The 72,089-nt window shown below is 45.7% G+C and overlaps 1 protein-coding gene and 1 gene segment (V, D, J or C); both read left to right on the top strand.

The window, feature by feature from the left end:
- The window catches only part of LOC132210047 (Ig heavy chain V-III region W3082-like), a 15,646-nt gene extending 12,594 nt beyond the window's left edge, over nucleotides 1–3,052 (top strand). The window contains 3 exon segments of the V gene segment in view: nucleotides 706–1,047; nucleotides 2,845–2,940; nucleotides 3,036–3,052. Of these exon segments, the coding sequence occupies nucleotides 706–1,047; nucleotides 2,845–2,940; nucleotides 3,036–3,052 (455 nt within the window).
- A 22,619-nt stretch (nucleotides 3,053–25,671) lies between these two features.
- LOC125454654 (uncharacterized) lies at nucleotides 25,672–53,058 on the top strand. Its single transcript, XM_048535649.2, has 8 exons — nucleotides 25,672–25,779; nucleotides 32,093–32,428; nucleotides 39,381–39,515; nucleotides 40,656–40,729; nucleotides 44,924–45,307; nucleotides 50,174–50,557; nucleotides 51,693–51,734; nucleotides 51,895–53,058. The coding sequence occupies exons 1-8, from the start codon at nucleotides 25,728–25,730 to the stop codon at nucleotides 51,913–51,915; spliced, it is 1,428 nt and encodes a 475-aa protein (XP_048391606.1). The 5' UTR covers nucleotides 25,672–25,727; the 3' UTR covers nucleotides 51,916–53,058.
- The last annotated feature ends 19,031 nt before the right edge of the window (nucleotides 53,059–72,089 follow it).

Raw genomic sequence — 72,089 nt, forward strand, 5'->3', positions numbered from 1 at the left:
TGAGACTGAATTCTCAGAACCTCACATGTTCTGAATTGACTAAAACTATTTTTTCACTGATTGTCCAGCCCTTTACTTCTACAAATTGGCTCAAAGGCTGGAAGTGCTGGTGTTGTGGTGGGGGTCGGGGGTTCAAAGTAGGTTAACATTAAGGATCCCGGGGATGAAGGGCTGTCACTTGAGGAGCAGTTGATGCCTCTGGCTCTGTACTTGATGGAGTTTAGAAGGATGACGGGGAATCTGATTGAAACAGACTGAGTACTGAGTGGCCTTGATTGAGTGGTCATGGAGAGGATGTTTCCACTAATAGGAGAGACTAGGACCTGAGGGCACAGCCTTGGAGTGAAGGCATGACCATTTAGAACTGAGATGAGGAGGAATTTGATCAGTTTCAGGGAGGTGAATCTGTGGAAGACGTTGTGCAGAGACCTGCAGAGTCCAATTCAGTGAGTGTATTTGAAAGTGATGGTTGCGCTCGATGGGTAAGGATTTCAGGCAAAAAGCAGGAGAATGGGATTGAGAAACTGGTGTAAATTTATTCATCAAGTCCAAAAGGACTGCGGATGCTGGGTATCAGAAACAAAAACAGAAATTGCTGGAAAAACTCAGCAGATCTGGCAGTATCTGTGGAGAGAAATTAGAGTTAATGTTTCAGGCCCAGTCACCTTCCTCAGAATTGATTCATTCAACATCTTTCTCTTAAAGGTGTAAATGCCCCAGTCCTTCTCCAGTCACCAAGCCTGGAACGTGTCACCGAGGGTCACACTGCCCGGTTACAGTGTACCATGAGGAACGCCGCAGTGACACATACTGATGTTCACTGGCACCGGGACCAACCAAGGAAAAGCACGGAGTGGATTTTAACACATGACGTGAGGAACATCACACGGAGCCCACAATTTATGGAGCGATTCCAGTCTTCCAGAGTCTCCAACAATAACAGCTTCATTCTGACCATCAGAAACGTGCTGCCCATTGACAGTGGGGTCTATTACTGTAAAGTGTGGGGAGATATCAGTGGGAATGGAACCCAACTGACTGTAATGGGTAAGACATGTTTATCTTTAATAATCCGACAAAACAACCCCTTCTACATGGATTTATTGGACAGGAGAATGCGTTAAATTTCTTGGTTAAAGAGAAAGCCGAGAGCTTAATGTAAACATAAAATAGCTTCCTTCTCTTGTTTTACTCACAGGTAGAATAAACGGTTTCTCCTCTTGGATAGTTCCTCAATCTCAATTTTTTTCTCTTCTCTCAGTCTCTTTACTTCTCCATCTCGTTTGTTCTCAGTGTTGTATTTAACATTCTCCAGTCTCTGTCTGGTTTGGTTCTACTCACTCTTGGGATGTGGCAACCCCTGGCCGGGCTCGCAATTGTTGTTCATCTCAAATGGCCCTTGAAAGGAAATGTCTTCACCCAGAGAGTGGGGAGTTTGTGGAATGCTGTGCCACAAGAATCAGATGAGGCTAAAACATTATATGTTTTCAAGAAAGAGTTAGATTTAGTTCTGAGGGTGAAAAGGGGTGAAAGGGTTTGGTGAGAAATGGGGAACTGGAGACAGAGTTGGATGGTCAGTGGCACTGTGACTCAATGTTTAGAATGGCTACCTCCTCGTACCAGAGACCTGGGTTCAAATCCACCCTTGGGTGACTGTCTGTGTGGAGTTTGCACATTCTCCTTGTATCTCCATGGATTTCCTTCCACAGCCCACAGATGTGCATGTAAGTTGGATTGGCCATGCTAAATTGTACATAGTTTCCATGGATGTGTAGGCTTGGCAGATTAGCCATGGGAATTGCAGGGAGAGGGTAGTATGAGTCTTGGTGGGGTGCTCTTCAGAGAGCCAGCATAGACTTATTGGGTTGAATGACCTGTTTGCAGTGTAGGGATTCTATGAGTATGTTGAGTGATGATGCAGGCTGCATGGCCTGCTCCTGGTGCTACTTTCTATGTTTTGAGAAGGCGGTGGTGATGTGCCTTCATGAGTAGCTATGGTCCCCTTGGCGTTGGGACATTTGATCCAGTAACAGTGAAGGAACAATGCTGATATATTCCCATGTTCGGATGGTGAGTGCCTTTTAGGGGAACCTGAAGGAGGTGTTGCCACATGTACCTACTCTCATTGTCCTTTCAGAGATGAGAGTCTGTGGGTTCAGAAGATACTTTTGGAGGAGCCTTGATGAGTTACTGAAGGGCATCTTGTCGATGGTACACATTGTGTTCCGGTTTTGAATGTTGAATGCGTTAGGTATGGTACCAGCCAAGTGGGATGCTTAGTCCTGGATGATGTGGTACTTTTTGAATGCTGTTGGAGCTGTGCCCATCCAGGCACGTGTAGAAGGAGGCAGTTCAACCCATCTTGTCTGCACTGACTCTTCACATGATCATCATTCCCAACTGCCAATGTCCTGCTTTCTCCCCACAGCCTTGCACTTGTGAGAATACAGAATAAGATGTAGCAAAATCGAATCAGAGAGGACGTAGTCAGGGGGCATCAAAAGCTGTTTGAAACTTTCAACCTTTTCCTTCTGGTTTTCGATGAGAATGAAACTTTTCAGATGGCTGCTCAATCTCTTCCAATTACTCAGTTGTGAACATTGTGAAATTACCTTCTCAATAGTTTATTCTGTGACAGGATCCTGCACAGAATGAATCAAAGCAGCAAATTGGAAAGCATTCAGCTGGTGGATATTTTTCAAATCATTTCCTCTCAAATCACAAACATCAATAACCACACAGGACGCTTCATTTGATCTTCTACAAATCATCAGCTAACCTGAAGGAGATTTTATAAAATGCTACAATTCAAGTTAACCTATTTTTCCTCTTTGAAATGAACAGATCCATTGGCTGATCCAGTCCTCATTCAGTATCCAGTGGCCAGCAAGGTACCAGAGGGTGAAACTGTCGAGTTCCAGTGTGTCATGTACCATGCCAGTGTGAATGACACTGATGTCCACTGGCACTACAAGCGACCTGGCAGCAACAGGGAGTGGGTGATAAGCCAGTTTGTGAATGGCACCTTCACCAAGGCCCAGGGTTTCCATGATCATGTTCATGTTTCCAGGAATGTCAGCAGGAACAGTTACATTCTGCGCCTTGTGAATGTGACTCTCAATGATAGTGCTGTGTACCGCTGCAGTGTGTGGAGCTACATCGATGGAGCAGGGAGCCAGCTCAATGTAACTGGTAAGACAATGGGAGGGAACGCTGGTGTGAACAGGGAAGGGAGCACACAGCTGCTGTGCTTCATCAGTGGAGGGGCAGAATGGTCATCGAGGCCAGGTATTCCCAAGGCAGGATGGGGAGAGGCGTGGAGGGGAGGTTGTAGCCAGTGGGGTCCCTTGTAGCTGCAGCACTTGTCCTTCAGAATGGAGGAGAATGAGGGTTTGTGAGGTGCTATCTGAGGAACTTTGCTGAATTTCAGCAGCGTATCTTGTAGTTAATACAAAGTAGAGTGTCAGTGGTGGAGTGATTGGATGCTTGTGGCCACGGTGCCAGTCACCTGCGCTACATTTTCCTGGATTGTATCAATCTTCTTAAGGGTTGCTGGAGCAGCACTAACCAGGCAAGTGGGGAATATTACATCCCACTCCTGACTTGTACCTTCTGAACAGTCAATAGGCTTTGGGGAGTGTGGAGGGTATTTTTGTCCCTGAGGATCTCAAAAATAATATCAACATTAGTGATTGACGTGACTGAGTGTGTAACAATCTGATATTTTACAGAAAAATCTTCCCATGGCGTTCCCTGGATTTCAGACCCCAGTTTAATCATTGGCACCATTCTGAGCTTCATTGTCTTGATCTGCATTGTCCTGCTCACAGTCTTCCTTCATAAACAAAAGCTGTGTTTATCAGTAAAGGACTCCACTCAATGGTAAATCTCAGTTCATCTTGGGTTTGATTCTGTCACTGCACAGTTATTGTTTTCAGTAAGTGCTGATATTCCCACTGCAGCTTACAGAACCATTGAGATTGGGGGATCAGTGACTGTTGAGACCATCCCACACGTCCAGATGCCCAATCACTTCCAATTTGCTCCATTTCTGGTAACACACACCCTCCAGCGCCAGGCCACAGGCACCTGCTGGAAACAGTAAGAAATCTTTGAATGGACCAAGCATTAGACATCACCAGCAGGGATCCCCTGTACCTATTGGATTATTACCCACCAAGCCCAGTTTCAGGGTCCGCCTTTGTGCTGGTCGCTCACTGGCAGTGCAGCACCTCCTGATGGGAATACCATGCGAATACCAGACCACTCGGCCCAGAATGCTGTGATGGCCTTTTACTTCCACATCAGCCGAAAATGCAAATCACATTTCCCTGATAATAAGAACTGCCGACGGTCCATTTCTGAAGAAGGGTCCTGACCGGAAACGACAGCTTTCCTGCTCCTCTGATGCTGCTTGGACTGCTGTGTTCATCCAGCTCTACACCTTGTTATCTCACATTTCCCTGCCCTGTTTCCTGACTCTTCACAATCCTCTCCAATGGAATCCTGAATGTTGACATTGATTCTCCACCTGCCATTAATCTGTCATGGCTCACAGAGCCTCCCCATCCTCTGGGTGAAGTGGTTTCTGGAACTTATGGACTTGATCTTTTTTGCTGTGTTTTGTATCCATGATCCCTCATTCTTCACCACCTCAATAGCCTGTTTCATCTTGTTCATTGGCCCTTGAAAGGGTTTTGAATCCATTGATCATCGTCCTGCAAACTGGCTACTTACAAAGACACAAAGACAGTCTGAAGTTTTTCCTTGTTTCTGTGTTTGCTTCTCCCAGGAAGCATCCCACTGAGCTGGTGACTATGACACAGGAGAAACAGTGACAGGAGTTGGCCATTCGGCCCCTCAAGTCTTCTTTGCAATTCAATATGCTCATGACTGATTCAACATTCCTCACGTCCACTTTCCTGCCTTCCTCTGTAGCCCTCGATTTCCCAATTGACCAAGAACCTGTTGACATTTGCCTTTCAATCTGAAGGGCTCTGTCCCATAGCTCTCTGTGGCAAGGAGTTCCAACAGCTCACATTCCCTTGAGAGAAGAAATTCCTCCTCATTTCAGACTTAAATCACATTCCTTTTTTCCTGTGACGATGGCCTCTAACCCCAGACTCTCCCATGATCCTCTCCCAGTTTGCCCTGTCAAAGCCCCTTAAGAATCCTGTTTGTTGCAATGAGATCACAACTCATTCTTCTAAACTCCTGGGAGTAGAGTCCCAACTTGTTTAGCCTTTGCTCAAAAGACAATCGCTCTGCACCAGAGACCACCCCAGTGAGCCTTCTTTGAACTGTCTCTGTTAAATCATAGCTTTTAATAAGCAGGAACAAAAACAGCTGTCCGCACTGCACATGTGCAGTTGCCTCCTTCAGTCTTCACAGCGACGTAACCTTGAAGAGGAGAGCCCTCTCAGTGTCTGGAGAGATGATGGAATGTTCATTCTGAGCAAAGGACTCATAGGCCCAGAATATCTTAACTAACATTCAAAAGATAAAGACTATTGCTTCCTCCTGATGCTGTAATTGTTACCTTTGACTTTGTGAAGATTGTTTGAATCTAGCAGTGAGTGTAAATCCAACGAGAAGTTGAAGCATTGTCTGAGCATAGGGAGCCCACCGGAACCCCGTATCCAGCTGAGTCTAGCTACTATTCTCCATGACCCTCCAGCACAGGATGCAGTACCGTTTTACTAGAGAGACACTCAAACAGAATTGAAATGTTTCTGATTCACCATGAGCTCTGTGTTCTTGTGACACCCATATCAATCTGTCTTCTGTCTCCAAACGTGAGTTAGTTTCATGTTGTGTGTGGGATATGGGCATCAGTGGCTGGGCCCAGCAATTATTATCTATCCCTAGTTGCCCTGGAGATGCTGCCGGTGAGCTACCTTCTTGAACCTCTGCAGTCCAGTGCACATGCTGTGTTTATTGAGTTGGGATGGAAAGAGTGAATTTCTCAAATCATCAGCTCCTAATATGAGCTGCAGAACGGGGTCTCGATTGGGAACCAGAGACTCGTGATTTCTCCTTGTCCCAAAAACAAACCACTTTCTCCCAGTGCTCCCGGCTGGGACATCCTTTCTGAATCTGTGGGATAAGACAGATAAAACTGATTCAACCTGTAAATACTTTTCTAAATAATTGGTTTATTGATGTTAAAACATGTGACATTTACAGATTAGTACAGTTTGAAACTTATGTAAATCAGAAGCTGAAGTCAGCTCTCTTTCTGAAAGACAGAGGGTTAATCCTTCATTACTCTTAAACAAGGCACAGTGGCTCAGTGGTTCGCACTGCTGGTTCACAGTGCCAGAGACCTGGATTTGATTCCATCCTTTGGCAACTGTCTGTGTGGAACTTGCATGTTCTCCCCGTGTCTGCATAGGCTTCCTCCCACAGTCCAAAGGTGTGCAGGCTAGGTGGCTTGCCTGTAGTGTCTGGGGGTGGGATACTCTGAGGGTCGGTGTGGACATGTTGGGACAAAGGGCCTCTTTCTATTCTGTCAGGATTCTATGACACTCTCTGTTGTGGTCAAGTTGCTGGGAAATGTTTGGATTCATTGTTATTTTTAAATCGACTTGTTCTGATGCACCCTTTGCGGCAGCTGGGATTTGAATCCAGACAATCATTCTTTTCATCTTTAAGCATGGTTGAAAAGATCGTAGTGAATGTTGTAAAACCCATGAGCACTGAGAGTGTGAAAAACTCAGTCTTATTGTTGTGTGGTAAATGTGTAAAATGTCTAATGTGTGGCATTTATTTAGGAGCCCTGTTGAAGATCAGGATGCTGTGTATGCAACAGTAAATGGTAAGCAAGTTAGCTTATGTTTAGAGCATGTCATTTTCTGGTTAACGCAATTTATATTCGCACATATTCACTGGAGATATATTCTTTAACAATGGAACTTGCGTATACAACACAACAATCAGAAAGCAAACCAAAACATGCTACGTCTCCATATTTATTACAGTGAGAAGAACCTTAACACACTCATTAATACAATGTTTTATCCACATTCCCATCACTCTCCATCACAGAGACAAAAGTCTACAGAAATTACACTCCACTCTAAATCTTTCATTCTTCCAATGAACTGACACCTGCTCATTTCTTTGTTTGAACAATCAAAACCATTCCACGACTTTTCTCTGAATCCAGTTGCATGGATCTATCACTATTCCAATGGCAGGTGTTTCTGGAATAAATAGGGAGAGAGGAGGAGGCGGACTGAAGATGGAGAGAAAAGAAGATAGGTGGAGAGGAGAGTATAGGTGGGGAGGTAGGGAGGGGATAGGTCAGTCCAGGGAAGACAGACAGGTCAAGGATGTGGGATGAGGTTAGTAGGTAGGAAATGGAGGTGCGGCTTGGGGTGGGAGGAAGGGATGGGTGAGAGGAAGAACAGGTTAGGGAGGCAGAGACAGGCTGGGCTGGTTTTGGGATACAGTGGGTGGAGGGGAAGAGCTGGGCTAGTTGTGTGATGCAGTGGGGGGAGGGGATGAAATGGGCTGGTTTTGGGATGTGGTGGGGGCTGTTCCAATGGCTTAGCTTTTTCTCAATTTGAACAACCTGAAGATTCCTGTCTCAAATTTACCCTGCTCGGAAAACTTCGCAAACATTGCTGTTGTGGAGGTTGGATTCCGCTCCACTGAAAATTCCAGATGGCAAAGAAGTTCAAACTTCATCCTGAATTCAACTCTTAATTATTTTCAACTTAACCATATTAGATCTTTGAAATTGCGGTGCTCTCCATGTGATAAGTTTGTCTGATTGATGTGATAGACGTTATAATAGAGGAGTACCCAGAATTCACATTCCGCTAGACCAGACCAAAGTGATTCTGGCATTTTGACCTCACTACCCTTCCCAGTTCAAAGATCTCACTTGTGACTTGGCTCCATTCTGAAGAGGTGTCATTGCATTTTCTTGCAGATCGAACACACAGCAGTGACCAAGCAGCTGTTCCTCCTGTTGTGGTAAGGAAATGGGACATCACTGTGGGTTTTTGCTGCATTTTTAACACCAGGGCTTTGAGAAACATGAGCCACATCTGGGATGAACTTCAGAATCACCAGAATAATTACAAAGCATAAATCATAACAAACAGAAATTCTCTGTTCCACAACAGGCTCTGAATGAAAATAATCAAAGAGAGATCGATCGCTTGCTTCTTTTGAAACTTGCAACAAGTTGCAAGGACAGAAATGTCCCCAAACTTCTAGTGCCTGGGAAATGCTCCTACACTTTGTGGGATTGTGATCACAGACAGTATGCCCGAGGGATGGGCGTTCCTCCTAATGGTTTGTTCAATTTCAGGGGATCCTCCGAGGTCTGAGATTAAGAAGGGAAAATGAACCACAGCCTGCTCCTGACTCAGGCAATATGGCTGCAGTTTAATCTCAGCCCCTTCCTTCACTATCCCCAATGTTCTTCATTCCCTCAGTATCCAAGCAATTCCTTTTTGGAGTCTTTGAGGAGCTGAAACCCTCAACATGCCCTGGGTCAGGAAGATTCAATCTTTGCTTTGCTCCAAATGAGCTGTCTGCAGCTGGGGGAGAGAGGAGCTTGGCTTCATCGACCTTAACACCCAAGATGATGAAGGGAGAATGAGCCAGAATTGCAGCTTTTCCCTAGTGGATCATGATCCAGGCATCCTTTGATACCAGGCAGGAGTCAGTAACGACCCTCTTGCTGCTCAATCGGATGAGTGGTAATTCTAGCCTCACTGCATAGATTTGAGCACAGATTTTAGGCTGAATATCCAGTGCAGTACTGAGTGTGTGCTGCAGTGTAAAAGCTGCCACTCTTTTGGATGAAGAATGAAATCCTGATCCTCTCTGCTGCCTTGGATGGATGTAGCACATCCCAGGGCATTGCTTTGGCAGAGAGCCGAGAGATTCTACTGAACTCTCTGAGTGATGTGTGTCTCTTCCCCAACAATCATCAGAATGGAGCATCTGCTCAGTGCTGCTGCTGGGATCTTGCTGTGTATAAATGAACAACTCCTGGTATTTCTGAGAAAAATAATGAGTGATGTTTCTGTTTGATTCCAGCTGGCTGAAGGGGAATGTCATTATGCTGAGGTTCACTTTCACCCACAAGGAGCCAACCGGCCGACAGTGACAGCTGCTGAAAGTAACTCGGAGTACGCAGTTGTAAAACGGGCAAGAAACTGAAGTTCGACAAGACCCTTTCAGTCTGCAGCAAAGAGCAGTCAACAGCAACTCACTTGAACAGAACCATCTCGGCTTCTTCGCATTCACCCAGATTCAGGCTTCCTCACCAACAACTGTCCCATGTCCATATATTCCCAGACCCTGAGATTACTGAGTACTCAGGCCCTCCCAGACCCTGAGATTACTGGGCACTCAGACCCTCCCAGGCCCTGAGATTACTGGGCACTCAGACCCTCCCAGACCCTGAGATTATTGGGCACTCAGGCTCTCCCAGACCCTGAGATTACTGGGCACTCAGACCCTCCCAGACCCTGAGATTACTGGGCACTCAGACCCACTCAGACAGTGTGCAGCTCAGCATGGGAGTGGAAGGTGCAGACTCTGACTGAGATTATTTGGATCACACTGACCTCTGCTGCTACCTCTAGCATTGTGCAGATCAACAACAGGGTCATTGTGGGAACTGCTTGAATTCCGAGTTTCCTCCAGGCCAGCCCATCCTGATTCGGAATTTCAGCCTTTCCTTCGTAAGCACTGGGTCTGGATTTAGGAATTCCTCAGTAAAAAGCCAGCTCTGGGCCAATGGACAAAGCTGACCTTGATTGGGATGAAGGGAATGGGGGTAGTTTACTGATTTGGACAGAGAACATCTGAACAGACAGGAAACGAAGTGTAGAAATGAATGAGGTCTTTTTCTGAAAGGCAGCCAGTGACTAGTCAGAAACTGTAGGGATCAGTGCTAGGACCCGAGCTATTTACAATATCAACTAATGATTTAGGTGATGGAACTGAATGTAATATTCTGAGTTTGCAGATGACTCAAAGCTGGATGGGAAGGTGAGCTGTGAGGAGGATGCAGAGATGCTTCAATATGAACTGGACAGGTTGATTGAGTGGGGAAATGCATGGCAAATGCAGGATAATGTGGATAAATGTGAGGTTATCCGCTTTGCTACAAAAACAGGAAGGCAGATTATAATCTGAAGAGTGATAGATTGGAGATGCAATGCGACCTGGGGAGTTCTTGCAAACCAGTCACTAAAGGAGAAGAGAGGGCAGTGGATGTTATCTATATGGACTTTGGTAAGGCCTTTGACAAGGTCACACATGGCAGGCTGGTCATGAAAGTTAGGTTAAAATGGGATCCAGGGAGAGCTAGCAAACTGGATTCAAAATTGGGTCTATTGTAGGAAGCAGAGGTTGATGGTTGAAGGTTGTCTCTTGAATTGGAGGCCTGTGACTAGTGGTGTGCTACAGGGGTCGGTGCTTGGACCTTTGTTATTTGTTATTTAGAGAAATGATCTGGATGTGAATGCACAAGGCATGGTTAGTAAGTTTGCAGATGATACAAAATTAGGAGGTATAGTTGATAGCAAAGAAGGTTATTAAACATTACAGAGAGGCCTTGGTCAGTTAGAGAAGGGGCCTGAGGATTGGCAAATACAATTCAATACAGCTAAGTGTGAGGCAGTGCATTTAGGAAAGCCAAACCAAGGTAGGACTTCTACAGTAAGTGGTCAGTTCCTGAGGAGTGCTGTGGAACAGAGGGACCGAGGAGTACAAGTACATAGTTCATAGAAAATGGCATCACAAGTAGACAGGGTGGTGAAGAATGCATTTAGCATGCTGCCTTCATCCATCGAGGAACTGAGTATAGGAGTTGGGACATTATGTTACAGTTGTATTCGTGAGGCCACACTTTGGAGAATTCTATGCAGTTTTGGTCCCCTGGTTACAGGAAACACACAGTTAAACTGGAAAGTGTGCAAATAAGATTTATGAGTAAGTTGCCAGGACGAGTAGTCCTGAGTAATCGGCAGAGGTTGGCCAGGTTAGAACTTTATTCCTTGGAATGTAGGAAAACAATGAGTGACCTTAGTGAGGTAAATAAAATCATGAGGGGCGTCGATAAGTTGAACGCATACAGTCTTTTTCCCACGGATGGGGAATTGAAAACTAGAGGGCATAGGTTTAAGGTGCGAGAGGGTAGATTAAGAAGCACCTGAGGGGCAGCTTCTTCATTAGAGACTGATGTGTATATGGAAAGGGCTGCCGGATAACGTGAGACAGGTACAACAGCAACATTTAAAACACATTTGGATAGATACATGGATGAAACGTGTTTGGAGGGATATGGACCAAATGCGGGCAATTGAAAGTAGCTGAGGGGGCACCATGGTCAGCATGGACCAGTTTGGGCTGAAGGGCCTGTTTCTGTGCTGTATTACTCTGTGAATCAATGACTGTATGGCTCCTCTGTTCTGAGGAAGGATATTACTGGCTGGATATTCCGAATGAGGCTTGGTGAGACTCATTTCAGGAGAGACATTAATTATTTATTTGGGGCAAGTTCCTCACAATCAGTGACTTAAACATCAAGAACTCACATGTTTGCTCCAACTCAGTAAATGTTCAAATATTTATTTAAAAATCGCTGGGCCAAAACCCCTCCTCTTTCTAACAACAACTGGAAATTTGAGATTAGTGTATATTCAGTAAAGTGACAGCAAAATTTTTCTCAAGTGAGGAAATGAACAAATTTTATCACCAAATGAGGAATGCAACATCAAAATAAAAATTCCAAAAATCTGATCAAAAAACAGAAATTGCTGGAGAAACTAAGCAGGTCTGGCAGCATTTGCAGAGAGAAACAGAGTTAATGTTTCCGAGACCAGTGTGACTCTGTTTCAGAAATTAAATGATTAGGTCTGAAGCAGAGACTGAAAGGGTAGGTGACGATGGAGAAATGGGATGGGTTGGGGGGCAGTGGGCAGTGAGACCGCAGCAGGCGAGGGGGCAGTGGGTGATGAGAGCAGAAATGATGACAGGGCAGTGGGTGGTGAGAATGTGGCCAGTGAGAGGGCAGTGGGCAGTTAGAGTGGGGTCGGTGAGGTGGCAGTAGGTGGTGAGAACAGGTCTGGTGAGGGGCCAGTGGTTGATAAGAGTGGGGATGGTGAGTGGGCAGTGGACAGTGAAAGCAGGGCTGGTGAGGGGGCTGTAGGTGATGAGAGCGGGGCAGGTGAGGCAGCAGCAGTGGGCAGTGAAAGCAGGGTTGGTGAGGGGGCTGTAGGTGATGAGAGCGGGGCAGGTGAGGCAGCAGCAGTGGGCAGTGAAAGCAGGGTTGGTGAGGGGACAGTGGGTGGTGACAGTGGGGCTGGTCAGGGGGGCAGCTGTTGGCAGTGAGTGCCGGTTGGTGAGGTGGTGAAGGCGGTGAGAATGGGACCAGTGAGACAGTGCGGCGGTGAGTGTGGGGTTGGTGAGGCGGTGACGGTGGTGAGAGTGGGGCCGGTGAGGCGGTGATGGCGGTGAGTGCGGGGCCGGTGAGGCGGTGACGGCGGTGAGTGTGGGGCCGGTGAGGTGGTGACGGCGGTGAGTGCGGGGCCGGTGAGGCGGTGACGGCAGTGAGTGCAGGGCCGGTGAGGCGGTGACAGCGGTGAGCGTGGGACCGGTGAGGTGGTGACGGCGGTGAGTGCAGGGCTGGTGAGGCGGTGACGGTGGTGAGAGCGGGGCCGGTGAGGCAGTGACGGCGGTGAGACTGGGACTAGTGAGGCAGTGACGACGGTGAGTGCCAGATGATGAGGCGGTGACGGCAGGGCTGATGAGGCAGTGACGGTGGTGAGAGCAGGGCCGGTGAGGCAGTGACGGTGGTGAGAGCGGGGCCGGTGAGGCAGTGACGACGGTGAGACTGGGACTAGTGAGGCAGTGACGACGGTGAGTGCCAGATGATGAGGCGGTGACGGCAGGGCTGATGAGGCAGTGACGGCAGTGAGTGCGGGGCCGGTGAGGCGATGACGGTGGTGACAGCGGGGCCGTTGAAGTGGTGAGAGTGGGCCTTTCACATGGTGGCGGTGATGGCCTCCTGTGTGTCCGAGAGATTGTGGCAGCCCCTGTACCGTGGTGGAGATGTGACTCTGAGAATCTGAGATCTGGACTTTTCTTTTTTTTCTTGCTTACCTTTTGGCTCTATTAAAACATTTAATTGTTGTTTTTGTAACCATGTGGGTGCCAGTCATTGGCAACTTTGTGCACTTTTCACTGTACTTATGTATTCCTATACTTAGTACATGTGACAATTAGATCAATCTAAATCTTAATGAAATTTTAATAGCAACCTGTGGGTGTGTGTTGTACCAGAGGCTGGGCCTTGATCCTGGACCTTGTGGTCTACAGTTAGGGACACTGCCAGTGAGTCACAGCACCTCATCCTGACATTGTTTATATGTCTCACGGGCAGCAGCTTCTCTAAAACAAGTGGCTCGAACCATTGTTCATTTCAGTTGCTGTTTGTTACAATAACACATGAACACACAGTGAGCTACGGTGATGTTGTAGGTGAAAATTTTGTCACTTCAAATATGCACAAGCTGGCAGAAGCTCCTGGCAATAGTTTTAAATTAATTAGCTCAATAACAGAGACACACAGTTTATTGGTCAGATAAATAGATTTTTATTCAGCAAATTGTTATGTCAGTGAAATCAAGCATAGATTAAAATACCCAGATTAAAAATACCACAGATTAAAATACACAGAATAAAATTTGGGGCAGCACGGTAGCTCGGTGGTTAGCAGGGCTGCCTCACTGCACCAGGGATCCGGGTCCGATTCCAGCTTCAGGTGACTGTCTGTGTGGAGTTTGCACATTCTCCGCGTGTCTGCGTGGGTTTCCTCTGGGTGCTCTGGTTTCCTCCACAATCCAAAGATGTGCAGGCTAGGTGGATTGGCCATGCTAAATTGCCCGTAGTGTCCAGGGATGTGTAGATTAGATGGGTTATGAGGGGATGGGTCTGGGTGGGATGCTCCGAGGTTTGGTGTGGACTTGTTGGGATGAATGGCCTGTTTCCACACTGTAGGGATTCTATGATCTGTGAGAAAACCAGTAGAACCAACTCTTAAAAATAATTGACAAAGAAAAAAAAATTGATAAACAAGAAGAAAACAGGCCCAAACCACAGGCAGCAACTGTTGTTCTCTGTTGTCGATGGCGTCATTTGCCAGTCTCTATCTGTAACATTATGCTGATATGTGGGAGAGATTGTTGTCTTCACAGCACGCTACCAAACCCCCTGTCTCTTTCCTATACTCTGTCTCGTTGTTGTTTAAGATCCAAACATCCATGGTGGTGCCAACAGCAAACTTGTAAATGGAGTTGGAGCAGAAATTGGGCACATAGTAATAATTGTATAAGGATTACAGTAAGGGTCTGAGTACACAGCCTTGTGGGCTATCAGTGTTGAGGATTATTGTGGAGAAGGTGTTGTTGCTTATCCTTGCTGATTGCAATGCCTGGGTCAGGAAGTCAAGGATCCAGTTACAGAGGTGGGGATCAGAGTCCTGGGTCTCAGGGTTTGTAGATGAATTTGGTTGGAATTATGATGTTGAAGGCAGGGCTAAAGTCAATAAAGAGAAGGTTTTGTTGTTCACCTATTCCAGGGATAATTGTAGGGCCAGGGAGATGGGTCTGCTGTGGCTGTTTTGTGACAGTAGCTGAATTGTAGTGGACCAAAGCAGTCTGAGAGGCGGGAGCTGATGTGTGCTATTACTGACTTCTCAAAGCAATTTATACCGATGGATGTCAGATCCACTAGGGGGGCAGACAACATCAGGCACACTGTATGATAAGTTTCCTTGGCACTGGGATGAAAGTGGTCTTCTTGGAGCAGTTAGGAACCACACAAAGAGTAAGGAGAAGTTAAAGATGTTAGCGAACAGTCCTGCCAGCTGGTCCATGCAGGATCTGAGTGCACGACCTGGGGTTCCATCTGGGCTAGTCACTACCCGTGGATTTACCCTCAGGAAGACCAAACTGACATCTGTGGCTATAGGTGTACTCGAGGCTCTCGGGGCACATGACATCATTTTGCTGACCTTCTGTTCAAAATCAGCATAGAATGCATTGAGCTGACTGGGAAGGAATGCATAATGTTTCATAGAATCCCTACAGTGTGGAAACAGGCCCTTTGGCCCAACAAGTCCACAGTGAACCTCAGACCATCCCACCCAGACCCATCCCCCTGTAACCCACCTAGTCTACACATCCCTGAACACCACAGGCAATTCACCGAAACAGCACATCTTTGGACTGTGGGAGGAAACCGGAGCACCCAGAGGAAACCCACCCAGGCAAAGGGGCAATGTGTAAACTCCATACAGACAGTTGCCGGAGGGTGGAATTGAACTTGGGTCCCTGGCACTGTGAGGCGGCAGGGCTAATCACTGATTCTACTCAACTTTGCTTTGTAGCCCGTTATAACATGTAAGCCTTACCACAATCAATGTATGTTTCTATGGCTAGTTTGTGACTGTAGCTGGTCCTGTCTCTTGGCATCCTGATGACTTCACGAAGGTCAGATCTAGATTTTCTGCAATGTTCAGGGTAACCCAACTTGAATTGCTCAGTTCTGGACTCTTGGAGGGAGTGGATCTCTCGTTTCATCCATGGTTTCCGGTTAAGAAACACTTGCATTAAACCCTTTGTCACACAGTCCTCTGCACACTTACTGATGATAACTTTGATGTGGTGGCAGACTTATTTAGGTTAGCTGCTGATTTTTGAAAATGGACCAGTCCAGTGACTCCAAGCAATCACATAGGAGCTCGTCTGTTCTCTCAGACTGGCTCTGTCTGGCTTTCTATACTGGATCCTCACATTTAAGTTTCTGCTAAAGCAGCGCAGCAGTATCGTCAGATTTTCCCAAATGTGGTAAATGGTAGAGGTGCTGATGAGGTAATTTGCATCAGTTTTCACGGTGGAAGACACCAGCAGCAGTTCACAACTTCAAGAGAGTCAAGAGGGCAAAGAAAGAAGACTCAGAGATAGCAAGAATTGCAGATGCTGGAGTCAGTGATAACAGTGTGGAAGTGGAAGATCACAGCAGGCCAGGCAGCATCAGAGGAGCAGGAAAATTGATGTTTCATGTCAGGACCCTTTTTCAAAAATAATTTCTGAAGAAATTTCTCGACATTCTGCACCAATGTACAACCTCCAACGCCTTGGGTTGTCTTAAAATTTTGTGAGCTCCCTTTTTGAACACCATGTGGAAGCCCAAAAACATCACATTGCCAGGTTCCTCTCTATCCACTCTGGTCAACAGTCCTTCACAAAACTCCCATAAATTAGTCAGACAGGATTTCGCTGTCATGAAGCCACACTGGCTGTGTTTGATTAGATTATGATTTTCTAAATGCATGCTTTTCTAACAATAGATGTAAGACAAATTAACCTTTGGTAACCCACCTTTTATTCGAGACTCATAGGAACAGTTCAGTTTAGGATACCTGGTCAGCATAGATGAATTGGACTGAAGGGTCTGTTTCTGTGCTGTATGACTCTATGAATCTGTTTGCCTGTGTTTGGCCCATATCATTTTGAGCCTTTCCCATTCATGGGAACATCTAAATGTCTTTTAAGAGACATAAGTATACCGGCCTCTAGAATTTCTTCTGGCAGTTTGTTCCACACAGGTAGTTCTGTTTTTTATTTCCCTTTATTCATTCACAGGATGAGGGTATTGCTTTTTGCAGCATTCATTGTCTATCCTAGTTGCCCAGAGGGCAGTGAAGAGTCAACCACATTGATGTGGGTTTGGAGTCACATACAGGCAAGACCAGGTAAGGATGGCAGTTTCCTTTCATGAAGGACATTTGTGAACCAGATGGATTTTTCCCAACAATTGGCAAGGAATTCAATGTTATTACTAGAATTCCTAATTCCAGGTTTTTATAAAATGATTTTAAATTCCATCATCTGTCATGGCAGGATTGGAAACCCAGAATAGAACATATAGCACATAATAATACAGCACAGAATAGGCCCTTCGGCCCTCGGTGTTGCGCCGACCTGTGAACTAATGTTATGGCCTCTGAATTCACAGTCCAGTGATAACACCACAAGGCCGTTGCCTCAACCCTGGTATAAGTGTGACAGTTGTGTTCCTGTGTGACTGTGCACGATAGACAATAGAAAATCGTGCTATAGAAGATTGCTATAGAAAACCGCTATAGTTGTTGGGCAGAAAGCTCACTTTTTCCCAACAGCATTCACTAATCTGAGAATTGCATTAGAACCGATTCATGTTGAAAAGACACATGCAGTAACAGTACTACATGTACACACAACATCCTCTGTGTAAAGAAATTGCCCTCAGGTCCCCTTTCATTTTTTTCCCATCTCAGTTCAAACTACAGCCTCAACTTTTGGATTCTCCTACCCTGGGGAGAAGACCTTGGCCATTCACCTTACGTGTGCCCATCATGATTTCATACCGCCCTGCAAAATCATGCCTCAGCCTCTTACATCCCAGGGAAAAACTCCCAGACCTATCCAGCTTCCCCTATTACCTCAAATCCTGTAGTCCCGCCAAATCCTGGTAAATATTTTCTGTGCTCTTTCCTGTTTAACAAAATCTTTCCAATGGCACAGTGATCCGGATTGTATGCAGTATTTGTAAAGGAAGGAAAGGGACTTGTCCTGATTGGAGTTTCAGATGAAAAGAAAATTTGAAACATCTCAATTTCTTTGGGCTTTGGCAGGGTGAATACAGAGAAGAAGTGGTTTCCCCTTGAGGAAGAGTCTGAGACGAGAGGCTAAAATCTCAGAGGAATAGGTCATTTTCTTTAATTCAGTTGTGGGACTTGGACATCGCTGGTTGGCCAGGATTTATTGCCTGTCCTGAACTGCCCTTGAACTGAGTGGCTTGCTGGGCCATTTCAGAAGGCAGGTGGGAGTCAACCCTATTTCTGTGAATATGTAATCACATGTAGGCCAGACCAGGTGAGGATGGCAGATTTCTTTCCCTGAAAAGCATCAGTTAGCCAGGTGATTTTTTTTCCCAACAATCAACAATGTTTTCATAATTATCATTAGATTCTGGATTTGAGATTGTTTTTTCTCTAAATTGTGTTCAAATTCCACCATCTGCCCTGGCAGGATTCGTACCAGGACCTCGGAGTATTAGCTGAGTTTCTGGATTGATAGTCTCACGATTGTATCAATAGGCCAGTACCTCTCTGATTTAAAATGAGGATAAGGAGATATTTCTTCTCTCAGAGGAAGTGAATCTGTGGAATTCTTTACTGTCAAGGACTGTCATGGCCTACTTATGAAGTAGAAACACAGGAACATAGAAGACAGGAGGAAGAAGAGGCCATTCGACCTTTGAGCCTTCTCCATCATTCTTCATGATCATGGCTGATCATCCAACTCGATAGTCTAATCCCACTTTCTCCCCTTAACCTTTGATCCCATTTGCCCTAAGTGCTATACCTTATCGTCTTTTGAATACATTCAATGTTTTGGCATCATCTATCTCAGGTGGTGGTGAATTCCACAGATCACCACTCCTTGGGCGAAGAAATGCCTCCTCATCTCCGCTCCTAAATCGTCCACTCCAAATCCGCACACCATTACCTCTGGTTCTGGACATGCCCACCATCAGGACTATCCTCTCTGCATCTACCTTGTCTAGCCCTGTTAGAATTTTATAAGTGCCTATGATATCCCTCCTTGTTTATCTGAACTCCAGCAAAATCAATCCCAACCTAGTCATTCTCTCTTCATATGCCAGACATGTTAACTTCACTGCACTCTGTTGAGATCTCCTCTGAAAAGGATACCAAAAGTGCGTACAATATTCTAGGTGTGGCCTCACCAAGGCCCTGTGTAACTGCAAAAATACATCCCTGTTCTTGTACTTGAAACCTCTCGCAATGAAGTTCAACAACATACAATTTACCATCTTCACCGCCTACCGCACCTGCATACTCACCTTCAGTGATTCATACATAAGGATGCCCAGGTCCTACTGTACATACCCTTCTCCCAATTTACAGCCATTCAGATAGTAACCTGCCTTCTTGTTTTCGCTTCCAAAGTGAATAACCTCACATTTATCCAAATTATACTGCATCTGTCATTGATTTGCCTAGTCAGCCAACCTGTTGAGATCATGCTGAAGGATCTCTGCATCGTCATCACAGTTCACCCTGTCACCCAGCTTGATATCATCTGAAAACTTGGAGATGTTATATTTTGTTCCCTCATCCAAATCATGAATATATATTGTGAATAGTCAGGGTCCCAGCACCAATGCCTGTGCCACCCCACCAGTTAATGTCTGCCAATTTGAGAAGGACCCACTAATTCCTACAGTGTGAAGCTGGAGGAGCACAGCTGGTCAGGCAGCATAAGAGGAGCAGGAAAGCTGGCGTTTCAGTTTGGGACCCTTCTTCACAAAATGAAGAAGGATCCCGACCCGAAATGTCAGCTTTCCTGCTCCCCTGATGCTGCCTGACCAGCTGTGCTCCTGCAGCTTCACACTGTGTTATCTCAGACTCCAGCGTCGGTAGTTCTTACTGTCTCATTAATTCCTCCTCTTTGTTTCCTCTCTGCCAGCCAGTTTCCTATCCATCTCAGTACACTTTCCACAGTCCCATGCACTTTAACCTTGCACATTACCCTCTTACATGGGACTTTGTCAAATGCTTTCTGAAAGTCCAAGACACGACATTGTTTGGATTCCCCCTTGTCAATTCTACCAGTTACACCTTCATAGAATTCCAACAGATTTGTCAGGCATGATTTCCCCTTCATAAATCCATGCTCTCTCTGTTTGATCCAGCCACTGCTTTTTAAATGCTCTGCTATAAAATCCTTGACAATGAATTTAAAAATTTTCCTCACTGCTGATGTTAGGCTGACCGATGTATAATTCCCTATTTTTCTCTACTTCCCATTTCGAGTATTGGAGAGACAGTACCTACCCTCCAATCTGCAGGGACTCTTCCAGAGTCGATAGAATCCAGGAATATGACCACCAATGCATCCACTATTTCTAGAGCTACTTCCTTAAATACTCTAGGATATAGATTATCAGACCTTGAAAATTTATTGACCTTCAATTCCAACAATTTCCCCAGCACCATTTCTCTACTAATATTGGTCACTCTCAGCTTTTCCCTCGCACTAAATTTTGCATCCTCAAACAATCTGGTATATGCTTTGTGATCTCTTTTGTGAAGACAGACCAAAGTATGTGTTCAGTTCCACAGCCATTTATTTGTTCCCTATTATATACTTCCTGATCTATCAAGGCCAACTCATATCTCATGTCCTTGCAGTTTCCCATATAAGGTTCAGCATCCTAGTCTCTGAATCAACAACCTCACTCTCCACCTCGATAAAAAATGTTATTGTGTTATAGTTGCTGTTCCCCAAGGGGTCATGCACAGCTGGATTGGCAATGATTCTCTTCTCATTACACAGTACGCGGTTTAAAATGACCTGCTCTGTTGTTGGTTTCTCCACATATTGGTCAAGAAATCCATCCTGCACACATTCCAGAAATTTCTCCTCGATGGCATTGTGGCTAATTTGAATGCTTATATTTCAGTTTGAACGAGAGTGATTTTAAATCACTACTTCACACTGTAGGAAATAATGGGTCTTTTTCAAATTGGCAGGCAGTAACTGGTGGGTTGCCACAAGGATTTATGCTGGGATCCTGACTATTCACAATATATATTCATGATTTTGATGAGGGAACAAAATGGCCATGGGGAAAAGGCAGTAAAGTGGAGCTGGGGATTATCAAAGCCGATTTGATACCATTGAATAGTGGACCAGGCACAATCGTCCAAATAACTGAATTCTCCTTCTATGTCTTTGGTCTTAAGGTCCAATTGAGACATTTAACACGGGGCTATTGGGTGGTTATTTAAACAGAGACAATACACAGAATGAAGGGGAAAAGGCAAACAATTGTACGAAGTAAAGTGCTCAGAGAGCCAGTGCAAACACAATGTACCCAATGGCTTCATTCTTTATCGGATCATTTCTGTGATTGTGGGAATGGTGAAATTCCACTTTGTGCCGCAAACAGTGCTTCCACTTTTATGTCTCCTGAGTTCAGTTTGCAGCTGTTGTTCAGAAAGGCAACCTCCATCTCAGTCTCAATGTCAAAATCACAATTCCCGCAGGCAGTCTGCCTCTTTGGTCTGTAGATGGTGAAATCCCCACAATATTCCCTGTCCATTGAACAGCTGGGAAATGGTGGAAGCGCAGTGGGACATGACTGTCTCAGTGAGTCTGAGGGGGCAGCTTGGCTCATTGGTCACTCTCCCGTGTGGAGGGCAGGAAGCTGCGTCTGTCAAAACTATTTCAGGAGCATGGTTCAAAGCTGAGGTTCTGGTGGACCAGGCAGATGTCACAGAGCGGTTTCAGACGAGCTACATTGTGCGTGTGAGGCTGGTACAAGACAGACGAGTCTGGCACCATGGCAACAGATCACCTGGCAGGAGTGGCTACAAGCAGTAGCAGCAGAGAGAAGATTGAACTTTGTCGATGATCCTGTCAGCTGTGGCGTGGACCGCTCAGTCGTCCAATTCAAAGATTTGTAGATCACAAAGCACGAAAAAGAATGAGAGATGTTCTCAGTCTCCTGGCTATCAACATCCCTCCTTCAATTAACACCATCACATAAAACATGAATTGTCATTCAGCACAGTGTTCTTTGGAAATGTTCCCAGTTTGGAATGGGCCCAGGGTTCGGAGCTGTCACAGATACAGAACTTCAAACTGACCTGTGAAATCCTGGAGATGTTTTAATGGAACAAATGAAATACTATTGATTGTAGAGAATTGATATGAATGCTAGCATGGCTCCAGTGGTGAAACTCATTCTGAATCACAAAGCTGTAAATTCACCAAGTTTGTAAAAGCAGGTGGTTGTATTTTACAGAGACAATGGGAACTGCAGATGCTGGAGAATTCCAAGATAATAAAATGTGAGGCTGGATGAACACAGCAGGCCAAGCAGCATCTCAGGAGCACAAAAGCTGACGTTTCGGGCCTAGAAGGGTCTAGGCCCGAAACGTCAGCCTTTGTGCTCCAGGTTGTATTTTACATCTACCCCAACGAGACCCAATGAGCACACAGGCTAATCCTATCCACCCCAAATGCACACCTTAATATGCAGCCAGTCCCTCAATCCCATTCTCCCATTCAATGAATGGCAGAATAGGATGGGAGGAACATTCTGTTTTCTGGTCTGTGTTCCCAGCTTTGTGTCAGCTGCACCAATCTGCAGACAGTAATACATTTTCCTTGTGACATTCTCCTCCAGTTCTGAATGTTCAAACATGTAGAATTCACACGAACTCCACAGCAGCACAGACCATGGAAAGGTCTTTGTAACAAGTTAAACTATCCAAAGCAAACACTTACCCAAAGCAACACAGAGGGTCAGGGTCACAGTGGTGTTCCACTGATCATCTCAACAGAGCGACAACACTGTTCATTAACACAGCTTGTTGTACATTCAGTTAAGAGATTGAAACATGAAGTATTGCAGCCAACTGCAGCTGCTTTAAAGTCTCATTTCTCAGGAGTGAAAGAAGTTACAGCGTCAATAAAGAGGAAGTTTAACACAGTTCTCTGGTTTCCGATTAGGGGTGCAGTTTGAACATGTTCCTTGTTCCAATGCTTGATTTTTAATGGTTCTCTCTAACCTCTTTTTAACCCTCTGGTGAACAAACATTATTGAGTGGGCTTTCCGTGAAATGAATCTGGTTCACCTGCACATCTGCCAATGTGGTATACTGCATCCAATATACCAGTTATGGCCTCCTCTACATCAGGGAAACCAAGTGGAGGCTTGGGGCCCGCTTTGCAGAACACTGACGCTCGGTTGGCAATAAACAGCTGCACCTCCCAATCGCGAACCACTTCAACTCCCCCTCCCATTCTTCAGACGACATGCCTATCCTGGGCCTCCTGCAGTGCCACAATGATGCCGCCCATAGGTTGCAGGAACAGCAACTCATATTCCGCTTGGGAACCCTGCAGCCCAATGGTATCAATGTGGATTTCACGAGCTTCAAAATCTCCCCTCCCCCCACTGCATCCCAAAACCAGCCCAACTCATCCCTGTCTCCCTAACCTCTCCTTGATTTCACCTATCCACTCCTCCCACCTCAAGCCGCACCCCCATTTCCTACCTCCTAACCTCATCCCGCCCCCTTGACCTGTCCATCCTCACTGGGCTGACCTATCTCGTCCCTACCTCCCCACCTACACTCACCTTTACTAGGTCCATCCCCGCCCCTTTAACTTGTCTGTCTCCACTCCACTTATCTTCTCCTCTACACATCTTTGATTACCCCCCCCTTCCCATTTATTTCAGAACCCTCTTCCCCCTCCCCTGTTTCTGATGAAGGGTCTAGGCCTGAAATATCTTTGGCCTGCTGTGTTCATCCATCTCCACACCTTGTTATCTCTGCTATCCCTGGTTTGTGTGTGTTCATGGGCTGATGTGCTGGTGTGGATTCCAGTCCAGCAAAGGTCACAGCTTGGGAATAGCAATTAGACACACCTCAGCAACAGGTAAGGAGAACACAGTAGTTCTTACACTCTGGGAGCCGGAAGCCCAGCAAACCAGGAGATCATCATTTATCTGATAGCTGAATAGGCAGAGAATGGAGGGTTACAAAGCATTAGAGGGGAAAGGTTTTTAATTTAGAAAAGCATCATTTGCCAATGCAGTCATGGTAGGCCTAAGGGCCTGTTCCTGTGCTGCACTGTTATTTGTTTTCTTGTTTAAACAGCCGCAATGTTTCACCATCGAATCTGCAAAAGTGGGATAGTGCAGGGGCTGGGGGCTGGTTCGCTTAGCTTTACGACATGCAGCAATATCAACAGTGCAGTTTCAATTCCCACACTGCCTGAGGTTACCAGGCAGCTCCAATCTCCTCAACCTCTACCTTCGCCTGAGGCATGGTGACGCACAGTTAAACCCCCACCAGCTATCTCTCTCTCTCTCTCTCTCTCTCTCTCTCTAAAGAGAGCAGCCCTCTGGAACTGTGGTCCTCTGAGAATCGGACAACTTTACATTGACCTTACTCTTCACAAACCCAAAGGCTGGTCCAGATATCTGCGACTAGTTTCACCATCTTTTCAAATGCTTAGTTGCTAATGAAGAAACCCAGATTAATTTGGGTTCTTTTCAAACAGAAATACATTTGGACTGAGAAAGGTCATCAATGAGGGAAGAGAGATAACAAAGTTTGGAGCTGGATAAACACAGCAGGCCAGGGGTCTAGGCCTGAAACGTCAGCTTTTGTGTTCCTAAGATGCTGCTTGGCCTGCTGTGTTCATCCAGCTCCACACTTTGTTATCAATGAGGGAAGGCATCCTTTTAAAGTTAATTTTGTTGTGACCAACCGAGAGAGGAATTGAATTTGGAAGAGGAATCAGTTCATCCTTTCTCACCTGGGACACAAACCGTTTGGGGCTATCACACCGAGAATTGAAACTAACTGGGGTCCGGTCTGAACACAATGTAAGCTGTGCAAACGGCATTGATGGATAAACAGGTGAACATGGGGCTGTAACCTCTGCAGGGGATTAAAACGTGGGAATGGAATGCAAGTTATGTGGGAAACTGCTGAAAATAATCATCACAGTAATTTGGAACAAAAGTGAACATTGCTGAAAAAGCATTAAATCCTCTGTTATTTCACTGTTGTGCAACTTTCTGACTGTGGTTCAGAGCTGTTTGTGCAGCCCAAGCAGTGTATCCAAAAATGCCAGTACTTAGTGAGGTGCTGGGGGAGGGCGTCACTGTCAGAGGGCTGCCTGTCGAAGGCAATGTTTCCCCAGGCCATGGCTGTCCTTTCAGGTGGGCAGAGTAGATTCCTAGTGGGCACTATTTTTGAAGAAAAGCAAGGGAGATCTCCCCAGTGCCTTGACTATTATTGATCCTCAATCAATAGATGATCTGGACATTGTGTCTTTGTTGTTGTGGAAGCTGACTATTTGTGAACTATCTGCATCATTCCTTGCATGGCCACAGTGACTGCACTTTTAAAGATATCCTTCATTGGTTATAAAGCGCCTTGACATTGCTGAGGATAGGAAGAGTGCAACTGAAGAAGAGTCTAGGCCCAAAAGATCAGTGTTCCTGCTCCTGCCTGGCCTGCTGAGTTCATCCAGCTCCACACCTTGTTATCTTAAGCTAAATAAAAGATCCTTTTTAGATCTTGTCTTGTTGAAGGGTGTGAGACTGGCGCATTGAACGTCTGCTCTCTCTATGGGTGAATGTTTCAGAATCTCCCAGCTCTGTAGTTTTCAGCAAGTTTCAAGACTCTTAAACTGTGTAATCCATCTCCTCTGGTTCTGGACAAAAGGTTGTGATTCAGTGAGCCACTGACTCATTGCAACAAACTGAGTTTCCAATGATTGAATTATATTTCACTTTGGCGAAAGGATAAGCAGCTTTGCTCTGCTACTTGCTGTGTTGGCTCCTGTGCAACAACTGCTCCAAATTTCACCCTGTGAAGATGAAATCTTTGTGGTTGATGTGTAAACCTCACTTTGCACTTAGGTTCTTGGTTAGGGCCCCGATTGGAGGGATTGTATTTCCTTTCCAGTTCAGAGTGACTGCCTGAATCAGAAAGAAACTCTGTCACTTCCTCTTTGACACATTGCACGCTGGACACATCACACAGTGTGGGAAAACTGCATTGTCATTTCATAGAATAGTCATCCAAGATGCTCCTTATTATTCTCCTTGTGACCACATTGACTCTCTCTGCTGATGCTGGTGAGTATGGGTTCTGTTTGATTTGACCTGACTGGAGGGCTGCTGTGGTTTGTGTTTCTGATAGTATCTTATTTGTGGGTATTTCTGTGCCTTGCAGGAGCTCAGGCTCATCGTTAAATTTTGAATAGTCCATTCCCTGTGATTTGTGTTTCAGCTTCTTGTACGTCCTCGTGTGTATTCCTCAGACAGATGAGACATTGTTCACTCAGATTTCAGGAATGGAATTGTTCTCTTTGGTGCTTTGTTGTGTTTAGATGGAACACATTCTGTGGTTGTCAGCTGGCACTGGGAATACTGGGATGAGGTTAATCAATAAAATGAGCTTGGAAGTGTGCAAATGAGGAAAGAAATCTCCAGGTGGAGAAAGAGAAGCTGTTTTCACTAGAAGTCAACCCAGAAAAACAAGAGGGACCATGAATACAAAGAAATCCAAAGAGATCAAATGAAGAACGTAGGAGGAATGTGTTTCTGTGGGAAGTGGTGAGAATGTCGAGCCCCATGTTAAAGCTGGTGGGGACTGCCCTGACCACCACATGTCATTGATCGCTCAATGAATATCTCTCATGTGGCCACCTTTGTAATTGATGAGGATTCAAGAACAAATTACTGAATCTGAGAAAAACTGCAGAAAGTTGCAACACAAAGAAAGGTCAGGGAACTTGTGCACGAACCACAGAAAACTAGTACACACGGACAGCAGGTAATCAGAAGGGCAAATGGAATGAGACAGCAAGAACCACAGATGCCGGAGTCAGAGACAGCGCAATGTGGAGCTGGAGGACCACAGCTGGCCAGGCAGCATCAGGCCAGTAAGAAAGTTCATGTGTCAGGTCTGGCCGCTTCTTCAGAAATGGGGGAGGGGGAAGGGGGCTCAGAAATAAGTAGAGAGAGGAGGGATGGGGCTGGGAAAAGGTAAGTGGGATAGTGATAGTTGAGTGCTGGCAGGGAGAGGTGGGGATTGGTCAGTGGGATGGGTGGGGTAGATAGTTGGGAGAGAAGATGGACAGGTTGTATCAGGTCATGGAGGCGGAGATGAGAGGAAGGGTTGGTTTTGGGATGAGACTAGGTGTCGTGAGATTTTAAAACTGGTGAATTCTATGTTTAAGCCATCAGGCTAAAGGCTCCCTGGGTGGAATATGAAGTGTTGCTCCTCCAGTTTGCGGGTGATGTCATTGTGACACTGGAGGAGACCCAGGATGGACATGTCACCCAGGGAGTGGGACGGGCAGTTAAAATGTTCGGCAATCAGAAGGTGTTGTCGTTTGTTGTGAACATAGTGCAGGTACTCTACGAAATGCTCTCTGACTCTACGCTTGTTCTCACCAATGTAGAGGAAGCCATATTGGGTGCAGCAGATACAGTGGACAGTGGCTCTTATTTTAAGTGGGGGACGGGAGAATAAGAGTTGGGAAGTTTTACTGCAACTATACGATGTGCCAAAACTGTCAGTAATTTTGGTTCCTTTATTTAAGAAAATATATCATTTCATTGGAACTAGTTCAAAGAAAGATCACCAGGATGATTCCTGGCATGGAGGAATTGGCATATGACCAAAAGCTAAACAAGTCGGGACTCTACTCACTGGAATTTAGAAGAATGGGAGATAATGGGCAGCACGGTGGCTCAGTGGTTAGCACTGCAGCCTCAGAGGGTCAGGGACCTGGGTTCGTTTCCAGCCTCGGGCGACTGTCTGTGTGGAGTTTGCACATTCTCCCCGTGTCTGTGTGGGTTTTCTCCGGGTGCTCCGGTTTCCTCCCACAGTCCAAAGATCTGCAGGTTAGGTGGATTGGCCATGCTAAATTGCCCGTAGTGTTCAGGGGTGTGTGGGTTATGGGGAGATGGGTCTGGGTGGGATGCTTCAAGGGACAGTGTGGACTTGTTGGGCTGAAGGGCCTGTTTCCACACTGTAGGGAATCTAATCTAATCTCATTGAAACAAGTAGAACTTTTAAGGACATAACAGGGTAAGTGCAGAGAGGATGTTTCTCCTCATGGGAGTGTATAAGACCAGAGGGCATTATCTCAGAATAAAGGAGAACCAATTTAAGACTGAAATGAAGAGGAGTTTCTTCTCTCAGAGAGTTATGAGTCTTTGGAACTCCTTGCCACAGAGAGCTATGGGGAAAAGTTCTTGTGTATATTTAAGGCAGCAATCAATATATTTTTGAGCGTTAAGTAAATCAAGGGTTATGGACAAAGGGCAGGGAAGTGAATGTGAGGAATATCAGATCAGCCATGATCCTATTGAATGGCAGTGTCTGGCTCGAGGGGCCGAATGGTCTACTCAACCTGTCCATCTTCACCCATCCCACTGACCAATCCCCACCACTCCCTACCGGCATTCACCTATCATCTTCCCACCTACCTTTTATCAGCCCCACCCCTCCTCCCACTTTTTATTTCCCAGATCCCTATCCCCTCCCCATTTCTGAAGAGGAGTCCCAACCCAAAACGTCAGCTTTCCTGCTCCTCTGATGCTGCCTGACCTGCTGTGTTCACCCAGCTCCACACTGTGTGGTCTACTCCTGTTCCTATTTCTTCTGGTGTTATGGTCTTAGGGCAGACTGACAGTCAGACATAAGATGTGAGGCTGGATGAACACAGCAGGCCAAGCAGCATCTCAGGAGCACAAAAGCTGACGTTTCGGGCCTAGACCCTTCATCAGAGAGGGGGATGGGGGGAGGGAACTGGAATAAATAGGGAGAGAGGGGGAGGCGGACCGAAGATGGAGAGTAAAGAAGATAGGTGGAGAGAGTGTAGGTGGGGAGGTAGGGAGGGGATAGGTCAGTCCAGGGAAGATGGACAGGTCAAGGAGGCCACCCGAAGGTTGCAGGAACAGCAACTCATATTCCGCCTGGGAACCCTGCAGCCATATGGTATCAATGTGGACTTCACCAGTTTCAAAATCTCCCCTTCCCCTACTGCATCCCTCAACCAGCCCAGTTCGTCCCCTCCCCCCACTGCACCACACAACCAGCCCAGCCCTTCCCCCTCACCCACTGCATCCCAAAACCAGTCCAACCTGTCTCTGCCTCCCTAACCGGTTCTTCCTCTCACCCATCCCTTCCTCCCACCCCAAGCCGCACCCCCCGCTACCTACTAACCTCACCCCAACTCAGGCAAAAGCTAACTGTCATGTTCACAAGCTCAAAACATACCAGGGCAACAACTGAGTGTTTTAACAAATACACCACTGTTGTTCCAAACAGGGGAAAGACATAAATCAAGGAATTTCAAACTAATTGAGTGAATATCAAAATTGAGACTGAAGGAATGTGAATGAGGGAACATTATTGAAGTGATGTAGAAGCAAGATGAATAACAATGCAATTATTATCTTTGCAAACATGTTGGGAAAGACCAATATGGGCTGAAGAGTTCTGAAGGAAGGTCACTCGAGTTAAAATGTTAACTCTGATTTCTCTCCCCAGACACTGTCAGACCTGCTGACCTCTTCCAGCAATTTCTGATTTTGTAATCAACATAGACTGGTTGATTGTGAGGTAGATCGGTGGGATGAGTGAAGATGGACAGGTTGAGTAGGCCATTTAGGATCAGTAGGATCATGACCAGTCTGATATGCCTCACATTCACTTCAACCAGTTTATTTTGCAGAAGGTCTTTTTTTAATATTTATTATATTCCCTCCAGTGTAGAAACAGGCCCTTCGGCCCAACAAGTCCTCACCACCCCTTGAAGCATCCCACCCAGACTCATCCCCCTATAACCCACACACCCCTGAACACTACGGGCAATTTAGCATGAGCGATCCACCGAGCCTGCACATCTTTGGACTGTGGAAGGAAATCGGAGCACCCAGAGGAAACCCACGCAGACACGGGGAGAACATGCAAACTCCACAGAGTCACCCAAGGCTGGAATTGAACCTGGGTCCCTGACGCTGTGAGGCTGCAGTGCCAACCACTGAGCCACCACGTGGCCTGTTGTTTAGCTTCTGTGCATTTCTCCTTTGCCAGGACCTGAATGACTAATATACAGAAAGCTTCTAGTCACACGACAATTTATAACAAGGTAATTCGAGAAGGGACCTGGTGTGAAAGCAGAACTCTATGTATAGAGGTGGATTAAGATTCATTGCGCTCTTGAGAGTCAGTAACTCTGAAAAAAACCAAAAGTGTTTGAAATGAGACTGAGCTGAACTGTTTTTTTACAAAGCTGTATATATCTCTCTGGCAAAACCTGGCAATGTTTTCAAAGCTTAAACAGACCACAGTAGCCTTACAGTGCAGAAAGGGCAAGAGTTAGACGAAGAAGCATGTCATGACCATGTCATGGCAAAAACATAAACCAGAAAGTAAAAACAATTCCTTTACTTTACATTTTATAGTCACTAAGTCATAGCAAAAATTCTCTGGCCAAAATCACCAACTCAAAAAGCTAAAGTGCATGAAAACATAATGAGCAGTGATGATGAAAAGATAGCAAAAAGTACAAGGCATTAGTGAGATCGCATCTGGAGTAGTGTGTACAATTTCAGTCCCTTATTTGAGGAGGAATGTTGTTGATTTGGAGACAGGTCAGAGGAGGTTCACAAGACTGATTCCAAGGATGAAAAGATTGCCTTATGAAGAAAGGTTGAGCAGTTTAGGTTGGTACTCACTGGAGTTCAGAAGAATCAGAGAAGATCAAATGGAGTTGTATAAGATGCTGAAGGGATTGGCAAAGGAGATGCAAGGTAAATGGTTCCCCTTGTGGAGCAATCTAGTGCTAAAAGGCATCATTTTAGGACAAGGGGCAGAAAATTTAAAATGGAAATATGGAGAAATCACTTTTCTCAGAGGCTCATGAATCTGTGAGATCATTCCCCCAGAGTGCTTTGGACACTAGGACACAGAGGAAATTTAAGGAGAAAATAGATTTTTGATTACCAATTGGTTGAAGAGTTATGAAGAATGTCCAGGAAGGTGGCTGTGTGTCTGAGATGAGACCAGCCATGATCATATTAAATGGTGGAGCAGGCTTGAGGGGCTGAATGGCCTTCTCTTGCTTCTCGATCTTACATTGTTTCGGCTGTGATTCTGAGAGGGAATGTGTAAGTGCTAGAGATAAGAAACTTCATTTCTAAGGAATTCTTTCTTTACCAGAAAGTAAAACTTTAAAAAAAAATGTTAACATATATTTGTGAAACTTGCTGGAAGACTCTCCACTTGCCTGGATGAGTGCACCTTTCACAGCTCTCAAGAAGATTGAGAACATTTAAGAGTAAGCAGTCTACATGATTAGCTGAGATAACAAAGTGTAGAGCTGGATGAACACAGCAGGCCAAGCAGCATCTCAGGAGCACAAAAGCTGACGTTTCAGGCCTAGACATTTCTTTTGGTTGATTGTTTGATTGCTTGATTTATTGTCAATTGAACTGAAATACAGTGAAAAACCTTTGTTTACGAGCAGGAGAGGCAGATCATAGTAAACGAGGATGTACAGATCCAAAAGAATTAGAGAGAAGTATACAGGTTACTTGCACAGGGCATGTGCAAGGCGAGATCAATAACAGGATCAACATTATTTGAAACGAGAGAGTCTATTCATCATGGAGAAGGTGTAGTTTTGTAAATCTTTATGGATTACAGTCGACAGATCAGAAAGCTGAGGATTCAGTTGCAATGGGCATTGAAGAAGTATTTAGATGTACATTTGTGATGCCGAAGTGATGGGCCAACTACTAGAAAGTGGAATTATAATTGGTCGAAGAGAGCAGGAACTGCAGATGCTGGAGAATCTGAGATAACAAGGTGTAGAGCTGGATGGACACAGCAGGCCAAGCAGCATCAGAGGAGCAGGAAGGCTGATGTTTTGGGCCTAGACCCATCATAGAAGGTAGTTGTTGACTGGTACGGATTCAATGGGCAAAGCTCCTTTCTCTATCCATCTTTGTGACTCTTTGGTTCTAAGATATCCACTCATAATGAATTGTTAGAACATAGAACATAGAACAGTACAGAACAGAACAGGCCCTTCAGCCCACAATGTTGTGCCGACCATTGATCCTCAGGTATGCACCCTCAAATTTCTGTGACCATATGCATGTCCAGCAGTCTCTTAAATGACCCCAATGACCTTGCTTCCACAACTGCTGCTGGCAATGCATTCCATGCTCTCACAACTCTCTGTGTAAAGAACCCGCCTCTGACATCCCCTCTATACTTTCCTCCAACCAGCTTAAAACTATGACCCCTCGTGTTCTATTTTGAATTCTTGTTCTTCTGTATACAAGAAGTTTTATGAAATGTCGAGATTTCACTTTTTACGTTGCATTTGATAATTTATACGTGATGTTTCTTTGCCCCTGACAGCAGAGAGACCCATCCTGCTCCAGTCTCCAGAAGTGCACAGTGTGATGGAAGGCGACTCTGTCAGATTTCAGTGTAAACTGGAGAATGCTAATGTCAGCAAACTCATTGTTACTTGGTACAAGAATAGATCCAGCAAACAGGAGCTGATAACATACGATGCACAGGGCCATGTCTACCGTCACCCTGGAGTGACAGCACGTTTCCAACCTTCCAGGGATATCTCCAATAACAGCTACATCCTAACCATCACAAATGTGGAAGCTAGTGACAATGCTGTCTATGTCTGTAGTGTGCGGGGATCGAGCTACGGGGCAGGAACCCAGCTGAACATAACCGGTAAGTAAATATTAGCTCCCACTGACAGGCTCACAGGGACAACATCATCACCAGCCAGGTTAATGAACAGGGGAAGGGTGTAGTGTGGGTGAGTGGGGAGGTGGTGGTGAAACGGGGAGATGAGAAACCCTGGAAGGAACTGCTTCACGCTTTGGGGATTTGTCAGAAGAGCAGGAAATGAAACTGTTGTGCTAATGTTCAAGCTCTCTCCAACCTTGTTGGGTGGCAATACAGTTCGTAACTTGGCTGAAGACTGCTCTTCAACAGAGAAACGTGAGTCAGTGTGTGATCTGAAAATACATCACGGACTTCCACTTGTATATGGAAGCTGCTTGGAGGCACATCCACTGATTTGTGAGGGGCGGCTCATCTGTGAATGAGAAAAGGGATACTGGTCTCTGCGGAGTTAGTTCACAGGGAATGTGTGTATTCTTTTGTTCCAGTCTTTGTGATTTTGTATTGATGATTTAATGGAATGTTCAACAGAGAAAATGGGGAAGTTTGTTCAGGCTGTGTTTTCTTGATGGGTAGATGTTTAAGTCGTGGGGAATAGGGGCTGTCTCATTTTAACTGCATTTACTAACTTCTTTTCAGTAGATACACTCTTCCATTTCTTTCCAAGTGTATTACTTTACTTGTGTGCATATTTGATGTACGTTCTGATGATTTTCAGGGTAGTAGGTAATGAAATTCAATTTTCTTACAATCATGTAATAAAATTCAATTTTCTTTCAATCATCAAAGAAAACTTGTGAATAAATTCATACAGTGTGGGAAAAGGCTATTTGGCCCATCAAATCTGCACTGGCCTTCTGAAGAGCATTCCACCCAAACCCAGGCCCCATTTTTTTCCCCATAGATGTGACAGAGTGAGAAGGGAATTAAAAGAGAAGCATTGTTACGGAGGGGAAAATGCCGATCCCCTTAGATAATTGAACTAAAACACAAGCCCTAATCTGATATGAGATGTGAGTAAACCGGTTGATGTGGTGTACATGGATTTCAGCAAGGCATTCGATAAGGTTCCCCACAGTAGGCTATTGTACAAAAAGCGGAGGAATGGAATTGTGGGAGATACAGCAGTTTGGATCGGAAATTGGCTTGCTGAAAGAAGACAGAGGGTGGTAGTTGATGGGAATTGTTCATCTTGGAGACCAGTTACTAGTGGTGTACCGCAAGGGTCGGTGTTGGGTCCACTGCTGTTTGTCATTTTTATAAATGACCTGGATGAGGGCGTAGAAGGATGGGTTCATAAACTTGCAGATGACACTAAGGTCGGTGGAGTTGTGGAGAGTGACGAAGGATGCTGTAGGTTGCAGAGAGACATAGATAAGCTGCAGAGCTGGGCTGAGAGGTGGCAAATGGAGTTTAATGCAGACAAGTGTGAGGTGATGCACTTTGGTAGGAGTAACTGGAGGGAAAAGTACAGGGCTAATGATAAGACTCTTAGTAGTGTAGATGAGCAGAGAGATCTCGGTGTCCATGTACACAGATCCTTGAAAGTTGCCACCCAGGTTAACAGGGCTCTTAAGAAGACATATAGTGTTTTAGCTTTTATTAATAGTGGGATCGAGTTCCGGAACCAAAAGGTTATGGTGAAGCTGTGCAAAACTCTGGTGCGGCCGCACTTGGAGTATTGTGTACAGTTCTGGTCACCGCATTATAAGAAGGATGTGGAAGCTTTGGAAAGGGTGCAGAGGAGATTTACTAGGATGTTGCCTGGTAAGGAGGGAAGGTCTTACGAGGAAAGGCTGAGGGACTTGAGGCTGTTTTCATTAGAGAGAAGAAGGTTGAGAGGTGACTTAATTGAAACATATAAAATAATCAGAGGGTTAGATAAGGTGGATAGGGAGAGCCTTTTTCCTAGTATAGTAACGGCGAGCACGAGGGGGCATAGATTTAAACTGAGGGATGAAAGATATAGAACAGATGTCAGAGGTAGTTTCTTTACTCAGAAAGTAGTAAGGGAATGAAACGCTTTGCCTACAAACGGTGGTAGATTCGCCAACTTTCGATACATTTAAGTCGTCATTGGATAAGCATATGGACGTACATGGAATAGTGTAGGTTAGATGGGCTTGAGATCGGTATGACAGGTCGGCACAACATTGAGGGCCAAAGGGCCTGTACTGTGCTGTAATGTTCTATGTTCTATGACAGGAGTAGGTGTTCTCCTCTAACAATTACCCCCAAAATACTCAGAAAAATTCACCTTTCCTGTCCTAATCTATGAAAAGAAAACAAATCTCTGATACAAGATAATAAAATGTGAGGCTGGATGAACACAGCAGCCCCAGCAGCATCTCAGGAGCACAAAAGCTGACGTTTTGGGCCGAGACCCTTCATCAGAGAGGGGGATGGGGTGAGGGTTCTGGAATAAATAGGGACAGAAGGGGAGGCGGACCGAAAATGGAGAGAAAAGAAGATAGGTGGAGAGGAGAGTATAGGTGGGGAGGTAGGGAGGGGATAGGTCCGTCCAGCGCAGATGGACAGGTCAAGGAGGTGGGATGAGGTTAGTAGGTAGGAGATGGAGGTGCGGCTTGGTGTGGAAGGAAGGGATGGGTGAGGGGAAGAACAGATTAGGGAGGCAGAGACAGGTTGGACTGGTTTTGGGATGCAGTGGGTGGAGGGGAAGAGCTGGGCTGGTTGTGTGGTGCAGTGGGGGGAGGGGACGAACTGGGCTGGTTTTGGGGTGCGGTGGGGGAAGGGGAGATTTTGAAGCTGGTGAAGTCCACATTGATAACATTGGGCTGCAGGGTTCCCAAGCGGAATATGAGTTGCTGTTCCTGCAACCTTTGGGTGGCATCATTGTGGCACTGCAGGAGGCCCATGATGGACATGTCGTCTAAAGAATGGGAGGGGGACTGGAAATGGTTTGCGACTGGGAGGTGCAGTTCTTTATTGCGAACCGAGCGGAGGTGTTCTGCAAAGCGGTCCCCAAGCCTCCGCTTGGTTTCCCCAATGTAGATGAAGCCGCACCGGGTACAATGGATGCAGTATGCCACATTGGCAGATGTGCAGGTGAACCTCTGCTCAATATGGAGAGTCATCTTGGGGCCTGGGATAGGGGTGAGGGAGGAGGTGTGGGGGCAAGTGTAGCATTTCCTGCGGTTGTAGGGGAAGGTGCTGGGTGTGGTGGGGTTGGAGGGCAGTGTGGAGCAAACAAGGGAGTCACGGAGAGAGTGGTCTCTCCGGAAAGCAGACAGGGGTGGGGATGGAAAAATGTCTTGGGTGTTGGGGTCGGATTGTAGATGGCGGAAGTGTCGGAGGATGATGCGTTGTATCCGGAGGTTGGTGGGGTGGTGTGTGAGAACGAGGAGGATCCTCTTTGGGCGGTTGTGGTGAGGGTGGGGTGTGAGGGATGTGTTGCGGGAAATGCGGGAGACGCGGTCAAGGGCGTTCTCGACCACTGTGGGGGGAAAGTTGCGGTCCTTGAAGAACGTGGACATCTGGGATGTGCGGGAGTGGCATGCCTCATCATGGGAGCAGATGCGGCGGAGGCGGAGGAATTGGGAATAGGGGATGGAATTTTTGCAGGAGGGTGGGTGGGCGGAGGTGTATTCTAGGTAGCTGTGGGAGTCGGTGGGCTTGAAATGGACATCAGTTACAAGCCCTTTGGTCCTGGAACTCCCTACCTACGTCCGTGACACCACCCACACCCTGCACTTCCTCCAGGACTTCCAATTCCCTGGCCCCCAACACCTCATTTTCACCATGAACGTCCAGTCCCTATACACCTGTATTCCGCATGCAGATGGCCTCAAGGCCCTCCGCTTTTCCCTGTCCTGCAGGCCCAACCAGTCCCCCTCCACTGACACCCCCATCCGCAGAGCCGAACCCGTCCTCACCCTCAACAACTTCTCTTTCGATTCCTCCCACTTCCTACAGACAAAGGGGGTGACCATGGGCACCAGCATGGGCCCCAGCTATGCCTGCCTCTTTGTAGGTTACGTGGAACATTCCCTCTTCCGCACCTACACAGGCCCCAAACCCCACCTCTTCCTCCGTTACATTGATGAATGTATCGGCGCCGCCTCTTGCTCCCCAGAGGAGCTCGAACAGTTCATTCACTTCACCAACACCTTCCACCCCAACCTTCAGTTCACCTGGGCCATGTCCAGCACATCCCTCACCTTCCTGGACCTCTCAGTCACCATCTCAGGCAACCAGCTTGTAACTGATGTCCATTTCAAGCCCACCGACTCCCACAGCTCCCTAGGATACACCTCCTCCCACCCACCCTCCTGCAAAAATTCCATCCTCTATTCCTAATTCCTCCGCCTCCGCCGCATCTGCTCCCACAATGAGGCATTCCACTCCCGCACATTCCAGATGTCCACGTTCTTCAAGGACCGCAACTTTCCCCCCACAGTGGTCGAGAACACCCTTGACCGCGTCTCCCGCATTTCCCACAACACATCCCTCACACCCCGCCCCCACCACAACCGCACAAAGAGGATCCTCCTCGTTCTCACACACCACCCCACCAACCTCCGGATACAACGCATCATCCTCCGACACTTCTGCCATCTACAATCTGACCCCACCACCCAAGACATTTTTCCATCCACTCCCGTGTCTGCTTTCCAGAGAGACCACTCTCTCCGTGTTTCCCTTGTTTGCTCCACACTGCCCTCCAACCCCACCACACCCGACATCTTCCCCTGCAACCGCAGGAAATGCTACACTTGCCCCCACACCTCCTCCCTCACCCCTATCCCAGGCACCAAGATGACTTTCCATATTAAGCAGAGGTTCACCTGCACATCTGCCAATGTGGTGTACTGTATCCATTGTACCCGGTGTGGCTTCCACATTGGGGAAACCAAGCGGCAGCTTGGGGACCGCTTTGCAGAACACCTCCGCTCGGTTCGCAATAAACAACTGCACCTCCCAGTCGCAAACCATTTCCAGTCCCCCTCCCATTCTTTAGATGACATGTCCATCATGGGCCTCCTGCAGTGCCACAATGATGCCACCCAAAGGTTGCAGGAACAGCAACTCATATTCCACTTGGGAACCCTGCAGCCCAATGTTATCAATGTGGACTTCACCAGCTCCAAAATCTCCCCTTCCCCCACCGCACCCCAAAACCAGCCCAGTTCGTCCCCTCCCCCCACTGCACCACACAACCAGCCCAGCTCTTCCCCTCCACCCACTGCATCCCAAAACCAGTCCAACCTGTCTCTGCCTCCCTAATCTGTTCTTCCCCTCACCCATCCCTTCCTCCCACCCCAAGCCGCACCTCCATCTCCTACCTACTAACCTCATCCCACCTCCTTGACCTGTCCATCTGCGCTGGACGGACCTATCCCCTCCCTACCTCCCCACCTATATTCTCCTCTCCACCTATCTTCTTTTCTCTCCATCTTCGGTCCGCCTCCCCCTCTCTCCCTATTTATTCCAGAACCCTCACCCCATCCCCCTCTCTGATGAAGGGTCTAGGCCCGACACGTCAGCTTTTGTGCTTCTGAGATGCTGCTGGGGCTGCTGTGTTCATCCAGCCTCACATTTTATTATCTTGGATTCTCCAGCATCTGCAGTTCCCATTATCACTGATACAAATCTCTGATCCACCTTATAGATAACAAGAAGCAATTTATTTATTAAATCGTAACAATGAATAAATTATCAGAATTATTAACAAACAGGCATTTCCCCCTTAGATGAGTAACTACTTCCTAACTCGTCTGAATTCTACTGGAATAAAGTTCAAATAAACAGAAGTACCACCCCAGAAGTGCTCACGTACCACCCCACCAACCTCCGGATTCAGCGCATCATCCTCTGTCACTCCCACCACCTGCAATTCGACCCCACTATCAAGGACATTTTTCCCTCCCCACCCTTATCAGCCTTCCAGAGGGACCACTGTCTCCGAGGCTCCCTTGTCTTCTCCCACCTATCTGCTCCTTTATCCAGATGAAATAAACTTGCTATGAACAGATATCCCGCAACTTCATCCACAGTTGTCTGCTAAACAGATGACAACAGGTGGAAACAGTACACCCTAACACACTGGGCACACTTCCCTACCCTCAAGAACATATCAGAACTGACAACCAGACTCATAAGACGACTAGGAACCATAGCAGCACGCAAGCCAACAGCCACACTACGTCAAACACACACAAGGATTAAAGACCCCATTCCTACAACATGCAGAAATAACTCAGTTTACAGAATACCATGCAATGACTGCCACAAACATTACATCAGGCAGACATGAAGGAAACTCGCCATCAGAATACATGAACATCATCTAGCAGCAAAACAGCACAACAAATTCTCCTCAATATCGGTACATGCAGACAATGAAGGCTATCAGTTTAGCTGGGACAACATAATCGTAGAAGCCCAAGCCAAACATAGACACACATGGAAATTCCTAGAGGCATAGTTCTCAACCACACAGCAATCGATAAACATGTAGAATTGGACCCCATATACACAGCCATTTAGAACAAAACCTGAAATGACACTATTCACCATAACGGACCAGACGGTGGAAATTCCAAGTGGACTGGAACAATATCGCTTCATCGGAGGCCTCAATGATGATGTTTCCTCACAGGGTGATGAAATGGCTGAATGAAAATGAGCCAGATCAGCGAGAAAGTCAACAACCTCTGGAAGGGACCACAACAATCTTTTCCCCACAGTCAATTCTATCTCCCTGCATTCAATTCATGAATTCACTACACAACTTTGTAACAGACAACGATTGCCCAACCTCACCTCTAAGACCCAAAAGAAAGACGGTTGTACTTGTTGTAGGGCAGTCATCTCCACCCCAGGACATCTTTGCAGGAGTTCCGCAGGACAGTGTAGTTGGGCCAACCATCTTCACTGCTTCATCTTCCCTCCACCATAAGATCAGATGTCCCATCAGTGAGTGATCAGGGTTGGTTTAGATCTTTTTCCTGTGGTTGACCTGTTTCTGTGTTTCCAGTCCCTGCAGTGGGAATGAACAGAGAGCTGTGGATAGTCTGGATCAGCGTGGGAGCTGCCCTGGGAGCTACTCTCATCGCTGGAGCTGCTCTTCTCTTCTGTATCAGATGCACTCGGTCTGGAAAACAGTCATCTTGTAGGTGGAAATCAATCTTTCACTGAAACGGCCACATTAGGAAGAGTTTTCCTCATGATTGAAGGTTGGGGTGGGCAAAGAGAGGAATGTTCAAAATACTCAGAGCAGCCTTTGTGGAGAAAGAGAGTTCAAATCAGTTTTTCATCAAAAATGTGAGGCATTAGAGATGGAGAGTTTTTCACAGAAGTACATTACCCAGGGGAAAGACTGAAGCTGTCTTGTCTGCTCAATTTCCAGCTGCATTTTCTGATTTTGTTTCAGATTTCCCAAATCTACAGCATTTTAACATCCACTCTCTCAACCACTGATGCCCAAAACCAACAGTGTGTCCCTTCTATAAGACACACCACACAAATTCACCAAAGATCTTCACACAGCATCTTCTAAACACATGGCCACTTCCACCTGGAAGGACAAGAGCAGCAGATACATGGGAACACTACACCCTGCAATTCCCCTTCAAGCCAGTCACCATCCTGACTCAGAAATATTTCATTGTTCCTTCAGAGTCACTGGGTCAAAATCCTGGAATTCCCTCCCTAAGGGCATTGAGGATGAACCCACAGCACATGGGCTGCAGCAGTTCAAGAAGGCAGCTCATTACCACCTTCAAGGTGTAGCTAAGGACAGGCAACAAACGATGGCCTTGCCAGTAACAGCTACTTCCCATGAGTGAATGAAAAAAGTGTTAATTTTAATTATTTGGTGCCAATTGCCCTCAATAGACAAGGTCTCTTTTCCTAGGGAGTTGGATTTCAGGACTAGGGGGTATAACTGTCAGGTGAGAGAAGAAAGATTTTAAAAAGACACGGGGGCAATTTCTTTGGCACAGAGAATGGTTTGTGTGTGGAATGAACTCCCAGAGGAAGTGGCAGATGTGAATACAATTGCAACGTTTAAAAGACATCCAAAAAAGTACATGAATAAGAAGTGTCTGGAGGGATATGGGTCAGGTGCTGGCAGGTGGGACCGGTTTAGGTTGGAATTATATTTGGCAAGGACTGGTTGGACCAAAAGGGCTGTTTCCATGCTGTACGACTCGATGGCTAATTGAGTTTGACAGTCTTTCCAGAAGGTTGTTATTTCTGTCCTTCTGTGTAGCCTCAGTCTTGGTGACATTTGATCTTTTTTTACTTCCAGCTTCACCTGTCTGTCCTGCTGATAATTTGCCAGCCCCAGATAATGAACCCGTCTCTTTCTCTGGAGACACACAGGTTGGTTGAGTTGTTTTGTGCAAGGTGTTTCTCAGCTCATTTGGCTCAATGTTTCAGATGGGAAGAAGGACAATGCCAATGGTGTTCGTACTCGGTGGACCAGCTTTTGGCATTTTCCAGAGGCTATTCTTCCTGTCTTGCCCATGCTTGAAGAATGGTGTTCCTCACACTGTGTTGAACTGATTGCCTCCCTATAATGGAGGCAGACACAGTTATATGACTTTGAAAGAAGCAGGATTTGATCTGTGGGGAGACATTCACTCTCATGTTGCAATGTTGCGCTGAGCCACAAGGTCACACAGTCCAGGCCACTGGACAAATAGACAGCTTCAGCAAGTGCACCCAACAGAGTTGCAGCATTTTTCCAAAAGCAGAATGACTTCTGGCTGTGGGATGTCGGGTGACAGAACAGGAGTGTAATCAAACCAAGAAGTGCAGACGCTGTCAATCTGAAACAAAAACAGTAACTGTTGGAGAAACTCACAGGCCTGGCAGCAGCTGTGGAAAGAAGAACAGAGTTCTCTGATGACATGCTCTCAGAAGGGGTCACTGGACCCAAAATGTTAACACTGTTTTCACTCCAAAGATGCTGCCAGACCTGTGAGTTTCACCAACTCTCTGTTTTTGGTTGTTAAAGCAGATGTGTTGGGGAGTATTTCTAAATATTCAAACATCATGCAGCCTTTGTTTTCCAATTGTGGGAAGATAATGGCTACTGATAAACGAGGAGGCCGACTCAACGATACAGAGTTTCAGGCAGCATGTAGACTATTCTAATCATGTGATAATGTCAATGCTGCCCACAGCAATGCTGAAAAAACTGCAGATGCTGCAAATCAAGAAGTTTCTGGAAAAGCTCAGCATCTGTGAAGAAAAAAAGATCAGAGTTAGCATGTTGGGCCTGGTGACTGTTCCTCAGAACATGTTGCCCAATGTTGTAGTGAGGCAAGCAGGTCCCGGAGAGGCAATGTCTTTGGTCTGGTAATCCAGAGCTGCTGGTGACATCTAAATGTTATTCATAAAATCACAAAGAGAAAATTAGTCTCAGTGATGGTAATAATTGTTATCAAATTTTGTAAAAACCCATCTGTTTACTAATGCCCTTCAGGGAAGAAAATCTGCTGTCCTTACCCAGTCTGGCTCACATGTGACCCCAGGTCATATCGATGGGGTTAGCTTTTAATGGCCCTATGAAATGGCCAAGTGAGACTCTCAGTTCGAAGTTACTTTGAGAGTGGGAAACAAATGCTGGTCATTTCAGTGATTCCCTCATAACATGCAGGAAAATATTTTTTAAAAAGATCATCTGCGCATAGAATTTACGGCAAGACTTAAGCATCAAATGAGGCATTGAGATAACCAAGTTAAGGCAAATCTTTCTCCGGTTGCACCTCTCCATGAGTCACAGAATAAATGTTAGTGCTTTATCTGGTTTGTGATATTATGTTGGGTTTAAAACAGAAAGTTCCATCAATCAGGTTCTTTGATAAACAACAATGTTATTGAATAATTATGAAACATGATATATTTGGCAAAGATGAAATGATTTTCTCACACAGTTAAAAATATGAAAGTATAAACATTTACTTCTCTATATACACCAAAACACACAACCATTTTCAGGAAGAAAAGGGAGCAAAATTCACTTCTCTGTCTGAAGAGATTCATGTGAGCAAAAATAAACAAGCATTTCAGGCTGATATGGCTCATTGTTGAAGATATGTATATTTTTTAATTCATAAATGGGATGGGGGCGTTACTGACAGGTCCCAGTCAATACCCAAAGAACAACATCAGCTGTGGGTCTAGAGTCACATCAATACCAGACCAAGATTCCTTCTCTTAAGGAATTTAGTGAACCAGACAATTTTCTCCCACAAAAATCAATTCGTTTCTTAATTCCTGTTTTATTTTTCTTTATTCATTCAAGGGATGAGGGTGTTGCTCTCCAAGCAACATTTATTGCCCATCCCGAATTGCCCAGTTGGCAATTCAAAGTCAACCACATTGCTGTGGGTCTGGAATCACATGTCGGCCAGACCAGGTAAAGATGGCAGTTTCCTTCCCTAAAGGACATCAGTGAACCAGGTGGGTTTTTCTGACAATCGACAATGGATTCATTAGATTGTCAATTCCAGATATTTATTGAACTCAAATTCCACTATCTGCCGTTGTGAAATTCAAACTCGGGTCCCCAGAACATTATCTGGGTCTCTGGATTAACAGTCCAGCAATAATACTATGAGGACTTTGCCTTCCCCACGAAAGTGTCTGGCCTTCTGTCTTATGTAGACAGCTGTCCTCAAATAGAGGCAGTTGTCTGTGGGATTTTTGCAAAGCCCAGTTTGCTGAGGAAAGGCAGCATTGAGGATTCCTCCAGTCATTTTACAAGGGAGTAATGAAGATTCACAACAAGAAGGTCTACTAAAATCCAGTGAGCTGATCTGAGCTCTCCTTCCCTTCAGACAGCTGAGCAGTAGTTACTCTGGATGCAAACGTGACCCAGAAAGCAGGCCAAGGGGATAGTAGGGTCTTCCGTCAAGAAACAATGGGATTCACAGGATGCTTTGTTGAAAAGAATGTCACTGTTTTTTTCATTGACCCCTTTAAAACAAAACACTGCCCAATGGTGCCGCCTCAATTTCACAAGAACTATTATACAGGAAGCTCCCAGTGGGAAAAAGTCTTTGGTCTTGTGCACCATGAGTAAACGACTCAGCAGGTTCAGGGGAATTGAGTGGAGTTGAGCACATCAAAGACCAGCCCAAGCAAAGCTAGTTTCTCTGAGAGGGAATGCTACATTCCATCACTAAAAAGGACAAATTTGAAAACAAAACCTTCTTTCAATATGGAGTCAGCTGCTACAGGAATGTCTCTGCTTTCAACCCCAATTCCCTGAACTGAACACCGGGTACTCAGAGATACCCTGCTTTGAGAGACCTGCTGAACATAGAAACATCAAAAATAGGAGCAGGAGTAGGCCATTCAGCCCTTCGAGTCTGCTCTACCATTCAGTATAATCATGGCTGATCATCCAATCTAGTGCCCTGCTCCTTCATTCTCCTCATACACTTTGATCCCTTTAGTTCGAAGAACTATATCCAACTCTTTCTTGAAAACATACAATGCTTTAGCTTCAGTTACTTTCTGTGGCGAAGAATTCCACAGGCTTCCCAGTCTCTGGGTGAAGACATTTCTCCTCATCTCCATCCAAAACGGCAAACTGTTTAACCTTAAAATTTGACCTGCGGCCCCAGACTTTGTCATCAGGAACATCCTTCATGTATTTACCCGATCTATTCCTGTGGCTTTTATAGGCTTCTATGAGATCTCCCATCCTTCTTCTAAACTCCAGTGAATATAATCCCAACTGATGCAGCGCTTGCTGCACATCAGTTCTGCCACCCCAGGAATTAGTCCAGTAATCCTTTGCTGCTCTCCCTCATTACCAGAACATCCTTCCTCAGATAAAGAGATGAAAGCTATTCTCAATATTGCAGGTATGATCTTACTAAGGCCCTGTAAAGTTTCAGCAAGACATTCCTGCTCCTGCACTCAAACTCTCTCGCTATGGCGGCCAACATCCCATTTCCCTTCTTCACAGCCTGCTCCTCTGACGTGCTTCATTTCAGTGTCTGATGTACAAGGACCCCCCAGGACTTGTTGCACCTCCCCCTTTCCCAATCTATCGCCATTCACATCATAACATCTTCTTGTTTATGATTCCAAAATAACTTCACATTGATTCACGTGAAACTGTATCTGCTATGCATTTGCCCATTTTCTTAACTTGGCCAAATCACACTGAAGTCATTTGCCCACTTTATAGATCTTTCCCTATCTCTACACAAAATATTTGTGTCTTTCTCACTGCCTTTCCATCGCTTTTTTTCCGTTGTCTGCAAATTTGGCTGCAGTAGGTTCACCTCCTTCCTCTCAGCCATAGGTCCCCAACCTGAAAAAGAATCCCTTACTCCCTCTCGCTATTTTTGGTCCATTTGCCAGTTCTATATTCACACCAACACACTATCTCCAACATGGCGGGCTCTTATCTTATGACTTAACCTTTTACTGGGTACCTTGTTGATCATGCTCTGGAAGTCCAACACCTGATATTTGATTAGAGCGAGGTTAAAATATTGAGTATTACGCTCCTCAACATCACCTTGCTGATTTCTTCCCTTTTTTTCGAAGGTTCCCCAAAAGGCTAAGAAGTTGATAAAAACCCAACCAGACACCTGTAATTCACCAAATGATGGAAACATATTCATTTCAAGCCAAAACCCGACATACCACAGCATAGAGGCAAAGTCTTACAGCAACAGCCAAATGCAGGGGACTGAAACGGTTCCAGGAGAATGCAGGAATCACAGAGAACTGAAGAAACAGCAACGGAAATTTGCAAAACACAATCCCCAGGGTCAGTCGGCACCAAAGTCTCGCCGGAAATCGACACTGAGGCGGTTCTTGGCCTTTGAGAATCAAACACCAGGAATGAGCAACCAGATCACACTGACACCAACTGATGAAGGAATCTATGCAAATCGCAGTCAGATTAGCCACACTCTCCACAAAAAGGTGATGGTTTTGTGTTGATACAGCTTTCTCCATGGCACTGTATTGCCGCTTCGTATGGAATCATGTGATTGCACAATAGAATCGGGTGGAGTCAGCACAGCTTCATCAAGAGGAGATCATGCCTGAAAAATCTCACAGGAAGTAATGAGCAAGTTAGACTAAGGAGAACTAGTGGACGCAATATATTTGCATTTGCAGAAGGCCTTTGAAGAGGTGCCGCAAAAGAGGCTGCAAAATAAGATAAGAGACCATGGTGTTAGTGGCAAGGAACTGACATGGAGAAGGGATTGGCTGACTGGAAGAAGGCAGAGAGAGGTGACAAAAAGGTCTTTTCAGGTTGCCATCCAGACACTAGTGGAGTTCTGCAGGCGTCAATGTTGGAATCACAGCTATTCATGTTATACGTTAATAATCTGAACAATGGATCTGCGGACATTTTTGCTACGTTTGCCAATGACACAAAGCTAGCTGGGAGGAGAGGTAGTGTTGAGGAAGTGAGGAGATTGCAGAAGGACCTGGACAGCTTGGGGAGTAGGCAAAGACATGTAAGATGGGAAATAATGTGAGTGAGAGTGAAGTTGTGCACTTTGATAATAAGAATAAAGGAGTGAAATATTTTTTAAATAGGAAAGGTTTCAGAAATCTGAGGTACAAGGGGACATTGAGGGCTACATTAGGATTCCATGAAGGTTAACATAATTTTAGTTGGAGTTGAGGAAAAAAAATACACTGCGAGCTTCCATTTCAAGTGGGCTGGAATACAAGAGCCCAGATGTAATACTGAGGATATATAAAGCTCCTCATATGGAATGTTGTGAGAAGTTTTGGACCCTGTATTCAGGGAAGGATGCTTTAGCCTTGGAGGGAGTCCAGGGGGCATTTACAAAAATGATCTGGGAGATACAGAGCCTGTCATATGAGGAGCAGTTAAAGGCTTCAGGTCTCTAGTTGATGGAGTTTTGAAGGATGAGGGAGACTTGAGTAATACTTGCAGAAAACTGACAGGCCTGGATAGAGTGGATATGGGAAAGACGTTTCCGCTAGGAGGACAGAGTCGGAACTGAGGACACCGCCTCAGATTGAAGTGTCGAGCCTTGAGAACTGAGATGTGGAGGAACATCTTCAGCCACAGGGTGGTAAATCTATGGGATTTATTGTCACAAAGAGCTATGAAGGTAAAATCACTGAGTGCATTTAAGGGGGAGATAGATAAGTTATTGGATCAATGATTACAGGGAGAAGAATGGAGTTGAAAAATATTTCTGCCATGATTGAATGGTAGAATGGATTTGATGGGCCAAACGGCCCAATTCTGTTCTTATATCTTATGTTCCTCTTTCCTCACGATATTATTAATATCTTCATCCTCATTAAATGACAGTCATTATCAGCCCAGTCGTTTCGGGCTCCATTCATGCAGAGCAGGACTCTGCATCCTATCGGCGCCCATCATCTGGCTCCAACCATTTGTTTGTAAAATACAGGAATCCAGTGATCTAGAAGCAGACTCCAACTCCACATCTGTGGTAATTATTTCATTGATCATGGTATTTCAAACCAAATCACTGATTGGTATCAAGATATTAATTACACTCAATGTAATGACTAAAACCAAAACAATGCCTCATCAAACCTAATTACTCTATCAAAGTGGAATCTTAATCTATACATTGACCTTTTGTTTCAGAATTTTGAGCCATGATATTAAGTCAGTGAACAAAAGGTATGTTGCCACTAAACCCTACCTGCTAAGAGTTAGCCTTTATCCCTGAGTCATGGAGTTTAATGATCTGCAGCCAGCGCCCTGAGAAATTCACAGAATTTTTGTTTGCTTTATGTGAGGGAGAAGGTTTATGAAGATTACTTTGATGACAAAGCTCAGGAAGAGTTTTGAAAGGAGCTTCCGGACCAGCATGGACTGTTGGGGCTGAATTTCCTGTTTCGATGCTATATTTCCCCTCCAATATGCAATGTAACATCCCCACAGTGGGGACAAATAACTTTCTCATGATGACATGGTCTGAGCTCTGCTTGGCCACAATCAAACACATCTCAAGCCTCGAATTCCAGGGCTTCTCATAGTAAATGGTTGCAATTTAATTATTGAGACAACATGACTATAAAGAGACCTATTCACTCCAATGGAATAGTTACTTGCTGAATAGCTGGAGTGAAGATGTTTAGAGTTATGTTTTGAGGCTGTGGTTCACCTGTGGTACTCATTTTCACAGAGGGCTGTGGAGGATAAGTCATAGAGTGTCTTAATCACAGAGATTGACAGGTTCTTGATTAGAAAGGGAATCAACAGTTACATGGAGAAGGCAGGAGAATGAGGTTGAGAAACACATCAGTCGTGATCGACTGGGAAAGCAGTCTCGATTGGCTGAATGGCTTAATTATTCTCATTTATCTGATGGGAATGTGGAAATATCGGTGTAATTAGGGACCCCCGCAGGTGACTATTAGCAGAAACCTCATTGTTGAATGAATAAGAATAACAGTCTCTGCTGCTGACACATGGGAACACAACATACACCACCCTCACTCACCAATCATTGTACCCAGTGAAGATGCCGCATCAACAATGAATCGTCCCCTCTCCTTTCGGCTGACATTTGTTTTCCATCCCTCATTAGCCTTGAACTGAAGGTCTCACTTGACCATTTCAGGCGATAGTTGAGAAGCACCCACATTCTTGTGGGTGTGGAGTTATCTTTAGGCCAGATCATCTCAGGACAGCTGAATCTCTTCATTAGTAAACCTGATGGGATAGCAAGAACTGCAGATGCTGGAGTCAGAGACAACACAGTGTAGAGCTGGAGGAACACAGCAGGTCAGGCAGCATCAGAAGAGCAGGTAAGTTGAGGTTTCGCGTCAGGACCTTTTTCAAAAATGAGGAGGGTGAAGAGAGCTGGGAAATAAATAGAGAGGATGCGTAGAGTTGGGAAAGACCGGTGGAATGGTCATTGGTGAATGCAGGTCAGGAGTGGTGGGGATTGGCCAGTGGGATGGGTGGGGTGGTAGGTGGGAGAAAAGATGGACAGTTTGTGTCAGGTCAAAGATGTGGGGATGAGAGGGAGGATTGAACATTGGTTAAGTATGTTGTCGAAGTGTTTCATGGCACATGAGATTACCAGAGGGTTGCAGTGGAAGAGAGATCAATTGAGGTGTTTCCTGAGGGGGCAAAACAACTTTTTCAAGATGGCCATCCTTAGATGAGGCTTCATTGTGGAGTTATAACTTACTCAGGGATAGTAAGAACTGCAGATGTTGGAAACAGAGAACACACAGTGTGGAGCTAGAGGAACACGGCAGGCCAGGCAGGATCAGAGGAGTAGATAAGTTGTCTCTGACTCTAGCCCTCCAGTTCCACACTGTGTTTGGTCTTGTGGACCATGAATAAGAGGTATCACAGCTTCAGAGAAATTGATTGGGATAGAGCACAGCAGATCAAGACCAAGGAAAGCTAATTTCTCTCAGAGAGAATGCAGCATTCCATCACCAAAACGGACAAGTTTGAAAACAAAATCTTCTTTCAATGTGGAGTCAGCTGCTACAGAATGTCTCTCAGTCCAAACCCCATTCCCTTGACTGTCTACTGGCCTCTCAGACTGACACTGCCCTGTGAGAACTATTTGACATGGAAACATCAAAAATAGGAGGAGGACTAGGCCATTCAGCCCTTCGAGTCTGCTCAGCCATTCAATATAATCATGGCTGATCATCTAACCCAGTCCCTCCTCCTTCATTCTCCCCATTCCCTTGATCCTTTTAGCCTGAAGGACTGTATCTAACTCTTTCTTGAAAACTTACAATACTTTAGCTTCAACTGCTTTCAGTGGCAGAGAATTCCACAGAGTCCTCATTTTCTGAGTGAAGACAGTTCTCACCCCCTAAATGGCAGACTGCTTATCCTTCATCTTTGACCTGTGGTTCTGGACTTTGTCATCAGGAACATCCTTCATGTATTTATCCTGTCTATTCCCGTAGGTTTTATAGATTTCTATGAGATCCCCCGTCCTTCTTCCAAACTCCAGTGAATATAATCTTAACTAATGCAATTGCTTCCTGCACGTCAGTTCTGCCATCCCAAGAATTAGTTCGGTAATCTTTTGCTGCACTCCCTCATTACCAGAACATCCTTCCAGTGTTAAGGAGACCAAAACTCGTCTCAATATTGCAGATGTAGTCTTAATAAGATACTGTAAAATTTCTGAAATATATCCCTGCTGCGGTACTCGAGCTGTCTCACGATGACGACCAACATCCCACTTATTTTCCACGCTGACTGCTGCCTACGTGCTTTCTTTCAGTGTTTGGTGTGCAAGGATCCCCAGGTCTTGTTGCACCTTCCCCTTTCCCAATCGATCAGCATTCAGATAATAATCTGTCTCCTTGGTTTGGTTAACCTCAACTTGATCCACATGAAACTGTATTTATCACGTACTTGTCCATTTTCTTAACTTGTCCAAATCACACTGAAGGCATCTGCCCACTTTATTGATCTTTCTGTATCTCTCTGTAAACTACTTCTGTCCTTCTCACAACCTGCCTTTCCATCCCTTTTAATGTTGTCTGCAAAATTTGGCTGCAGTAGGTTCACATCCTTCCTCTCAGCCATCAGTCCCCAACCTGAAAAAGAACCCCTTACTCCCTCTCGCTATTTTTGGTCCATTTGCCAGTTCACTAGCCACATCAATGTACTAGCTTCGACACGGTGGTCTCTTATGACTTAACTTTTTACTGGGTACCTTGTTGATCACGCTCTGGAAGTCCAACACCTGATATTTGATTAGAGCGAGGTTAAAATATTGAGTATTACGCTCCTCAACATGACCTTGCTGATTTCTTCCCTTTTTTTCGAAGGTTCCCCAAAAGGCTAAGAAGTTGAAAAAAACCCAACCAGACACCTGTAATTCACCAAATGATGGAAACACATTCATTTCAAGCCAAAACCCGACATACCACCGCATAGAGGCAAAGTCTTACAGCAACAGCCAAATGCAGGGGACTGAAACGGTTCCAGGAGAATGCAGGAATCACAGAGAACTGAAGAAACAGCAACGGAAAATTGCAAAACACAATCCCCAGGGTCAGTTGGCACCAAAGTCTCGCCGGCAATCGACACTGAGACGGTTCTTGGCCTTTGAGAATCAAACACCAGGAATGAGCAACCAGAGCACACTGACACCAACTGATGAAGGAATCTATGCAAATCGCAGTCAGATTAGCCACACTCTCCACAAAAAGGTGATGGATTTGTGTTGATACAGCTTTCTCCATGGCACTGTATTGCCGCTTCGTATGGAATCATGTGATGGCACAATAGAATCAGGCAGAGTCAGGCCTGCTTCATCAAGAGGAGATCATGCTTGACGAAGGTGGAAGGCCAGGTAGTGTTGAGGAAGTGGGGAGGGATCAGAAGGACCTGGACAGTGAGGGGAGTAGACAAAGGTGTGTAAGATTGAAAATAATGTGAGAGTGAGTGAAGTTATGCACTTTGATAATCAGACTAAAGGAGTGAACTATTTTCAAAAGGGAAAGGTTTCAGAAATCTGAAGCACAAAGTGATATGTGAGGGCTATATTAGGATTCTCTTCAGTTTAACATAATTTTCATTGTGTTTTAAGACAAATATAATGTTAACTTCCATTTCAAGAGGGCTTGAATACAAGAGCCCTGATGTTAAATTGAGGTTCAATAAAGCTCTAGTGAGACCTCGTTTTGAACGTTGTGAGCAGTTTTGGTCCCTGTATTCAGGGAAGGATGTTCTGGCCTTGGACGGAGTCCAGGGAAGGCTTAAAAAATAGTCTGGGAGATATGGAGCTTGTCTATGAGGAGGAACTGAAGCCTCTGGGTCTGTTGTTGATGGAGGCTCGAAGGGTGAGGGAGGAATTTGACTGAAACTTGCAGGACACTGACAGGTCTTGATAGTGTTGAGAAAGGGAAGATGTTTCCTTGAAGAGACTAGACTCAGAACTGTGGTCACGACCCTTTATAACTGAGATGTGGAGGAACATCTTCAGCCAGAGGTTGGTAACTATATGTGGCGCTTTGTTACAAAGGGCGAAAAAGGCAAAGTCACTGAGTGGGTTGTAGAGAGAGAGATTGATAAGTCTTGAGGCAAAGTTTAGAGAGAGAGAAATGGGGTTGAAAAACATATCAGCCATGATTGAATGGGAGAACTGACCAGATAGGCAGAATGTCCTAATTCTGCTCCGATATCTAATGCTCCTGCTTCCTTATGGTCTTATTCACACCTTCATCCTTGCTACACAACAGTCATTATCAGTCCAGTCATTTCTGGCTCCCTTCATGTAGAGCAGGACTCTGAATCCTAAAGGCATCCATTATCTGGTTTTAACTGTTTGTTTTTAAATTACAGGAATCCAGTGACCTACAAACAGACTCCAACTCAACATATGTGGTAATTATTTCATTGATCATGATATTTCAAACTAAATCACTGTTTAGTGCCAAGACAGTAATTACACTCAACATAATGCTAAAACCAAGACAATGCCTTTTTAAGTCTAACTCCCCAATCAAAGTGAAATCTTAATCTATGCATTGACCTATTGTTTCAGAATTTGGATCCACGACATTAAGTCAGTGAACAAAAGGTACTTTGCTGTGGAACACTATCTACTAAGAGTGAACCTTGATCACTGAGTCATGGAGTTTAATGATCTGCAGCCGGCGCTCTGAGAAATTCACAGAACTTCTGTTTGCTTCATGTGAGGGAGAAGGCTTATGAAGATTATGTTGATGAACCAACTTGGGAGTAGTTTTGAAAGGAACTTCCAGACCAGCATGGACTGGTGGGGCTGAATGGCCTGTTTCTGTGCCATATTTTCCTGCAATATGCAATGTAACATTCCCATGTGACTTTCTCCTGATTACATTGCCTGAGCTCTGCATATTCACAATCAATCACACCTGAAGCTTCGAATTCCAGGGCTTCTCATAGTAAATGGTTCCAATTTACCAAACTAGGCATTTAGTTATTGAGACAATATGACTCTAAAGAGACATACTCATTTCAATAGAACAGTTACTTGCTGAACAACTGGAGTGAATTTGTTTAGAATTCTGTTTGGAAACTGTGTTTCATCCCTGGGACTCATTTCCACTGAGGGCTGTAAAGGCCAACTCATAGATTGTCTTAAAGACAGAGATTGACAGGTTCTTGATTAGAAAGGGAATCAACAGTTACATGGAGAAGGCAGGAGAATGGTGTTGAGAAACATATCAGCTATGATCAAATTGTGGAACAGTCTCCATTGGCCGAATGGCCTAATTCTGTTCGTTTATCTTATGGGAATGTGGAACCCCCTCAAGTGACTATCAGCAGAAGCCTCATTGTTGAACAGATAAAAATATACACAACATACTCCCCCTCCTCACCTCAGCCAATCATTGTATCATTGTACCTAGTGATGCAGCATCAAAGGTGAATCTTCCCCTCTCCTCTCAGGCTGACATTTGTTGTCCATCCCTCATTCGCCTTGAACTGAGTATCTCACATGACCATTTCAGAAGGTGGTTGAGAGGCAAACACATTGTTGTGGGTCTGGAGTCACATTTACATCAGATTATCTCAGGACAGCTGGGTCTCTTCCCTGAAGCGCGCTCGTAAACCAGATGGGATAGCAGGAACTGCAGATGCTGGAGCCAGAGACAACACAGTGTAGAGCAGAAGGGACACAGCAGGTCAGGGAGCAGCAGACAAGCTGGTAAGTTAATGCTTGGTGTCAAGACCCTTTTTCAAAAATGGGAAGGGTGGAAGTACCTTGAAATAAATAGAGAGGAGGGATGGGGCTGGGGAAGTGAAGTGTGATAGTGATAGGTGAGTGCAGGTTGGGAGTGGTGGGTTGGTCAGTGGGATGGGTGGGATGGATAGGAGGGAGACAAGTTGAACGACTTGTGTCAGGTCAAAGATGTGCGGATGAGAGGGAGGGTTGAACGTGGGTTAAGTATGTGGTTCAAGATTTTCAGGGAGAGGAGATTACCAGAGGGTTGCAGTGGGAGGCAAATTCACTGAGTTCTTTCTTCAGGCAGGTGGAGAACTTCTTCAGGGTGAATATCTTTGGAAGAGGCTTCACTGTGGGGTTGTAACTCACTCAGAGATAGTAAGAACTGCAGATGCTGGAGACAGAGACAACATAGTGTAGAGCTGGAGCAGCACAGATGCCAGGCAAGATCAGAGGATCAGGGCTGTTTTCTCTAACTCCAGCCGTCCAGGTTAACACTGTTGTCTCTGACTCCAGCATCTGCAGTTCTTACTATCTCTGAGTAAGGTATAACACCACTGCGAAGCCTCTTCCAAAATTGACGACCCTGAAGAAATTGTCCTCCTTCTGGCAAGATTTCTAGATCTCTCTTCCACTTCAAGCCTCTGGTAATCTCTTTGACCATATATTTAACCCATGACCAACCCTCCCTCTCATCCCTGCCTCCATGACCTGACACAACCTGTCCATCTTCTCTCCCACCTATCTGCCCCATCCAGCCCACTGACCAACCCACACCACTCCCTAACTGCTCTCACCTAGCACTATCCCACCTACCTACCCCAGCCCATTCCACCCCTCTCTATTTATTTCCCTGCTCCCTTCCCCCTCCCCATTTCTGAACAAGGTTCCTGACCTGAAGTGTCCACTTTCCTGCTCTTCTGATGCTGTCTGGTCTGCTGTGCTCCTCCGGTTCCACACTGTTAGCAAACCTCATGGTTTTTTGTGACAATTTGTGTTTTCATGAACGAAATGTAAAGTTACTACAGGCTGTTCTCTCAGCAGAGAGCGAGAGGACTGATGGTGGTTTAACCTGAGGTCACCATGCCTCAGGTGAGGGGAGAGGTTGGAAAGGCAAGCCCTTCAGGGTATCCTCAGCTGGTAAAGGAACTGAAACCACGCTACTCTTGTCACCCTGCATCACAAACCAGCCATCCAGATAACATGCCTGCTAGAATTTTACAATCCCCATTACTGAAACTGGCACTTTTTATTTTGAAAATGTTTTTATGAATTGTGGTTAAATTCCCTCAGCTCCCATGTTGAGACATGATCACAACCCCTTAAGTTTTAAGATAGCAATGAATAAGGGTAAGTCAGGAAATTGTAGCAAGTTACTGAATGACTGTGGGGAAATTAAGTGTCAGGCAGGAGCTAGGGAGTGTTAACTTTTATCAGATGCTTTTATCAGGCAAGTCCACATTTGACATGTAGGAATTTTTAACATTTTCGTTGATGAGGGTTCAGGAACGTCATATTCCATTAATTAGGAAAGACAAGGAGGGCAAGGTAAGGGATCCTTAGATATCAGGGAGGTTATGAAGTTAGTCAAAAAGAAGGAGGGAAAAAACACATGTAAGATTTAGGAAGCTAAAATCTGACAGGACCCGGGGGAATATAAAGAAAGCAGGAAAAAGCTCAAGATAATAAAATGTGAGGCTGGATGAACACAGCAGGCCAAGCAGCATCTCAGGAGCACAAAAGCTGACGTTTCGGGCCTAGACCGAGCTTTTGTGCTCCTGAGATGCTGCTTGGCCTGCTGCGTTCATCCAGCCTCACATTTTATTATCTTGGAATCTCCAGCATCTGCAGTTCCCATTATCTCAGGAAAAAGCTCAAGTAGGGAATTAGGAGAACAAGAAGGGGCGATGGAATTATTTTGGCAAGTCGAGTTGAACAGAATCCCGAGAGTTCTATACATAGGTTAAAAACAAGAGAAAGTAGGACCGCTGAAGGATAAAGGAGGGAGCTTGTGCTTGGACACAGAGGAAGTGGGCAAGACCCGGAATAAATACTTTGTGTCAGTATTCACCCAAGAGAACAAAATCATGGAATCCCTCACAGTGCGGAAACAGCTGATTTGGCCCAATAAGTCCACACCAACCCCCTGAAGAGCATACCTCCCAGACCCATTCAAATCCCCCTATCCTAACATCCTGCATTTCCTGTGGCTAATGCACCTAACCTACACATCCCTGAACATGATGGTCAATTTAGCATGGTCAACCCATCTAACTTGCACATCTTTGGACTGTGGGAGGAGACTTGAGCACCTGGCAGAAACCCACTCAAACATGGGGAGAAATGCAAATTCCACACAGACAGTCGCCTGAGTTTTGAATCGAGCAAAAGAGTCCAGCAGAATTCCCCCACAGTCAGAAGAAAGCAATAGTGCAAATAAACCTCACAATACTGAGAAACCTGCAAGGGTTACTCAAAGCAGAGAAAAGTCTAAGGCCTCAGTTGTGTGAGCAGTCAAGAAAGAAATATCTCATGGTACAAAGAACCAAAGCAAAAGATTGAAAATTACAGGCCAATTAGCCTAACCTCAGTTGTGGGAAAGATTTTGGAGTCCATTGTAAAAGGTGAGATTTCTGAATATTTGGAAGTGCATTTGGAAGTGACAAGTGGAGTTCTAAAAGGGCCAGTGCTGGGAAGACAACATTTCACATTAATGATCTAGATGAAGGAACCATGGGCATTCTGGCTTAGTTTGCAGATGATCCAAAGATTGGTGGAGGAATACGTAGTCTTGAGGAGGTTGGGAGGCAGCGGAAGGACTTGGACAGGCTAGCAGAGTGAGCAAAAAAGTGGCAGATGGAGTACAACATGCAAAAATGTGAGGTCATGTACTTTGCTTAGAGGAATTAAAGCATGGACTATTTTCTAAATAGATAGGAGAGACCTTTAATGAATACTGTTCTTCGGTATTCACAACTGAGACGGTCCTAGTTGTAGAGGAGGACATTGTGAAACAGGTTGATAGTCTAGAGGAGATGGATATTAGTAAGGAAGGTGCACTAGGAATTTTGAGGAACTTGAAGATAGGTAAATCCCCCGGGGCTGATGGGATTTATTCAAGATTCTATGGGAAGCGAGGGATAAGTTGAGAGAGCTCAGGCTTTTCTCTTCAGAAAGACGAAGGATGAGAGGTGACTTGATAGAGGTGTACAAAATGATCAGGGGTATAGATAGAGTGGATAGCCAGAGATTTTTTTCCTAGGGTGGAGGTAGCTATTACGAGGGGCATAGTTTTAAAGTGAGTGGAGGTAGATATATGGGAGATATCAGAGGTAGGTTCTTAATTCTGAGAGTGGTCGGGGCTTGGAATACATTGCCAGAGAAGATAGTGGAGTCAGCCTCATTAGGGGCATTTAAGCTGCAGTTAGATGGATATATGGATGATAGTATAAGGTAGGGGTGGAGGTTAGCTAGACCTTAGATTCAGGTTAAAAGTTCAGCACAACATCATGGGCTGAAGGCCCTGTACCTTTCTAATCTTCTAATTGACTGGGAGAGGAGCCTAGCAGGAAAGACAGTTGAACAGTAATGGCAGGAGTTTCTGGAAATAATTCAGGAGATGCAGCAAAAATTCATCCTTCGGAAAAAGAAGAATAGTACAGGGATAATGAGGCAACCTTGGCTGACTAGGGAAGCCAGGGATAGCATTGAAGCAAAAGAGAAAGCATATAATGTGGTGAAGGACAATGGGAAATCAGAGGATTGGGAAGCTTACAAAGACCAACACAGGGCAAAATAAAAGAAATAAGGAGGGAGAAGATTAAATATGAGGGGGAGCTAGCCAATGATATAAAGACTGTAAGAGTTTCTTTAGATATATAAAGGGCAAAAGAGAGGCATTGTTGACATTGGATGACTAGAAAGTGCAGCTAGACATAGTAGACGGGAACAAGGAAATGGCTGAGGAATTGAACAATTACTTTGCGTCAGTCTTCACAGTGAAAGACATGAGTAATATCCAAAAAAAAATTGAGGAACAATGAAGCTGAGTATGTGGCCATCAAAAAGGAGAAGATGTTAGACAAACTGAATGGCTTGAAGGTGGATAAGCCAATAAGACCAAAAGGACTGCACCCCAGAGTTCGCAAGGAGGTAACTGAAGAGATAGTGGAGGCGTTAGTGGTGATCTTTCAGGAATCACTAGACTCAGAGAGGGTCCCAGAGGACTGGAAAATTGTTAACGTGACACCCTTGTTTAAAAAGGGAGGAAGGCAAAAGACTGAAAATTACAGGCCGATTAGCCCAACCTCGGTCATGGGTAAGATTTTGGAGTCCATTATGAACAATGAGATTTCTGAATATTTGAAAGTGTGTGATAAAATAGGGCAAAGTCAGTTCGGCTTAATCAATGGGAGGTCATGCCTGACAAAACTGTTAAAACTTTGAGGAAATAATGAGCAGTTTAGGCTGAAGAGAGCCTGTGGATGTCAGCGAACTGAATTTCAAGAAGGCCTTTGACAAGGTGCCACACAGGAAGCTGCTGAGTAAGATAAGGGCCATGGTGTTAGAGGCAAGGTACTAACATCGATAGAAGATTGACTCTGGCAGAAAGAAGGGAATGGGGATAAAAGGGTCTTTCTCAGGATGACAGCCGTGATGAGTAATGTTTCACAAGGGTCAGTGTTGGGACCACAACTTTTCACTTTATACATTAATGATCTCAATGAAGGAACCCACGGCAATCTAGCTAAGTTTGTAGACAAAACAGAGATAGGTGGAGGGAAAGGTAGTATTGAGGATGTGGGAAGGCTACAGAGGATTTAGACAGCTTAGGAGCGAGGGCAAAGAAATGGCAGATGGAGTACAACATGAAAAAATGTGAGGTCATGCGCTTTGGTAAAAAATAATAAAAGCATGGGCTCTTTTATAAATGGGGAGAAAGTTCAGAATTCTGAAGTGCAGAGAGACTTGGGAGTTCTAGTCCAGGATTTTCTTAAAGCAAACTTGCAGATTCAGTCAATAGTTCGGAAGGCAAATGAAACTTTGGCATTTATTTTGAGAGAACTTGAATATAAAAGCAGGGATGTACTTCTGAGGCTCTATAACACACTGTTCAGGCATATTTGGAGTATTGTGTGCAGTTTTGGGCCCATATCTCAGCAAGTCTGGAATGAGTTCAGAGGAGGTTCATGAGACTACACTCATTGGAGTTTAGAAGGATGAGGGGGAATCTAATTGAAACTTACAGAATACCAAATGGCCTGGACTGAGTGATTGATGGGAACATATTTACACGGGTAGGTGAGACTAGGACCGAAGACATAGCCTTCGAGAAAAGGGAACATCTTTTAGAACAGAGATAAAGAAAACTTCTTCAGCCAGAGAGTGGTGAATCTATGGAATTCACTGCCACAGAAGGCTGTGGAGACCAGGTCATTGAGTACGTTTAAGACAGAGACAGATAGGTTCTTGATTATCAAGGGGATCAAGAGTTACAGGGAGAAAGTGGGAGAATGAAGTTGAGAAACTTATCAACCATTATTGAATGGTAGAGCAAACTCAATGGGCTAATTTCTGCTTCTATGTCTTATGGCCTCATTGACAAGGTGTTGTGTGACCCTATCCCTCTCTGTTGATTTGATGAAATGTTTGCTTTGGAGAAGTTTAACTTGTTATAAAAGACCTTTCCATGGTTTGTGCTGTTGTGGAGTCTGTGTGAATTCTATAAGTTTGAACACTGAGAACTGGAGGGGGAGTGTCACAGGGAGAAGTTATCACTGGAGATTGTTTGGTGCAGCTAACACAGAGCTCCACAGGCTTGGAACACAGACCAGAAAAGTGATTAATCCTCACATTGTTTTCTTTCATTCATTGAATGGGAGAAAGGGATTGGGGGACAGGCAGCAAATTAAAGTGTGTATTGGGGTGGTTTGGATTAGCCTGTGTGCTCACTGGGTCTCATTGGGGTGGATTTGAAAGACAGTCAACTGATTTTACAAAATTGGTGAATTTGCAACTTTGTGATTCAGAATGAGTTTCACCAATCAGCCCATGCAAATGCTCACATCAATTCTCTATAATCCATAACATTTCATTTGTTTCATTAAAACATCTCCAGGACTTCAGAAACTGTGAATCAGTTTGAAGTTCTGTATCTGTGATGGCCCCAAACCTTGGATGTGTTCCACACTGGGAACATTTCCAAAGATAAAAGTGCTGAATGTCACTTCATGTTTTGAGTCATGATTTTGAAGGAAGGATGTTGATAGTCAGGAGACTGAGGGCATGTCCTGTTCTTTTTCAAATTGTGCTTTGCGATATTTAAGTCTTCGAATTAAATGACTGAGCACTCCATGCGAAATCTGAGAGAAACAACAGCAGAGTGCAACCTTCTCCCTGTGGCTGCTGATTGGAGCCAATCCTGCAAGGTGATCTGTTGCCACACTCTTCCATCTTGTACCAGCCTCACTCACCCACTGTAGTTCGACTGACACCGCTCTGTGGGATCTGCCCAGTCGACCGGAATATTAGCTTTGAGCCAAGCTCCCGAAATGGACAGCCACAGCTTGCTGCCCTACTTATTACAGAGTCACAAACTGAGGTCCCCTCTTATTCTTCCATGTTCTGATGGTTGCAGGCCCTGTATTGTTGGGATGGCGTGTTGTGCCTGTATAACACATTGGTGAAGCCTCTTTTGGAGTACTGCATACAGTTCTTTTCATTCTGCTGTAGGAAAGATTTTATTAAATTTGAAAGGGTGTAGAAAAGATTTATCAGGATGTTCCTGGGACTGGAGTGTTTGAGTTATCAAGAGAAGGCGGGTATGAGGAGACTTCTTTCCCTGCAATGTAGACTGCCGAGGAGTGACCTTATAGAGGATTCTAAACTCATGAGGGCCTTTGACAAGGTGAATAGCGAGTATCTTTTAATCAGGGTAGGGGAGTTAAAAAGGCATGGGTTTAAGGTGACAAGGGAAATTACTAAAAGTGACCTGAGAAGGCATAGATAGAGTGGAAATGGCTATTATGAGGGCACAAAATCTTAATATGATTGGAGGAGAGTATAGGGGAGATGTCAGATGTAGGTTCTTTACACAGAGAGTAGTGGGTCCTTCCCTCTTCTTCCTGTCAAAATATACAGTCTGACATTTCTTCACATTATATTCCATCTGACAAGTTTTTTCCCTTTCACTTACCGTGTCAATATCCCTCTGCAGACTTTTTGTTGCTACTTTCCTTCCCACTTATTTCTGTGTTGTCCACAGACTCAGAGGCGGTACGTTTACTTTCCTAATCCAAGTCATTCATATGTATCGTTAATAATTATGGCCCCAGCACTGACCCCGTGACACGCCAATAGCTTCAGGGTGCCATCCTGAAAATGCCCTCTTTGTCATCACTCTCTGTCTTCTATTAGTTAGCCAATTCTCTTTCCATACTCATACACTACCTTCAACACCATGGGTCTCTTATGGAGTAGCCTAATGTGTGGGACATGATCAAATGTGATCTGAAAACACCCAGATATTACATCCACGGCTTAATCTTTTACTAAAGGTAAAATGCTGCAGCTGATGGAAACCTGAAGCAAACACAGAATGCAGTAGAAAGTCAACAGTTCTGGCAATATCTATAGAAAGAGAAACAGAGTGAACATTTCATTTTCGATCTGACTCTTCTTCAATCTCTTTGTTAAGTTGTAATAGTGCCATTACTTTGTTCTGAATATGATGCACGTTCAAGTAAAGAGTCATTAACTTAGCCTTTTTCACATTATTTCCCCCGGTGACCGTGTATACTGTAGTTTTTCTGTGCGGTATCCTCTGCCCTTTCCTGTCCCTCTCTGGGTATTCTTATCCAAATAGCTGCCTGTAATGCTGCTGTGTCCTTTTGTTTTGTCAGCCTCCAGACCCTTTCTCCCAAACCCTGCTTCCTTTAATTAGTTTACAGCCCTCTCTACAGCCCTAGTTATTCAATTGACCAGGACACTGGTCCCAGCACGGTTCAAGTGAAACCTATCCCAAAAGAACAGCTCCCTTTTAACACAGTACTAGTGCCACTCCCATATGAATCAAAACCCATTCCACCCAGACCGAACTGAGCCACGTATTTCAGAGATAATGGGAACTGCAGATGCTGGAGAATCCAAGATAACAAAGTGTGAAGCTGAATGAATACATCAGGCCAAGCAGCATCTCAGGAGCACAAAAGCTGACGTTTCGGGCCTAGACCTTTTATCAGACCCCGAAACGTCAGCTTTTGTGCTCCTGAGATGCTGCTTGGCCTGACGTGTTCATCCAGCTCCACACTTTGTTATCTGAGCCACGTATTTAACTGCTGGACTGTTTTTTACTTAATGCCAGTTTGCTTGTGGCTAAGGAAGTAATCCAAAGATTCTTATTCTGGAGATTCTGTTTTAAAATTTATCTCTGAACTTTCAAAGTCTTTCAATGAAACATCCTTTCTTGTACTCGCAATGTCATTGGCCCCAAGGTGGGCCATTATGATTGGATTCTTCTCCTCCCTCTCCGAGTTCTTCTCCAGGCCCGAGGAGATATCCTTTACCCTGGCACTGGGCAGGCAGCACATGTCTTTAGACAGCAGGATCTATCCCCCTCATTTTACTGTGCCCTCCCACAATGATGTTCTTCATTATTGTCCCGACCTGACTCACTCTCTTTCCCATGGTGTCATGGACAATTTGCTCATTCTCCCTACACTCTGACTCAGAAGAACCTTATAACTGCTGGATAACTGCAGGAGCTGAGGCTTATTGTCCTCAGACTTGAGGTGTTCTGGAACAGCCAGGTTTTAACGTGTGTCAGTCCTGTTCGTCCTTCAGCACCATCTCACTCCTGTCATCACTTGTCCAGCAGCATCACCTTTGGAGGTCTCTCTGCTGATTGAAATGATACTTCTTGAGCATTCTTCATTTACGATCTCTCCATCATCATTCATTGTGATGGATTGGCTGTGACCCAGGGACATTAACCAGTGTTTCTCATCAGCTCATCTACAGTGACAAAATAGTGGTACATTGGAGTTAGGAGGTGCACGTTTGTATGATTTTACCCTGTGAATAAAGATAAGGTTCATTAAAAATTATCTCCGGTGTTTCTGGATATGCGGATTAAAATACTCTAGTTCTACCTTCTTTGGCCTGATCACTGCACTCTGAAAATGAACCTCTCATCCTTTGTATCTCTTGTCTGCCCTTTCATTCCTTAAGAAGCTCCTTACAATCTAATTAATGGTCAGTTCATTGATTTTAGTGACAGTGTTTGAAGGACAGTCAAAGAATCAATGGAACAAAAACAGAAAATGTTGGGGTCCTGATGAAGAGTCACTGGACTCAAAACATTAACTGGCTTCTTCCCACTGATGCTGCTCGACCTGGTGAATTTCTCTAGCAATTTCTGTTTGTATTTCAGATGTGCAGCACCTGCAGTTATTTGTTTTATAATAGAATCAGTAGGGTGGGTGAGGGGCTTAATGATGAAATCTTCTCATGGAGATGAGGACATGGAGGAGAAAATAGATGTTCCTGTTGCACTTTCACTACAGAAGAGGAAGCTGATACTGGAAAAGTGTACATGAGGTAAGGTATTGACTGAGATCCAGGAGGAGGTGCTCAAAGTGGGAGGCAGTGACACAGAGAGAATGATGTTATCATCCATTTCTACCTAATCTATTTTCTGCTCATTTCGGTCTGTCTGCTCCATCTCCTTTTAGCTCAACTTCTGATCTCACAATTTCATCTTCCATGACAGGAAACAATTCCTCTGCAGGCTGTGAATCGGATCCTTTTTTCACTCTCACTGTTTGAATTCCTGAGGCTTGTGTTTCCTCACAATTTTTGGATGGTTCCAACTTTGCAATAGAGGAACTTGAGGGTTTCATTTCCCATTCCAGTGAACCACTTCCCCACTAGCTCCAGCTTGGTTGTTCAGTGGTTAGCACTGCTGCCTCACTGCATGTGGCGCCTGGGTTCGATTCTATTCTTGTGCAACTGTCTGTGTTGAGTTTGCACATTCTCCCTGTGTCTGCATGGGTTTCCTCCAGGTTCTTTGGTTTTCTCCCACAGTCCAAAAGATGTGCAGGCTACGTGGTTTGGCCATGCCTGTAGCATTTCAGGGATGTGTAGATTAGGCAGATTATAGGGAGAATGGGTCTGGGTGGGATGCTCCTACAGTCAGTGAGGACCCAAAGGGCCTATTTCCACACTGTCGCGATTCAATGATTCTAAGAAACTGAGTTCAATGGCTTATCAACACAAGGAGATAGCTGGTGTTTGTGACAGCAGCAGACAGTCGAAAAAAGCTGTAGAAGCAACCACAGTATGTCTGGCTTTAGAAACTCAAAGTCCTCAACCTAGTGAACAATTCAGAAACAGCTTGTGGAAAGCACAGAATCTCTCAATTACACGACAAGGGGAACAATCTGAAACATTAATTTGGGGTAAAGCAGTTACTATCTGACACACAAAGTAAGATGAACCCCTTTGCCGACGGGTGGAAATTCCTACATTAAAGAAATAACTCTAGTCTGAGAAGCTAAAAGAAGCCATAAATCACTATGTTTACTCAACAAGCAACATTGTATTCATTGAAACTTGCCTGAAAAAGTCCATCATCAACAGGGCTGTGCTCCGAAATTTAACTTGTCAGACCTCAGCTCTGTGGTCCTGTCACATCCAGTCATGAATGATGGTGGACAATGAAATATCTAACAGGAAGGGCATACTCCAGAAATATTCCCTCCATCAAAATGATGGAGGAGTCCAGCACATCACTGTTAAAGATCTGTGCTCCAATTCAAGCTGTTCCATGACAGCCACAACACTAGTAGCTGCCTGACAATGTGGGAAATTGCCCAGGTATATCCTATCAACTAAAAGCAGGGTTAATCCCGCCCAATGAATTATTGCCCCATCATTCTACTCTGCAACATCAGTAGAGTAGTACAAGAGGTTACCAAGCAGCACATGCTTCAGATTAACCTTTTCACTAATGCTGAGCTTGGGCTCAACAAGGGCCAATTGGGCCCTGACATTTTTGCAGCCTTGTTCCCAACATCGAAAATAGAGCTGACCTCAAAAACTGAGGCGAGAGTAACTCACCCCCTGACTGTTTGAAACATGACCACCATCTACAAGGCACAAATCAGGAGTGTGATAGAATACTCCCAACTTGCCTGGATGGGTGCAGATCCAACAACACTCAAGAAGGCTGACATCCAGTACAAAGCTGCCACTTCATTGATACCCCGTCTATTATTTTTACATTCATCCCCTTGCCCACTGATGTACAGGAACAGTGGTGTTAATCTGTAAGAGGTACCGTAGGAGCTTCTTAAGGCACCTGCAACAACATCATCCAAACACATGGACAATTCCATCTAAAAAGCAAAGTGTGGAGCTGGGTGAACACAGCAGGCCAAGCAGCATCTCAGGAGCACAAAAGCTGACGTTTCGGGCCTAGACCCTTCATCAGAGAGGGGGATAGTGTGAGGGTTCTGGAATAAATAGGGAGAGAGGGGGATGCGGACTGAAGATGGAGGGAAAAGAAGATAGGTGGAAAGGAGAGTATAGGTGGGGAGATAGGGAGGGGATAGGTCAGTCCAGGGAAGACGGACAGGTCAAGGAGGTGGGATGAGGTTAGTATATAGTAAATGGAGGTGTGGTTTGAGGTGGGAGAAGGGATGGGTGAGACAAAGAACAGGTTAGGGAAGCAGAGGCAGGCGGGGCTGCTTTTGGGATGCAGTGGTGGGAGGGGACGAGCTGGGCTGGTTTTGTGATGCAGTGGGAGGAGGGGAAGAACTGGGCTGGTTTGGGGATGCAGTAGAGGAAGCGAAGATTTTGAAGCTGGTGAAGTCCACATTGATACCATTGGGCTGCAGGGTTCTCAAGCGGAATATGAGTTGCTGTTCCTGCAACCTTCAGGTGGCATCATTGTGGCACTGCAGGAGGCCCAAGATGGACATATCGTCTGAGGAATGGGAGGGGGAGTTAAAATGGTTCGCAACTGCGAGGTGCAGTTGTTTACTGCGAACCGAGCAGAGGTGTTCTGCAAAGCGGTCCCCAAGCTTCCGCTTGGTTTCCCCAATGTAGAGGAAGTCACACCGGGTACAATGGATACAGCATACTACATTGGCAGATGTGCAGGTGAACATCTGCTTAATATGGAAGGTCATCTTGTGGCCTGGGATGGGGGTGAGGGAGGAGGTGTGGGGGCAAGTGTAGCACTTCCTGTGGTTGCAGGGGAAGGTGCTGGGTGTGGTGGGGTTGGAGGGGAGTGTGGAGCAGACAATGGAGTCACAGATAGAGTGGTCTCTCCGGAAGGCAGACAAGGGTGGGGATGGAAAAATGTCTTGGGTGGTGGGGTCAGATTGTAGATGGCGGAAGTGTCGGAGGATGATACATTGTATCCAGAGGTTGGTGGGGTGGTATGTCAGAACAAGGGCGATCCTCTGGGGGCGGTTGTGGCGGGGGCAGGGTGTGAGGGATGTGTTGCAGGAAATGTGGGAGACGTGGTCAAGGGCGTTCTCGACTACTGCGGCGGGGTGGGGGGGGGGAGCGGAATTTGCGGTCCTTGAAGAACGTGGACATCTGGGATGTGCAGGAGTGGAATGCCTTATCCTGGGAGCAGATGCGGAGGAATTGGGAATAGGGGAGGGAATTTTTGCAGGAGGGTGGGTGGGAGGAGGTGAATTCTAGGTAGCTGTGGGAGTCAGTGGGCTTGAAATGGACATCAGTTTCTAGCTGGTTACCGGAAATGGAGACTGAGAGGTCCAGGAAGCTGAGGGATGTGTTGGAGATGGCCCAGGTGAACTTGAGGTTGGGGTGGAAGGTGTTGGTGAAGTGGATGAACTGTTCAAGCTCCTCTGGGCAGCAAGAGGCGGCGCCTATACAGTCATCAATGTACCGGAGGAAGTGGTGGGGTTTGGGGCCTGTGTAGGAGCGGTAGAGGGACTGTTCCACATAACCTACAAAGAGGCAGGCATAGCTTGGGCCCATGCGGGTACCCATGGCCACCCACTTTGTCTGTAGGAAGTGGGAGGAATCGAAAGAGAAGTTGTTGAGGGTGAGGACGAGTTCGGCTGGACGGATGAGGGTGTCGGAGGAGGGGGATTGGTTGGGCCTGCGGGACAGGAAGAAGCGGAGGGCCTTGAGGCCATCTGCATGCGGAATACAGTTGTATAGGGACTGGACGTCCATGGTGAAAATGAGGTGTTGGGGGCCAGGGAATTGGAAGTTCTGGAGGAGGTGGAGGGCGTGGGTGATGTCACGGACGTAGGTGGGGAGTTCTTGGGCCAAAGGGGAGAAAATGGAGTCTAGATAGGTGGAGATGAGTTCGGTGGGGCAGGAACAGGCTGAGACAATGAGTCAACCAGGGCAGGCAGGTTTGTGGATTTTGGGAAGGAGATAGAAATGGGCCGTGCGGGGTTGGGGAACAATAAGGTTGGAGGCTGTGGGTTGGAGGTCCCCTGAGGTGATGAGGTCATGAATGGTGTTGGAGATGATGGTTTGGTGCTTGGGGGGTGGGGTCATGATCGAGGGGGCGGTAGGAGGAGGTGTCGGAGAGTTGGTGTTTGGCCTCGGCGACGTAGAGGTCAGTACGCCATACTACCACTGCGCCTCCCTTGTCTGCGGGTTTGATGGTGAGGTTGGGGTTGGAGCGGAGGGAGCGGAGGGCTGCCCGTTCTGCAGGGGAGAGGTTGGAGTGGGTGAGAGGGGTGGAGAGGTTGAGGCGGTTAATGTCTCGACAGCAGTTGGAGATGAAGGGGTCAAGGGAGGGTAGGAGGCCTGGGGGTGGTGTCCTGGAGGAGGACTTGTGTTGGAAGCGGGTGAAGGGGTCAGTGGAGGGAGGGTTAGGCTCCCGGTTAGATAAGGAAGCGTGGAGGCGAAGACGGCGGAAAAACTGCTCGATGTCCAAACGTGACTGGTATTCGGTGATGTGTGGGTGGAGGGGGACAAAGGTGAGCCCCTTGCTTAGGACTGACCGTTCGTCCTCAGTCAGTGGGAGGTCTGGGGGGATGGTGAAGATTCGGCAGGGCTCAGTGTGGCTGTCTTCTCCAGGGTTGCTAGCTGTGGAGGTTGTGAGCTTGAGCGATTAGGTCATCGGCTGTGGGCGGGGTTCCGTCAGCGTCGGCCGTGGGCGGCGTTCCATCAGCGTCAGCTGTGGGTGGGGTTCCGTTGGCTGTGGGCGGAGTGGGGTGGGTGGCAGCAGCAGCGGTGAGGGTGATGTGCGTGGTGTTATGACTGGAAGTGGAGGCGGTGACTGTAGTAGCGGTCCCGAAAGTGGTGTGCTCGGCCGTGGTGGATGTGACGTCATCAGTGGGTCACCGGCCATGTCTTCATGGTCAATGGTGGCAGGTGCATGATGGGGGAGGGGCAGGGACAGGCTGGGGATTTGGGAGGTGCAGGAATCCTTTTTAAGGTGGCAGGAGCCAGTGAGTTTGTTGTACTGACGATTTTTGGTGTCCAGTAAAGCTGAGTAGAATTGAGTGTTCAGTCTATGGATCCTGCGGAGGATAAAAAACAGGAGAGGTCCTTTGCAGGTCTGGGAGGGGGAGGCTCTGAGCTGGGGAAGGCTGGATTGCAGTGCCTGGAGATTCCAGCGCATGGCTGTGAGTGTGTGTTTGAGGACTCGCAGGGAGAAATGCTTCTGAAAGGTCTGAATGTTCTGGGTGTAGAGGTGGTCACGGTTGGGGCCAAATTGGGAAGCCTTGAATGTAGACTGTAGTCTATTGGCGATCATCCGGTTCTGTAGGCAGGTGCTGAGGAAGGCGATGTGACTGTGGCACCTGGTTTGCTTCAGGACATGGTCGAGTAGTTCTAAGGCTGAAGAGATTACAAGAGAGTAGCAGTGGGAGAGAGGTTCCCTGAGGTTGGTCCGGAGGGAGGAGGGTGACATCTTCAGGTTAGGCATCCCTGGAAGAACCATTTCACATGTCCATCATGGTTGACTAATGATTTAGGTGAGAGAACTAAAGTGATATCTCTAAGTTTGCAGACGATACATAACTGGGTGGGATGGGGAGCTGTGAGGAGGATACCGAGATGCTTCCATATAAATTGGACATGTTAACCGAGTGGGCAAATGCATGGCAGACACAGGATAATGTGGATAAATGTGAAGTTACACCTCATTTCCTGTGTAAGACATGGTTTGGCCACCTTTCCAAATTTACTTGGGCATCAGGTGGCAGTACTTGTGGTGAAGATCCTGTATCCAGGGAATGGAGGCAGATGCTCTCCATATTCACTCAGTTTGACCCCTTGGAACCTGTGCATAGGCTTCATGTGCTGAGGCTGCAGAGGCTGTATCTCTGTCGAGTTTTGAGGAAATCCTGTCCCTTTAAATACAGCTTGGCTTCCTTTTCTAATGCAGCAGAACTTCCCAGTTCCAATCGTCAAATTTGCTGTGCATTGTGAGAAAGCCTCTCCCAATATGAATAGTCCAGGGAAGAGAATTGCAGCATGAGGCAAGTTAGCTTGTTTCAGACAGAGGTTTGACAGTGTGAGCTCAACAAGTCACTGGAACAGCAACATCTGTATTGTATCAGAGATAATGGGAACTGCAGATGCTGGAGAATCCAAGATAATAAAGTGTGAAGCTGGATGAACACAGCAGGCCAAGCAGCATCTCAGGAGCACAAAAGCTGACGAGATGAAGGGTCTAGGCCCGAAACATCAGCTTTTGTGCTCCTGAGATGCTGCTTGGCCTGCTGTGTTCATCCAGCTTCACACTTTAACATCTGTATTGTTGTTCCCAGCACACAGTGACTGATAGCCAGGATAACAGTAAGGAGCAAACAATCACAACTGGTTCAATCTGACAACCTGTTCCCTCTCTTTAATGTCGGACTCAGATGCTGAGAGAGTCCCTTTAAATCCTGAAAGGGGTTTAAAACAATCAGACAGCTCTTGATTTTTTTTTTTTGAAAATGCAAATGCCCCAGGCCTTCTCCAGTCTCTGATCCTGGAACGTGTCACCAAGGGTCACACTGCCCGGTTAGAGTGCACAGTGAGGAATGCCACAGTGATACGTACTGATGTTCATTGGTATCCAAAGCAACTAGGACATGACAGAGAGTATATTTTGGAACATTACAAATAGAATTCAGGATTCACTGAACATTTTTAGCCTTCCAGTGACCCGTCCAGTAACAGCTTCATTCTGATCTTGATAAATGTACAGCCCAGTAACACTGGGGTATACTGTTGCTCCAGTTTGAGAAAGGTTTAATGAGTGAGGAAGGCAGATCATTGTAAACAGTAAGTAAAATTATATGACAATCACCTCTAACAATAACCTCTTGCCCAATGAATGAATTGGAGATCAGTTTGTGATCAAGAAGGTTATGGAGATGATGGACAGTAATCTTGGGAATAGATCCACTGTGGGGAGGAAGCTGCGGTCAGGTTCAGTAATTCCCCAAAGTTATCTCTCTCTGGGTTACGTCTCAGAGGGTATCTATGTGGGTTAGTGTCATGGGGCTATTTGCTGAGGATGATGTTTCCTTTTCACTGTGTCCTCGTATTGGATAGACATTTGGAGAAAGTGGAAACAGCCTTGTGATGATTGGAGGAGATGGAGGACCAGTGCAGTGGTGGGGCAGATAGAAATGTTGAGCAGGTTTCTGAGGGTGAAATGATGACGGTGAGGTGCTCGGCAATGGTGCCCTGGGCACACAGCAGAGATGGTCAGAGTCTGAAGGAGAAAGCATTGGTGTTGGGAGGAAGCTGATGATGGGAGCAGTCAGAGAGGAACCCTGAGAGACCAATGCTGGGACCTGCATTGTGTCCCCAAGATTTTCCAACAGAAAGGTGGACTCATTGGCATTCAAAGGATTGGAGAGGTGAGGGGATCAGTGGAGGGAGAAACAAGTGAGATGCGCAATCATACCGAGATCAGTTATGATGGTGATCAGTGGGTGCTCAGTGTTGGGCCTGAGAGTGAATCTGGATTCCAGGATCTGGGAATGAGTAGGAGCTGGCTCCCCATTTGCTAGAGGCAAGATTCGCTAAGATGCTGCTTGGCCTGCTATGTTCATCCAGCTCCACACCTTGTTGTCTCAAATTCTCCAGCATCTGCAGCTCCCATTATCTAAGATGCAGTCAGATGTCTTCTCTGGATTGTGGCATCAGAGGGACTCCATGTGGTGCTGCTGATTGGCCTGGGAAGGAGCATTGTTGATTGGAGGGGCTTCATGCCCACAACTCCCTCACGCAAGCAGTCGGCCATTTGAATCAATTTTCTGATATTTCATCAATTTTCTTAAGAAGCAATTGTTTCAATATGATACATTAATGACACAGATAAAGAAGGTTTCCATCTGTGACAGTGGGGGTGATTCACTGGGACAAGAAGTAAAACAGGGTGTCAGAGCAGTGTGTTTCAGTGTCATTACCAAGGCAGGGGTGGGGTGGGGTGTGGGGAGGTGGGTCCTGCTCTCTATATTTGGAACATAGAACATGGAACATGGAGCAGTGCAGCAGAGGAGCAGGGCTTCTGTCCACCATATCAATGTCAACCATGATGCTATTCTAAATAAATCCCAAATGGATGTTCATGATCCATAGCCCTGTATTCCCTACCTGTTCATGTGTCTGTCCAAATGCCTCTTAAATGTCGTTTTTGTGTCTGTTTCTATAACCTCCCCTGGCAGTGCATTCGAAGGCACCTACCACGCCCCATGTAAAAAAACTTTGCTCACCTGATCTTTAAACTTGTCCCTCTCACCCTAAACCTACGCACCTCCCCGTATTTGAGTTTTCCAGCCTGGGACAAAGACTCTGTTTATCAACCTGATCCATTCCTCTCATAATTTCATGGAGGATTTGGAGACAGTACAAAAGATGTCTAAGTTAATGTAAATTAGCTATGAGGCAAGATTAGACAAACTTGGATTGTTTTAGCAGGAGTCTTGGATGCTGAGAGACAACCTGATAGAAGTGTGTGAGACAGATGGCAGGATTGGTTGAGATACGGTGTTCGGGGGTTGATGAATGAAGTGGGATTGTCAGAAGCTGGATCCTGAGTCTCTGAGCAGCTTTTGGACACAAGGTCAGTTGGTAATTGGGCAGTACCCAACCTGAGTGAATTCTCAGGGGCTCTGTGCATCAGAGGTGAAGTATCATCATAGAATCCCTGATAACAAGGTGTAGAGCTGGATGAACACAGCAGGCCAAGAGCATCTTAGGAGCAGGAAAGCTGGCATTTCGGGTCAAGACCTGAAACATCAGACTTCCTGCTCCTCAGATGCTGCTTGGCCTGCTGTGTTCATCCAGCTCTACGCCTTGTTATCTCAGATCTCCAGCATCTGCAGTTCCTATTATTTCTACCATAGAATCCCTGCAGTGTGGAAGGAGGCTAAAATGTCAATGAACTTCTGAACAGAGTTAAGAAATATTGTTTTATACACTGTTTATTTAATTTTTTGGTTTATATTGATGGATCTTGTTTGATTTGAATCAGTCATAATTGCAGACCAATGATGTAGTACACAACCTGTTCTTTCTGTTTAATTCAAAACTCTTGCCACCTTATCAAATCCTTTCAATACATTGTTGCAGAGAATCTGCTCTTGTGGAGATAAATTCATTGTTGTCTTTTTCTTTAAAGGTACCACTGGTTCAGTCCTTCTACAGTCTCTGAGCCTAGAACGTGTCACCGAGGGTCACACTGCCTGGCTACAGCGCACAATGAGTACAGTGTACCAATATAACAGTGACACACACAGATGTTCACAGGCACTGGCTGTGCCTGGAGCAAATTATGAAGCAGATTTTAACACATCCAAGAATTGGGTCCACTCAATGGAGACCAGGATTCACTGAGTCATTCCAGCTTTCCAGAGACCCCTCCAGCAACAGAGTCATTGTGACCATCACAAATGTGCAGCCCAGTGACACTGGGGTCTATTATTGCTCAGTGCAGGGAAGGATCAATGGGAGAGGAAGCCTGCTCAATATCACCTGTAAGTAGAGATAACATGACAATCTCCTCCAACAATAACCTCTTG

Source organism: Stegostoma tigrinum, chromosome 9 (genome assembly GCF_030684315.1).
Source record: "Stegostoma tigrinum isolate sSteTig4 chromosome 9, sSteTig4.hap1, whole genome shotgun sequence".
Taxonomy (NCBI): domain Eukaryota; kingdom Metazoa; phylum Chordata; class Chondrichthyes; order Orectolobiformes; family Stegostomatidae; genus Stegostoma; species Stegostoma tigrinum.

What these genes read in the sequence shown, in the direction of transcription:
- LOC125454654 (XM_048535649.2), top strand. Translation starts at nt 25,728, where the DNA reads ATGCTCCTTATTATTCTCCTTGTGACCACATTGACTCTCTCTGCTGAT. An exon ending in GACTCTCTCTGCTGATGCTG is followed by an intron (nt 25,780 to 32,092) that starts GTGAGTATGGGT and finishes TGCCCCTGACAG; the next exon opens with CAGAGAGACCCATCCTGCTC. An exon ending in ACTCCAACTCAACATATGTG is followed by an intron (nt 51,735 to 51,894) that starts GTAATTATTTCA and finishes CTATTGTTTCAG; the next exon opens with AATTTGGATCCACGACATTA.